We start from the raw sequence: 59,525 nt of genomic DNA, 5'->3' as shown, positions 1-59,525 counted from the left end.
TTTTTAATTATGTATTGTCTTATATGTTAAAAGTTTGTCTCCCCCTCCCCCTTGGGTTGTAAGCCGCCCTGAGTCCCCCCAGGGAAAAGGGCGGCATATAAATAAACTTCTACAATCTACAATCTACAATCATGTAGCACCTCAGGTACTGCTCTTCCATAGCATTCAGTCTCTCTGCCCCCCCCCCCCCCACATTAGTGCTTGGGTGAAAAGCTGAGCTAAGGCCCTGGGATGACTCAATGGACCTCTGGAACTCCCTCCAGAACTTAGCTGTGAACTAGACCCCTCTGTCTGAGATAATTCTTTGAGGTACTCCATGCAAGCAGTAGATGTGCTTCAGGAACAGTTTGGACAGCTTGTGAGCTGAGGTAGTCTGCTACAGGGTATGACGTGTGCCTGTTTGGAGAACAGGTCTATTACAGTCCAAATCACCATGTTTCCCCCACTTTTTGGCAACTCTACTATAAAGTCCATTGCAATCTCCTCCCATGGCCTCGTTGGCTCTGCTACTGGCTGCAGCAATGCGGGGAGTTTTCCTGGTCACCTCATCATTGTGGTGCAGATGGTGCAACTTTTCACATAACTGTCCACATCTTTCTTTATTTTGGGCCACCAGAACTACCTCTGGGCTAAGTGTAATCTCTTTAGGAATCAAAAGTGCCCTGCTGGTTTGGCATTGTGGCTCCTCTGGAGAATTAGATTGCGTAGGGATTCCAGGACCTAGAGTTGCATCCCCTTCCATGAGAAGTCATCTCTTTTAATCAGAATGTGTTGGCTGTTTTGGAATCAAGGGTCTGATAGCAGTTCAGTTTTGAGTCTCATGGTTAGGTCACCTTCTGGTTGGTTATGCCGGTCACAGTGTTGTCATTTGTACTGGGGTATGCAGGAGAGGGCGTCAGCTAGAAAGTTCCTCTGCCCTGAGATGTGTTTTAGTACAAAGTCAAAGCAGCTGAAATATTGAGCCCATCAGACTTGTTTGGGTGATAGTTTCTGTGGGGTCCTAAGAGCCTCCAGATTCTTATGGTCAGTCCAGACTTTGAATGGTTTCTGGTCCCCTTCCAACAGGTGTCTCCAGGTTGGCAGTGCCCATCTCACCACGAAAGCCTCCTTTTGCCATGCAGCCCATCATCTGTCTGTGAGCTTGTGGGAAGTTTAGGCTCAGGCCTGTAGGTTTCCTTGGTTGTTTCTTTGGAGTAGCACCGCTCCCACTGCCATGTCACTGGCATCTGCTTGAGTCATGAAGGGGTGTTTGGGGTCAGGATGCTTCAGCACTGATTCCTTTGCAAACATTTCTTTTAGTGTCTTGAATGCCTTTTGGCAGCTTAAGTCCCACTGTAGAGGTTGTCCCAGTGAGGTTTTGTTCCTGAGCTCCCTGTCTTCAGGAGGTCCATCAGGGGTTTGGCAATCTTCACAAAGGAGGGGATGAATTTCCTATAGAAGTTCGCAAACCCTAGGAAGCTTTGTAGCTATCTGCGGGTGCGAGGGGATTGCCAGCTTAGGACAACTTGAACTTTGGCTGGTCCATCTCTATTTCCTCATTTGACACTCGGTAGCCTAGGTAGTCTAGTTGCTCATGGTGGAATTCACATTTTGATAGCTTGATGTACAGGTTGGCTGCCAGAAGTTTTTCTAATACTTGGTGGACCAGGAGTATGTGCTCGTTCATGGTCTCAAGGTAGATGAGGATGTCATCCAGGTAGACAAGGACCCCCTTGTAGAGGTGCTCATTCAACACCTCGTTTTTTTAACTGCATGAACATTGCTGGGCTCCCTGTAGTGCAAAAGGCATCACTTTGAATTTGAAGCTCCCTAGGGGGAAGTTGAATGCTGTTTTCCACTCATCTACTTTCCTAATCCATATTCGGTAGTATGCCTCTCTGAGGTCTAATTTGGTGAAGACTTTTCCCTTGGCCAAGTGAGATAGCATATCTTTCATGAGAGGGAGGGAGTATAGGTTGTGTACGGACACACCATATATCCGTAGAAAGTCCACACACAGTTCTGTCTTTTTTTTTTCTTTGAAGAGGACTGGCACTGCAACCTGTGGCTTGGCTGGCTCGATGAACCCTTGTGCTAGGATTTTGCTTATGTATTTGCTCATTTCTTGCATTTCCAAGGGTGTCATGCATACAGCTTGGGTTTGAGTAGTTTTGTTCCGGGGATGACAATCTGCCCCACAAGGGGGGGGCAGAATGTTGCATTCTGTATTCAGTAACGTCCTGATGTTCCCCTGGGATCTGTTTGGTCTCTGGGGTTTCATCGGATGTGGCTTCCTGATGTTCTGGTGTGCTCTTTTGGGGGTTCCCTGCTTGGGTGGTATTTCTGCTTGCTGGTGGAAAAGGGGTTGGGGCCCCTTTTCTATCCTAAGCCTGCAGATACCTCCTTGCCACCAGATGGTTGGTCCCCACTTGTCTAACCAGGAGAGTCCCAGTATGACTGCACCTGTCATTTTGGGGGCTATTATGAATTGAATTACTTCCCAGTGATCCACTAGTTCTAGTCTCACTGGTTCAGTCAGGTGGGTGGCATAGGCTTCCCCCATTAGGGACCCATAGACCTGTTCAAACCAGATTGGAGGGGCCAGTGTTTTTGCTTTGCTCCCCAATTTCAGGACTGTGGTCAGGTTGATCAAGCATCACTACTTGCTTTCGGCTGCCATTGAAATGGGGAGGGGATGGCATGGTATTTGGGTGGGGAAGCTTTCAGTACAGGAGTGATTGTAAAAAGGGAGTTTGTTCACACTCTCTACTGCGCATGCTGCAGATGGTGGATTTGCTGCCAAGGCCAACTGTCCGGCACACCAACCCGATGATTCTTTTTGAAGTTGAAATCCACATGACACCTGAGGGGTTTGCGGATTGGACTATAGGATGGGGCTACAAGGGAGACGGGGTTGGGTCACATATTGATATCTATGATTACACATGCTTTTGCCTCAGATCTTGCTTTGCTTAGCTGCTATCTACTCATAACCAGTAAATGTACTCTTAATTCTCCAAAATGGAGTTGAGCAGTTTCTTTCTTGGTTACTGAGGGAGGCTGTCTTGACAATTAGGGCTTGAAAATCCCCCTCGCTTCCTGTCTTTGGGACTGTGAGGCGTATTGGAAAAAGGAAAGGACGAATTGGTTCTCTCACCATTGGGTCATTTTTGCCCTTGTCACTGTCGTAGGATTCTGGTGACTGGTCATTATTGCCTTGTGTTTTCCCCACCTTCATCTATTTGGGGAGGGACCTCTACAGCCTGGAAAGCCTTCCAGGATGCATGGGTAGCCCATTTGTGACTGTGTTCCCGTCGTGCCCTGGGTAGTAGCTCTGGCCACAGCATCAGGTTTGGGGTGAGCACACGGATGCCATATCTCCTTGGCCCATCTCCTTGCATCTGTAGCATTTTAGTGGACTTCGAGGGAGGGCTGGTCTCAGGGCCCACTATGGTGCTATGATTCTCCATTGGCTGTGTGGTTTCCAGTTAGGTTGACCTCTCTCTTTTGTGTCTGGTTGCTTTCTTATGTGGTTGGCATGCAGCCCGTTGTCAATTTTTATTGCTAATCAGAACTACTCATAGAGTCAGTTTGGAATGTCGCGGTAGGCATTTACTTGGGCAATCTGCTGGTCCAGACTTGTTCTGAAAAAATACACTAACAGATGCTCTGGTAAAGGGGATAGCCTTTCAATGACTCTCCTAAATTCGTGGATGTGCTCTTTGATGGGGTGGCCCCTTTTCTTTAGGTCACTGAGCTCATCTTCCGCATACAGACCCTTCTCTACCTCCTCAAATCTGACTTCTAGCAGTCATAGGAAGTAATCTATGCCTTGCCGTTGTGAGGGGGTTCTCCTCTTGTGGAGGGCTGCTAGCCATTCCCTTGCTTCTCCCTCTAGTCCTTCTGTGATAGTATTCACTATGGTTTTGGGGGATGAGTAGAGGTGTCCATAGCATTCCAGTTGGGCCTCAGCTGAGTCAAGGAATAGGGCTAACTGGTCTGAGTTCCCATCAAACTTTCCTCTGAATTGGGGCGGTTCAATCAGCAGTGCCCTTCCCTCCTCCTGTTGGCCTCTGTATGCTTGCATTTGATATGTCTGAGATACTCCTCAGTTCTAATTCAGAGGGAGGGTGGAGATTGTCTGCTCTGGGCAGCCTGCCTGCTATGTGGGAGAGGCACTGGCTTCATCTTCCTTCTAATGGGTGAGAAGTGGGGCTGTGTTCCCATGTGCTTCTCATCATCTCAAGAGGATCGACTGCTCTTCCCCTCTATTTTGGCATGCATAATGGCCTTTCTTCATGGAGGGTGATCTTGTCAAATTCCTCTCTCTGTTGCGCTATGGAACTTCCCAGGGGCTCCATTTGAGGCTTTGGGGGCCTGGCTTTAGCTATTTTTAGGGGTTGATTACTTATCTCCTCTTGCTTCGCTCATCTCAGCTTTGATGCCTAATAGATGCTCTCCAGCTCTGTTCGGATAGCTGGCCTTTTGCCATGGTCTTCTGAGTTTGACACCGCCGATATTTAAAAGTGAAAGATGACTGTCTATAAAGTACCCTAATGATGCCTGCTTCATAATAAGTGACCTAATATTGTAATACAAAAAGCAGTGATTCATTAACAGCTTCATTAAGCATTCTTCATTACGTATTTCTTATTCGCAGCGATCTTTTTTCCTTTTTTTATTTGCTTTTGCCCATGTTTCTGTCCTCCCTTCAACCTGTCATAAATCATAGCTTCATTCATTTCAACCCAGCTACTGTAATCTAAGATCCGGCTCTGCCACTGCTCTGCATGAAATGTCAACACAGAGAGTTGGCAACTGTGAAATGTTTCCTACATTTGTTATTTTTATAGCAAAAAAGTCCTCTTTGGTTGGTGGTCTGTAATAAATGCCTTTAACAATGTCATTTTTAAAAATATTGATCCATAAGGAATTTAGGAGGTTTCCATTCTTAATTTTGTGCATTTCTGTAGAGATATAGAGATCTTTTATATACAATGCAACTCCACCTCTTCATTTGTTAGGTTGTTTCTTTTGAAAAGTTTCTATCATTCCATCAGTACATTCCAGACATTAGCTTCATCCCACCAAATTTCACTAATGACAGTTGTATGATATCTGCCTTTATGTACTAGTATTTCAATTTCCCCCATTTTGTTCCCTAAACTTTAGCATTAGTATATAGAGATTTGAGTTCTTAATGGCTCATGGGTGTGTTTATTTTATCTCCTAATTTGCAACTTTTTTCCATCATTCTTCCATTTTTCTTTCCATCATTGGGTGATTTGTTATGTTGGGGTTTATGTTTCAAATTAAATTCCAAAGATCCTGCAGATTATCCTAAAAATCCTAAATGTTGTTTACCCTACCCATTCATTTTTAGTTTAAAGCCCTCATGATAAATTGAGTCAATTATATTCCAAAACATTCTTCCCAGTTTTTGTGAGGTGCATCCCATCCCCTACCAAAATTCTGACATGGAAGTAATGCATACCATGGTCTAGGAATCCAAAGTTCTCTTGCTGGCATTAACCCCTGAACCAGTTATTAATTTCCAAAGACCTTAGTTCTCGTATTGGAAGTTGACCTATCATTGTAAGTATAGGTGAAAACACCACTTGGGCTCCTAACACCTTAACTATTTTGCCTAACTATTCATAAACTCTTTGTATTGTTTTAAAGTTCATTTTTGTGTTGTTCGTTCATATGTGAAGAATGAGAAAGGAGTAATAATCTGTGGGTTTGATTATTTTCAGCTACATCTTTGATTTTTGCTCCAGGAAGGCAACATACTGAATATATTTCATACAAATGGGATAATTTACAGAATGTATTCAAAATCCAGGAGCCACCATTTCTGAGGAAATAAAATTTTGGAAAAATTGTGGCAGCTTCTGTCAGTTTGCAGTACAACTACCTTACCTTTTGATGTATGAAGGACAAGCTGTGCAATATTTTTCTTGAAATATACTGAATGTGTATGAGAGAGGAAGAAAGTTCTTACATCACTTAGAAGTGTAATCTCTTTTTATTGTCTTCCCATTATGATTGCAATGTCTCCAAAATATGGCCAGGAACAGCTCTCACTCAGCAAAATATTCACTATTCAAGATAATGAACAGAAAATGAGCCGACAAGCTTTTCTTGGGGATCACTTACAGTATGTCACAAAACATCAAAATTATGCTGCATGTCACTATCCTTTCATTATTTTTAAAAAATCAAAAATCTAATTTTCTAATTACATTTGCTGCATGAATTCTTCTGATTATTAAGTAACAGTAATTACTCCAGAACAGCAAAATAAATGATAGAAGAAGTTAATAACATATCATCCTTAATTTAAAAGTAAAACATTATAAAATTGGGACAGTCTAGACTTTCACAAATCTGATAAAGTCAGATTAACTGCTCATGAGTTTTTAATTATTCAGCCTACAAATTAGTCATTTCCCTCCCATTATAATAATAAAGACACTTGGGCAACGTATTTTATTTTATTTTTAAATCCATCCTGCTCCCCACAGATTATTTACAATATACTATTAACTGAGACTGTTATTTAAAAAAAATCCTTGGAGAAATGGCAAGAAAAAATAGAGAAAATCTTATGAAGCTACAGTATAGTATAAAATTTTACTGATTTTGGAAGGAAAACAAGAACAAAGTAAAGCAATCTACATGAATAAACAAGAATTGAGATGGTGAGTCATTTATCTATATTTATTTCAAATTATAAATTATTTGTTCCTTTCTTCATTTAAATATTCATATGCCTTCCCTTTTCTTTGCAATTAAAATTCCCAGAAATGAAGGTTATAGTTGGCTGCCTAAATCATTCTTCAGTAACTTTTGTTTAAGTGGAGAGATGAAAATAAACAACACCAGAACTTAAAACATTGTAAATTATTCAAATAGAGCAAACAATAACTTTTCCCAGTTCTCCTCTCCACTTCCACCCTCAGTTATTGCACAGATATTCTTCAATTATTCAGATTAATTATTCAGTTGGCTGACTAGGAAGGATTACCGTGGTCTCATGTAATTTAATTTCAATTTTCCTTTAATCTATTGAAATATAACCTCATTTTCACTTTATATATAAGCTTAAAAACTAGGGCTCTGTCAGTATTTAAAATTGACTCTTTAAAACATTTTCATTCACTTGGTAAACAAGCTGACCATATATTTTAATTCAAATTATGTTGCCAAATAGAAAGGAGGTTCTGATTTTAAGCCATTTTTTTTCAATCTGCATATTATTTAGATCTAGGTTTAAATGAGAAGTTAATTCAAAGGATTGACAGGTATAATGAATGTCATAATTCAAATCCCACAGTTCATTTAGGGCCATTCATGTATATTAAAAATACATAAATGATAGCTTAAAAACAATGTAACAAAAATTATTTCCATCTACAGGTACCAAAATAATTAATATGGTTAATCCCAACCATAGTAAGTTATTTTTAAACAATCAATAGAAGAGTTCAGTGCATTTTACAATTTTGAATTTACAAAACTCAAACATAGAATCCCACAGCTATTCCTGTAAAATCTCAATTCCTTTTCTATCATATATAATGACAAATAGTTATAGTATATACTACTGCCTGAACTATGTTCAAGAGGAAGAAAGTGTTTAAAAAAAGAGGGGCAACCTCAATTATTGTTATATTGACATGTTTGAATATACATGCATTCAATTCCAACTTCCCAGGAGCTTTTATTTGACTTGATGAAAGCAATATTTTTTTGCTTTGGCTTTCAGTTCCAATGAAGTTAATGTTGGAAAATTGTTTTAATTAAATAAATAATTTCAAATATCTCTGAGTAATCCTGAATTTTAAGGAAACAGATTTTCACAACACTCAGAATATTTCAATAATTTTAGTTTTAATATGATGTTCATTAAAATCTGATCCATCTTTTTGCAACTTACTCTGAACTATACTGAATAGGAAGTATTTTAACAATTCTTTTTCTTTTCTAGAGTGTTTTATTTAAGAATGGATAATGATACTTCTGAGTTTCTTCTCTGGGAATTCTCAAAGATTTGGGAGCTACAGATTATGCATGTTACTTTGTTACTGATACTCTATTTAATGACAGTATCATGGAATCTTCTCATCATCTCAGCTGTTGTTTGTGATCACCATCTTCATACCCCCATGTATTTCTTCCTGATGAATTTAGCCATGCAAGACATTGGTTCTGTTTCAGCCATTATCCCCAAAACTCTCTTTAATTTTCTTACAAATATAAGAACTATTTCTCACTCTGGGTGTGTTGCCCAAGTCATGTTTTTGTTGTTTTTCCTAAGCTGTGATATTTCCCTCCTTACTGTCATGGCCTATGATCGATATGTTGCCATTTGTAATCCTTTACATTATGAAATGATGGTGAACAGGAAAGCCTGCAGCAAGATGATTGCTGGTGTATGGACTGCCAGCCTTATCAATGCTTCATTGCAAACTCTTTTCACTTTTATGACTCCTTTCTGCTCTAATAATATAAACCAGTTCTTCTGTGAAGTCCCATATTTACTTAAGATTGCCTGTTCTGATTTATATGTATTTGAAACGGGATTTCAAATATTTACTGCTATATTATCAACCGGTTGTTTTGCCTTTGTTATTGTTACTTATGTGCATGTCTTCTCTGCTGTTCTGAGAATTCCTTCTGTTCAAGGAAGGAAAAAGGCCTCTCAACTTGCTTACCACATCTGGTTGTTTTCTTCTTATTTTTGTTTACTTCTTGCCTTGCTTACCTCAAACCTACAGCTGACAATGAATCACATCCAAGCTTCATAATAACAATAATGTATTCCATTATTCCAGCTATGTTGAATCCAATAATCTACAGCATGAGAAACAAAGACATCAAAGTTGCTATTTTAAGACTTTCTGGTCAGAAATTATTGTTTTTTTAATGAGAATGGGCTGTGAATAATCTTATTTTCAAATAAGGAAAAGTAAGAGATGAAACAAGATACAAATAATAATTATTTTCCCAACAATTTTCTACTTTCCAAAAAATTATATAAAGTCCAATTTTTTTTAATTCATTTATGAGATTTGATTTATCTCTGTTAAGATTGAGATGGTTATGGTGCACTGAGTTACCTCTGACTCTTGATGACCATAATGCTGTTCATTAGTAATGAGAATCTGGAAATATCTTACAACAAAAAAATATCAAATATTAGTATTTGAATTAAGTATTAGCAAAATGGAAGAATGGCATTTTAATTTATAGAAACAACAAATATGATTATGATAAGGGTAAAGAGATTATGCAGACACTTCTATTAACTAATATTCAACTAATATTGTGATATGTTTTTCAATTAATGTAGAGAATTGTGTCCCAGTGGCACAAAAATTAAACAGCAGTATTTCAGGAAAAATCTGACCATAGTCAAGAGTTCATTCTTAATGGGGGTCTAGGTTCACTCAGCCTTCCATTCTTCAAAGGTCATTAAAATGAGGACCCATATAGTTGAGGACAATATGCAAATAATGTTTATAATGTAAACCACCCAGAAAGTGCTGTAAAGCACTATGGGGAGAAATATAAGTCAAAAGCTATTGGCATTACTTCATGAATGTAGTGTCAAGTATCCTTTCCCTACAATTGTAATGTATGTAACAGCAATATAAGTAAGTATGATCTCAGGATTGATTCAAATATTACAAACTTACAAAAGAATTATAAATAAAAATATAAAGTTTGGAGAAATAGTATTTAACAAGTTCATTACCCTTTTCTTCTAAATTTCAATATAATATCAATGATTTATTCCATATCCCTTTAGTAAAACATAACAAAAAGATCAATTTGGTTAAGGAAACATACTCCTTTCTTCCTTCCTTTTTTCTATTCACTCTTATCATCTCTCTCTTTATTCAATTTTTTTGAAAAAATTGACAGATAGATCCATATACAAAACAAATGTATATACAAAACAGCAATGTATATACAGTCAACCAATTAATTACTTATTTAGATATAATACCCAGACAAACAATAACATAAAAATAAATAAGAAAGATGCAAAACTCCCTCCAGCAATTAACTTACCACATTCATGTAGATCGCCTAGATGTATCACATACTCATTTAGTAGTATAACAAAGCACACTTTTCCCATTTTTAAAACTATTATGAAATCTATATAAAACAGAAATATGTTCTATCAACATTCTTAATTAATAAAGTCTTCTTTCGAATTAATAGTTTACACATTTTTGTGGAATATATATTGAAGGAAACTATATTGGAAGCAAAGGAGAGTGGCTCTAAAATTGTGAGGAGATTTTTCAATCACCTGCACTATGCTAGCCTGAAAGTTGAAAATGCACATGATCTACAACTTCTAATAATAAAAGAAAGAAAATTATAATGATTAAGTATAAAGAATAACAAACCAATGGCAACATGAAGAACAACCAATTTTCAAGTTAACATTGAAAATATTGAAGTGTAAATAGTTGATCCAAAAAGGCAGACAGGGAGACAGGAGCTGACGTCGCAGTAGTACGACGTTCAATCTTGGAGCTCCAAGATCGCAGTTGATTTTTTTTGCCACTGGACTGTCCTTTTGGACATAAACCATCCCAAAGAGATGGTGAGAGGGAAGAGTATTGAGTTGTTGATCTCAGGGACATCACAAGTCCCTGATTTATCCAAGAGAATCTTTTGACAAAAGTGCAGCCAAAAGCTGCTGAAGTTGGGACAACTCCACAATGGGAGGAAAGCGGAAAGAGAAAGTATGTCCATCTGGTGAGGAAATTTTATTGTTATAAAAGAAACTCCCCCCCCAATCAAAGCTAAATTAAACTTGCAAAGAAAAGAACATAAGTGGCAAAAATAAGCTATATTGGACAGCATGTTTTCCTACTTTTAAAAGTGAAAGTATTGGTTTTTCTTCTTCTATTTCTTTTTTTTTAACCTATGGATTAAATCTTTTTCTTTATGTTTATAATATTGGTTTGGATGGTTTTTTTCCTCTTTATTTTGCTCCATTTAAGAATTTTGTTTCTTTTAAGCCTGGAATATAAAGAAGATATAAAAGGAATATAAAGAGGGTAGTAACATCAGATGGAAAAGAAGTTACACTGCCACTTGGAGGTTGGAGATTGAATCCTGGAAATATTGCTTTCTCTTTTTTCTATTTGATCATTTTGTCTTTGCACTTCAAAGGCTTAAGCTTGTTTACAGAAGAGATAAGGAGAAGAGTATGGGCTGTTTATACAGGTGCTCTTTGGATGCTTCTTTGGTAGCTGGAGAGAAGTGAAAACAAAACCTTGTTTTGAAACTAAAGTGGCAGTGTTTACTAGTTGGAAGAATGGCACAACACCAAAAAGAAAGCATTACAACAGATTATGTTTGAAATTCAAAAATTATTAGAAACAACAGAGAGAATTGAGAAGAGATTGGAAAATATAGATTGTAATGCAGTAAAATTCGATGGAAAAATTGAAGATATCCAGCAAATGGAAAAAGTGGAGGTTAGAGTCCTAAAAACCCAAGGGAAAAATGAACAAAGAGGCAAGTTAATTGTGGATACCGACAGTGAACTGAGTGTGATTGGAGATGGAAAGAGGGCAACATGGAAACGGAAGATTGATGGAAAGGATCTCTACCCCAAATTTCAAAGTATAGAAGAAGAAAAAAGAGAAGAATTGATGGATTTAAGGAGAGAAACTTTGACAAAAGCACTATTAATAACAAAAGATAAGCTGATTAAAGAAGCTGATGGAGAGTGTGAGATTTTACAAGATATGTAAAAAGCAATAAGTTGTGAAGAGAAGTTCACACAAATATGATTAAGGAAATAACCAGAAAATTAATTCCACAAGTGGCAAGACATAAGACTGCACTATTACTGGAAAGACACAGTTTGAGATATGAAAACTATCATATCTCAACATATCTCTAACATCAACTAAGAAGATGGATATTGTTAAATAAATGATTGATAATGATAATTATGTAATATTTGTATTGACATGAAAAAAGGGAAATTGGATATAAATTGTAAACAGTGATTAAGAAAGGAGGTCTAGAAACTTTGTTATTAAATATAATTATGTTTTATTCAGAAAGTGTTATAAAGATGTAATGTGCTGGATGATATTGAAAATAGATAACGGAATGCCATCATGTGGTTTTGCTTTAAATTTTGGAATATTTTATATAAAGGGACGTAAAAACAATTATAATCATATGAAGATTGCGGTATGATGATAGTAATATATATAAATATATTTGATTTAAAATATATAACTTGATATGAATTGTAGGTGATGACTGTGGAAGGGATGCATGAAAGCTCTTGTAACCAATCCTCCCTCTCTCTCTCTCTCTCTCTCTCTCTCTCTCTCTCTCTCTCTCTCTCTCTCTCTCACACACACACACACACACACACACACACATCTCTCTCTCTCTCTCTATCTATCTATCTATCTATCTATCATCTCTCTCTCTCTCTCTCTCTCTCTCTCTCTCTCTCTGTCTGTCTATGTCTATGTCTATGTCTATGTCTATGTCTATGTCTATGTCTATCTATCTCTATCTCTATCTCTATCTCTATCTCTATCTCTATCTATCTCTATCTCTATCTATCTATCTATCTATCTATCTATCTATCTATCTATCTATCTATCTATCTATATCTGTAGGCAGACAGATCGTCTTTGAATTGTGATCACAGTTGAGCCCAAAATTTCCATTGCTAAGCAAGGCAGTTGTTAAGTGAGTTTTGCTTCATTTTACAACCTTTTTGCCACAGTTGTTTAGTGAATCACTGCAATCGTTATGTGACTCATGCACCCATTAAGCAAATGTAGCTTTCCTCATTGAGTTTATATGTAGAAGCCAGCTGGGAAGGTTACAAATGGTGATCCTATGACTCTAGGTCAGTGCAACAGTGATAAATATATGCCATCATAAGTCACTTTTCAATGCTATTGCAATTTTTAGAGAACTGGTAAATAAATAGTTGTAAGGATTACCTGTACAGGAACCAGTAATCAAGAAATATACTGTGACTTAAGGTTTGAAAGGTTTGAAAAAGATATATGGATACTGTGATAAATCTATCTCTGCAAAAATCAGAAATGTATAAACAGTAGCATTCCTTAGTGATCTTCATATAACAAACTTGGATTTGAGAGAAACAGGATAGATATATTGACATTTTTTTTTTCATTTTAGTGTTGGAAAATAATTTTAAAAATACCATGGATAGCTAAAAAGCAAATAAATGAACCATTAAAACAAATCAATTAAGAGTTCTCAGATGATGTACAAGTGGCAGTTCAGATTCTTATATTTTGAGTACATTACGCAAAGTCAAAATGTTTTAAAGAAGTATATAAGACTGAAAAAATTAGAAGGAAAAAGAATAAGAGAATGATGACCAAGAGATGAATGGACTCAATTGCAGTTGAGATATGAACAACCATGTTGGGAAAACTTATTTTGCAAGGGGGAAAAATGCTGTCACTTTAAATCAGAACTGAGCATGCCTGGCTGTGGAATTCTGGGAGTTGAAGTCCACAAGTCTAAAAAGTGCCTCACCAGCCATAAAGCTGACCGCACATCACTGTAATTGAGAAATGTAAATTGTGTTATTCTAAACATTGTAGGATCAAGATTTAGTATAATGTTCAGTGAATGTTAATCAGTTACTTTTTAAAATACTTCAAAGGATTTGTATTAAATTTCCCTTGCTTTTTTAAGGTTGTCATAATTAAGAATGGATAATGACATTTCTGTATTTCTTCTTTTGGATTTCTCAAAACTTTGGGAGGTACAATTTATTTACTTATCTTTATTCCTGATACTTTATTTAACGACAGTAACTGGGAATTTTCTCATTATTATTGCTGTTGTCTATGACCACAATCTTCATATTCCCATGTATTTCTTCATGATGAATTTAGATATACAAGATATTGCTTCAGTTTCAGTCATTATTCTTAAAACTGTTTTTAATTTTCTTATGAATATAAGATACATTTCTTATTCAGGACGTGTTTGTTAGGTTCTCTTGTTTTTCTTTTTCTTAGCCTGTGATGTTTCCCCCCTTACTATTATGGCATATGATCGGTATATTGCCATTTGTAATCCTTTACAATATGAAATGATAATGAACAGGAAATAGTGCACCAAAATGGTTGGCAATGCATGGATTACCTGCTTTCTCAATGCCATATTACACATCTGCAACATTCACTATTCCTTTCTGTTCTAACATCATCAATCAGTTCTATTGTGAAATCCCATATGTTAGATCAGGTAATGGAAAGGCACACACGGGCTAACGGTAACAACAGCTCTTTATTAACTCAGGAGCAACTATGTACAATCCAGCGAAGGTTGAGTCTGACAGCAGTCATTTTATAGGGAGCTGTCAGACTCTTTGACCAATGAGATTAAACCTCTGTTCCCACCGGAACAGAGGACCTTGGTGGAAACCATTATAGCTGAAACTAGTATCTTAACACCATATTTACTTAAGATTGCACGCCCTGGTTTATATTTAACTGAAATTGGAATTACAATGTTCAGTTCTACATTAGGATTTGGTTGCTTTGTCTTTGTCATTTTTATTTACAGTATGTGCACATCTCTGCTGTGCTGAAAATTCCTTCTACACAAGGAAGGAAAAAGTCATTTTCTACTTGTTTATCATACCTTACAGTCTTCTCCCTATTTTTGTTTACTGCTTGCTTTGCTTACCTAAGAGACTTAACTGACAGTCCATCTCACCTTGACTTCATAATTACAATTATGTATTCCATTATTCCATCTACATTGAATCCAATAATCTACAGCATGAGAAACAAGAAGATCAAAGCTGCTGTTTCAAGGCTTTTTGATCTGAAGTTTATTTCTTTTTAAAGCAGCATCTATTGTTCATCAAGTGAAAAAGAGAAAAAATAATTTTCACTTATGTTATCTTATAATAGAAAATATTTTTTTTTCATTTCTATAATTGAACATCTCTATTTAACATATCCAGGCATATCTCTTATTGCTGTCACCATGATTTCTGGTGACTACATGAACAGATCTGCACAATTTTCTAGGCAATTATTTCTTGGCTAACTTACAATATGCATCATATAATCAACATACAAATGAAGAGAATGTTTACAGTGTATATATTGAGAAAAAAGGATTAAATGGCAAGACATAAGACAACTGTATTTCAAGTTTAATGCCATATTTTTATTTTTCCTTCAAATTAATAAAACTCTAGATGTTTAGTGTTATTTTCAAGCTAACCTGCTTGCTTTCCACTCTTGTTTGTTGAATAAATGATGAGCAGGGGAGATCTTCGTATAGCTGCAAACCTGTGAATTTGTCAGAATTTTGGGTCAGATCAGGTCTTGCAGTCTCATGACCATAGCAGGACCATGAAGCATGATGCCAAGTTTTGAGTTGTTCTTTATTGAGAGTTTCTGCACAGAACCTGGCATTGGGTACTGTGGAAATTGGCCAGTAAGGAGCTTGGTGAGTAAGGTGCTCCTGAGAACTTGTAAGTGATTGGGTATTATTTTGCTTGCTATATATGCTTTGCACATTGTGTTTGATTGAACTGACAATAAAGTATATTATCCATTATTTGCTGATTTGATATCGTTTCTTGGTTAAAAAGAACCAATTGCCCATGTACTTGATTGCTGCCATATAGCCTCATTTTCACTTTATATATAACCTTAAAAACTAGGATTGATGAAATGAATTTGACAGTAATTTAATTTAGTTTTTTGTTTTCTTTTGTGTACTATTGTAATAATGACCCGTATGAGAAATACTTACAAAATTATAACTAATTTTACTGATTTCCTAATACACAAAAATAAGGGGAGAAGATTGAGCTATAAGAAAGTGATTAACCCAAACTGGTTTTCATGTTTGAAACAAAAATTAAACTCATGTGCTCCTAGTTTCTAGCATAGCACCTTAACCACCTCACCAAACTAGTTATCTGACATTCCTCTTGATTTCATAGCTACAAATCTGTATTCCATTATTATTACATTCATTTTAAATTCATTAAACTTTACTATGGGAAACAAGGACATGAATGTTGTTCTTTTCAGTGTTCTTGAGGTTTGAAATGAAATAATTTGTTTTTATTTTAACAGAAAAAAGAAAAGTAGCAATAAAATTTTGATAAACATCCCATACATTCTTACATATTACAGTAGGTTACATTGACAACTCATATGTCAGCTGGTTTATTTTATTTTAATTTATTCTATTATGAAATTGAGTAATCTCTTCCAGTTGTACCTTAACTAGAAATTATGTCTTTTGTATACTACTTTAATTCTCAAGATAGAAACTCTGAACTAAGATCTAACTGAACATATGAAATTAGAATTAAGAAAATTATATTAAATAATTGAGTGGAATGTTATGCATTTCAGATTAAGCTTTTAGATAAAGGTGTGTGCCTGTTTCTCTTTTTATATCTCTGTGTTTATATATACATCCCCCCAAACCCATTAGAAGGAAGCATTAATGAAATATATTTAAAAATAATCTAATGTTCTGTTGCCTTATGGAAAATTGCTTGTAAATTGTACATAATAAGAAAATCCAATGAGAAATATATTAAAGTATCTTTGTATATGTATTTTGATTTTGCAATATCTCTACCTTATGACTGAACAAATGAGAAATCCATTAAAAATTAAATGTTCAACAATTATTTGACTTGTTTGGTAAAATAATGTTTTATTATGTTTGGTTGTTTGCTTCTTTATATTTAATTGTATACTAGACAACCTGTGTCCTATTGGTGATCATATCAGATATATTTCTTTACCTAAACAGAATGACTACAATGAGCACAGAGTTGAGAATGGCATATTGGGCTGTAGAAGATGTACTGCACAGATCAGAAAGAGCCTACTGGTGCAATATAGAATAATTATATGGAGGAATTTAAGCAATTATTGAGATATGATGATCCATTCACTTTTTAAAAAAATATTGGAAAAGACAACTCTATTGATAGACTTCAACCCTCTTATCATCAGAAAATAATAGGCCAAGTGAGAATCAATGGAAGCATATCTGTATAGTCTGTAATAGAATGTAAGCAGTCTATTAGCTGAAATAAGCCTAATTACAAAGAAAATAAATAGCTGCTAGAATGTAGCAAAAGAGCAAACATAATAGCTGTTGCTTGTTAAAGCAATTACCAGAACAAATAGACACAGGAACTAGCCAGATTCCTCAACGCAGTTTCTTTTCAGGAACAGTGATTAGTTTTTTCCCCTTCCAAACAAAGCTGAATAGGAAAAATTATCCCATCAATAAACACAGGTTTAAACATCACCAAAATCCAATTTTAGACCAAAACTGAGAAAAGGTATATAAACTCATGTTTGAATGTCAATTTTTCTAGCTAGCCAAGAAGCCTTGCTGAATTTTACTCATTTTGGTTCCTTGTCATTAAAAACTTCTTTCCGGCAGCTCTCTTTCATTGTTCAATTATTTCTTCAAAATGCTGATTGTTGTATCCCATCTGGAAGAACTCCAACAGGGGAGTAAAAAACAGTGTAAAAAGCTTAAAACAACCCTCCCCCTTTAAGAAAGTCAAGCTCCAGCAAAGTGCCAGCAAAGAAAAAAAAACTCTGGAGAAACTCCAGAGGTGACAGTAAGTCCAGGCCACTGGTGGGTTTCAATTTTTTTAGAACCTATTCTGTAGGTGTGGACTGTTTTGTGGGAGTGGCTTGGCAGTCATGTGACCAGGTGGAAGTGTCTTGGCAGTCATGTGTCTGGGTGGGCATGGCCAACTTGTAAAATGTGGTGAAACTCACTTAACAATGCTCTTGCTTCACAACCAAAATGTTAGGCTCAATTGTGCTCATAAGTCTTTGTTTCTTTCTTTTTTGAATCCCAAAATAAGTGCTTGGCCTTATTGTCAAAGAGGTCTTACTATTTTGGGGTACAACTTGGGTGTGTCAGGTGGGAAAAGAGAGAAGTGAGACACAGGTTTTATCTGACTCCCAGTTCTGTCAATGGCAAGAAACCCAACGGAACTGGAAGTCAGGCAAGATGCTCATATTGTTTCTTCCACACCACACCCTGCCCCATCTCCCAAGTTGCATCCATAAAGAGGACAAGGGGAAGGAAGCCCTGCTGTGCTCAGCAAGGTAGGTAGAATAGGTGGCAAGAATCATGGCTTCTTTTGCAGCCAACTGAGGCTGCAAAAGCAGCAGGAGGCCCCATGTGCCTCATGCCCCCTTCAGGAACAGTCTTACCTCAATCAGTTGCCAAGAGGTTGGCCCCAATTGAGGCTTCCTGGGATGGAGCTTGCAGCCCAGTTCTTGAGAAAGTCATGGGGAAGCCCCTTTATGCAACCCAGCCTTTCTTTCAAATGGACAGGAAGCTCCCGCCTACCATGCAGCAACTGGTTGAGAAGCAGGCAGGCACGGGGATTGCCTGCAATTCTTGTTACTGTGAGAGGCTGCATGTTGCAAAGAATGGATCAAGGTGCTGGGGTGTGGGGGTGGAGGATGAAGAAAGGCAGGGGCTGCAGAGCTGCCCCAAGGCTCCACACCAGCTTACCTGAAGGCCCTTCAGCCAGGACACCCATGCTAAACCCTCCCCCCTCTCCAGGGGAGCCACATCCCTTCACCAACCTGCTTTTCAGCTCCATTCTCCATTCAAGACAAGAAAATTAATCTGTGCAACCATGATGAAAAACATACCAGAAATTCAGACCTTCCAACTTTTCACAAAAAAAGTCTCACAAAGTTGGAAGTAGTCCCACAGACTACTTTTCTTACCCTGCACATGGCAGTTGAGAATGGAGCAGGTAAGCAGGTGTGAAGTTTCCAAGAGATGACCTGATTAATTTACTAGCCTTGATACAAAGTTCAAACCAAAAACATTCATTTATTAGAATCAACAACTTGGCTTGATCTTCTGTGGAGCCTAAACTGGCTTTCACTTAATTTCATTTGAACTTTACTCCTCTATCTCCTCCCTTCTGTCATGCATCATACCTCATATTCACAAACTAGGTTGTAGAAATATGAGACCCAACTCTGGCTGAAGGTATGCATGGAATCCTCCTCAAATGCCAAGCTGATAATAGTCATGGCAACACTTTAGAAGTTGACAGCAGGTTAGTAAAGGGGTGTGGCTGCCTCGGGAATGGTGGGAGGGTGAGGAACCTGTGTCTTTTTGTGTGTGTGAGAGAGAGAGGAAAAGAGATGGAGAGAACATGGCTGCCAGCCCTGGATAACTCTCCGAGGTTGGACTGGATTGGCTCTCTCTCTCTGGTTTAGTGGTTTAGTGATTTATTCGACTTGTATGCCGCCCTATTCCTAGAGGGACTCAGGGCGGCTGACAAACCAGAAGGGAAGGGACACAATACAAAAAAGTAAAAAGACAAAAAAAAAAAACAATACAACACAATTTTAAAAGTCGCAACATGCACAACAATTCGAGTAGGGGTGGAACTCAGGATCCCCAGGCCTGCTGGAACAGCCAGGTCTTAACGGCTTTTCGGAAAGCCTGAAGGGTGGTGACGGTCCAAATCTACACAGGGAGATCATTCCAGATGGCCGGAGCATTCACAGAGAAGGCCCTCCTCCGGATGGTCGACAACTGGCATTGGCCTGCAGATGGAATTCAGAGGAGGCCTAATCTGTGGGATCTAATGGGTCTATGGAGGTAATTGGCAGAAGGCGGTCTCTCAAGTACCCAGGTCCAATACCATGTAGGGCTTTATAAGTGACGACTAGCATCTTGAAGCGTATCCGGAGACCAATAGGCAGCCAGTGCAGCTCGCGGAGGATATGTGTAACGTGGGTGTACCGAGGTGCACCCACAATCACTCACGCGGCTGCATTCTGAACAAGCTGAAGTCTCCAAATGCTCTTCAAGGGCTTCCCGATGTAGAGCACATTGCAGTAGTCCAGTCTTGAGGTCACAAGGGCATGAGTGACTGTTTTAAGAGCCTCCCGGTTCAGGTAGGGACGCAATTGGTGCACCAGGCATACCTGGGCAAATGCCCCCCTGGTCACAGCCGACAAATGGTGATCTAAAGTCAGCTGTGGATCCAGGAGGACTCCCAAATTGTGAACCCTGTCTGAGGGGCATATAATTTCACCCCCCAGCCTGAAAGTTGGAATACATAGCCAATTTTTGAGAGGGAAAAACACCAGCCACTCGGTCTTGTCAGGATTGAGAGCCAGTTTGTTCACCCCCATCCAGACCCTAACATCCTCCAGGCACTGACATATTATGTCAACTGCTTCACTGAGCTGGCACAGGGCGGACAGATACAGTTGAGTATCATCCGCATACTGGTGGTATTTTATCCCGTGCCATCGAATGATCTCACCCAGCAGCTTCATGTAGATGTTAAGGAGGGGGGACAGGACCGAACCCTGCAGCACCCTATAGTTAAGGAGCCTAGGGGTCGACCTCTGCCCTCCAACCAACACCGACTGCGACCTGTCCAAGAGGTAGGAGGAGAACCACCAAAGAATGGTGCCTCCCACCCCCACTTCTCGCAACCGTCACAAAAGGATACCATGGTCGATGGTATTGAAGGCCGCTGAGAGGTCAAGGAGCACTAGGACGGAGGGTGACCTCCATCCCTGCTCTCCAGAGATCATTGGTCATTGCAACCAAAGCAGTTTCCGTGATGTAGCCAGGCCTGAATCCGGATTGAAAGGAGTCTAGATAATTGGTTTCCTCCAAGGACCGCTGGAGCTGAGAGGCCACCACTTTCTCAACAACCTTCCCAACAAAGGGGAGGTTGGAGACTGGATGGTAGTTATTTAAAATGGCTGGATCCAAGGATGGCCTCTTCAGTAGGGGTCTCACCACTGCCGCCTTTAGAGGGGGCAAAGGACCTCTCCCGGAGAGAGGCGGTCACTATCGCCTGGATCCAGCCCCGTGTCACCGCCCTGCTGTTCGTTACCAGCCAGGAGGGACACGGGTCCAGTACACATGTGGAGGCACTCACTGCTCCGATGGCCTTGTCCACTTCCTCAGGAGTAACAGACTGAAAATCAATCCAAGAATGCCGTTTAAGACCCACCCCCGGTACCTCGGCTGGCTCTGCACAATTGGAGTCCAGGTTTGCCCGAAGCTGAGGAACTTTATCCGTGAGAAATTGGACAAACTCCTCAGCCTTACCTTGTAAAGGATTGCCCACATCCCTCCCCTTAAGGGGAGGTTCTCTCTAGTTCTCTCTTTCCCTTCCCCCCTCTCTTTCACTCTCACACTCTCTTTCACTCTCACTCTCTCTCACACACACCATTCTTTCTTTGAGATCACAGCACAGACACCCCTCCCAGGATTGCAAGGCTGAAGGCTTTGAACTGAGCCTTTTAAGGATGTGCTTCTGGTGCTGCAATCCCAATAAAGAATGATAAGCAGGGAAAGGGGGGGGTTCCCTGCAACCTGTCCTTTCTTTGGGATTGCAGCACAGACACACCTCCCAGAATTGCAAGGCTGAAGGCTTTGGATTGAGCCCTTTGTGGGTGTGATTCTGGTGCTACAATCCAAGTACAGAATGTTTGGCAGGAAAAGGGAGGGATTTTCCTGCAGCCTATCCTTTCTCCCTTCTCTTTCACAGCTACTAGTTTCCAATTTTGGGGGGATCCATGCATTTTCCTCCCTCTCTAATGCATGGATTCCTTCCCCCATATTGGAAACCAGGTGGCTGTCAAAGAGAAGGGAGCATGTGCAACATGGGCTTTTCCAACAGCTGAAGAAGGAACAGGATGTGAGGATTCAAATGTTGGAAAAGCCCATATGGTGTGCACTCCCTTCTGTTTGACAGCCGCCTCATTTCCAATGTGGGAGAATCCATGCAGAAGGAGGAAAAACATGGATTTTTTCCTCATCCCCATTGGAAATGAGGCAGATATCAAAGAGAAGGGAGCATGCATCACATCGGCTTCTACCAATCCTCTGCTCCGGCAAAGGAAGTGAGTGGGCAGGGCAAACCTGATGCAGATAGGTAGGGCAAGGGAGTGAGTGAGCGGCCCTGGGTGGATGGGTTGGGGGAGCGAGGGAGAGGCAACTGGGTGGGTGGGGGGAGTGAGAGGGGCAGGCCAGTGGAGGGAGTGTTCCAGTATGGGGCATCCGGAAGAATGGTTATGGGAAAGCACACTAAATTTCAAGAAGAGGTATGTGTGTACCGGTGCCTACTTACTGAAACCAACCCCTGGTCCAGATGTACTGCCAAGAATGTAATAAGAGTTAATGGAGAGGCAGTTTATTTAGGATTAGCCTTGTAAAGTGGAAAAAACAAAAGGAAATTTCTTCCAACAACCAGTTCTCCGAACTGCTTAAAAAGTTAACAAGATGTTTTAGTGAATAGGTGCAGACCAGTAGAATCCCACCTCTTCTTGTATCTTCAAAAATTTTACTTAGATATATTTCCAGTAAAATAAACCTAGAATGTTACAGGAAATTGATATTTAATTACCAAGACAGATCACATCAAGAATCTCTTTTTTTTCCACCCAGCCTTTAGGTAGAAGTCTGGAAAAATAAACAATTATATAGTCAGCTCAACACATGAAATCTGAAATATTTCTTTTGCATTTTCCTTAAAGAAATTTGAATCTCTCTGTTCCGTAAGCTATAAATTATGGGATTCATTAGTGGAGGTAAAATTGTATACAAAACAGCTGAAAGTAAGTCCAGAGATGGTGAGAACAAAGCTTTTGGTCTCATGTATGAAAACATGACAGTAAAAACAAATAAACAAAACACAGTTAAATGAGGAACACAAGTAGAGAAAACTTTATACTGTCCCTGAGTAGACTGAATCTTGAAAACTGCTGAGAAGATATACCCATAAGAAATAGAAACAAAAATGAAGCAAAATGAACCTATACTTAGTACTAAGCCAAATGTAATTTTCTCATTGATCTCTGTATTGATGCAAGATATTTTTAACAGCTGAGGGATATCACAAAAATATTGCTTGATAATGTGGGATGAGCAAAAATCTAAACGGAAGGTGTTTGCAGCATGACATGCTCCATTGATTACACCAAACACCAAAAGAATTAATATAAGATGGAGACAAACATTCTGATTCATGATTAGTTTGTATTTCAAAGGATGACATATTGCAACATATCGATCATATGCCATGAGAGTGAGCAAGAAGATCTCTGAAGTAGCACAGGAGACAACAAGGAAAACCTGAGTGACGCATCCAGTAAATGAGATGGCATTGCTGTTTACCAAGGAATTGCCCATAGATTTGGGAACAGTGGTTGAAATGAAGCAGAAATCAATGGAGGAGAGAATAGCCAGAAAAAAATACATGGGGTTGTGAAGATTATTACTCTGGGCTACAGTTATGATAATGAGGATGTTGCCCACCACAGTTACTAAATAAAGGAAGAAAAACATCACAAAGTGTAAAATCTGCAACTCTCGAGCTGTAGAAAATCCTTGGAGGATGAATTCAGTCACAAATGTTTGGTTTAACATTTGCTTTCAACAACAACAACTGCAACAAACACTGTAGAAACAATGAATCAGTATTTCCAGCATCAGTGCTCCAGAGATGTCTGGTCCATCTTTGTTTCAGCACTACATAGACAGAGAGTAAAATATTTAGACACTAATCTTAAAGGTCCTCCATCCATCAGCATTAAGGTGCTGTTCTCCACTGTGAAAGCTGGCAAACCACTAGTCCTAAAAATATGCTGTTTACTTCTTAAATCACCATTCAACAGTATAAATCCAGTTTGCTGTAATAGCTCAAACCAGGAATGTTGAATTCTTGATCCTTTTAAGATAGGTAACTTTATAAATTTGATAAACCAAAAAGAAACCACTTCTAAAAATGTGATCAGTCTATGTTTGCCAATGAGTTTCATATCCATAATGCTTCAGTTTGGGGAGTTGTCAAAATACAAGATAGTGCATTTTTGGTTATTCTACAAATTTATTTTATCGTGCCATCCAAAAGTATTAAGTAACATATATTAAATGTATATCGATCCAAATAGATTTATCAATCAATTTTTAATTTCTCTCTCATTCCATTGTGTCTACATTATTGTTCATATCTGTCAACATATCAGTATCAGTATAAATGATTCATAGGATATATTACACAGTTTTTATTTTATCCTTTATTTTATTCTATTTTCCTTTTTTTTCATACACCAAAACATAGACTATCCTTCCTAAAGAAATATTGTAGATTGAACAGAACAAAGAATTTAACACTTTAGAAAAAATACATTTGGCATTTAGAAGCATCCTCTTCTAAACTTTGCCAAAAAAAAAACCCGCTTATAAAAATAAGTTAGAACTAAGTGGGACAGAAAGCAATACTTTTGTTTATCATTCCAAAGAATTTTGGTTTATGGATTAGTTCACAGATTGCAGCTCATTGCAGAGGTACATGGAGGAGATGACAAAGGATTAAGTATTTCATCAGTTTGGAGTAATGCCCAAAAGAGACCTAAATGCAGTCCTCCTTGAATTCCATTGACTCTTATTTACCACCAATTTCCCTTGACTGTCAGTAGTTCAGATTCCTGTTTAGAAGCAGCATGAATTAAACTTGCATTCATTTTGAATCTAGCTCTTGTTCCCAATTTCTTGCACTTGACAGTATTTTGTGTATATGCTGATTTCAAGTACATTCTCTAACAAAGACATCTATTCTGTGAAATCTAAATATGCTCAAAACTTACCATTTCATGCATGTCCAAAAATATTCAATTTTTCGTTCCAGACTATGGTAATCCAGCAAGATCTAGTTTCTTTATCAGTTAAAAGGCAGCAAATGTTTTTATGAGAAGAAAGGTTTAAGAAAACTTAAAAGGGGCACGTTGAGAAGCAAATCAGCTGTTCCACTCAAATTTAATGACTTCTACAGGTACAACAGTGCATTTTCAATATTTCTTTATCAGAATATTAACTGTGATTATTATTAACTACTGTGCATTTATGTTTTCCTCATTAAATATTTGTTCGTGCTGTAATTCCCAGAGACGTTTGATGAGTGACAACCAACCAACCACCAACCAACCACCAACCAACCAACCAACCAACCAACCAACCAACCAACCAACCAACCAACCAACCAACCAAATAAATAAACAAATAAATAAATAAATAAATTTTAATTTCTAAAGGTTGTAAATTATATTAGAATATTATTTCAATATTTATTTATTATTAGCCTATGCCTTTCATGCTTTCAATATCTGTCTGGTTAACTGCAGACTTATTTAGAACAGGAGTGCTAGTGAAACCTTGAGAATCTTCAAAATTCATAATATTAGGAAGCATTGTGACAGAGAACTCAACATATACAAAACCTCACAGTAATGAGAAATTGTACCCCCAGACTGTGTTCCAGCATGCTTTTCTTCCTGGTGCTGAAAAATCCTGTCAAAATAATTATTCACCCTTTAAAAAATAGTTACTATCACACACCTCTTTACTTTGCAGAGCAGACAGTTAATGGAACTGTAAGTTGGTAGAACATACTGATTTGTATTTGTAAATTGACAAGTTTAGAGTTTAAACAACTATTCGCAAGAGATCTATATGTGTTCAACAGAATCCCAGAGCAAGGTATTAAACAAATGTTGAAAAAATAGAAACTGAAAAAAAAAAAAACCCAACTAATTTATTTGCTTTATTCCTCTTGAGATACATTATGCTACTTCTACTTTTCATTAGGAAAATTGAACTGTTTCACTTTTGGGCTGAAAATGTGCCTATTACTTCCATAGCATTAATATGCTTCTTCTTTTGCTGATCATTGACTAAATAAATAAATTCTGCCTCAAATGACTATCAAACCAGGGATCTACAGATTTAGTGGAAACCTCTCTCTTCAAAAATAAATACCTGGGAAAAATTGTGCACCTGAAGGTAGATGTGCACTGAAATTAAGATATTTCAGCCAAATACATTACAATTTACCACAGTTAATTTATCTAGCTGAATCAGCATATACTTTCTTAATTTAGTGAGTTAATTAGATTAACTCACTAAATCAAATCAACTAATAAATTATGCAAAAGCAAATCAATTTCTAAGGTGGAATGGACATGTTGTATTTCTTATCCTTTCAATTATAGATAATATTTACCTTATGGTGGTTTTAGTTCCTAATTTTATTTATTTATTTATTTTCCAACTGCTTTTCAAGCAAACATATGGAGAGCAAAATTATACAAGTATATTCAGGAATACTGGAAGAAAATTGGTTTACCTGTTGCAAATATACAAAGATTTAAAATAAAGATATTATTTATTTAATTTTATTGCACTTTTATTATTTTTATAAATAACTCAAGGCACCAAACATTTCTAACATTCCTTTCTCTTCCTATTTTCCCCACAACAACAACACTGTGAGGTGGGTTGGGCTAAGAGCAAGTGATTGACACAAAGCCAGTTTTCATACCTAAGGTGGGACTAGAATTCACGGTTGCCTGGTTTCCAGCTTGGTGCTCTAATAACTACATTAAACTGATTCTCTAAAATACTTAGTATACCTGAAATTTTCCTCTCATTTAAGTCCTTCTACCCAGAAGCCTTTAGAATGAGGGACCAAGATAGCTCTTTTCTATCTATAGTAGGTTAGAAAGTAGGTAAATTGAGAAGTACTATGGGGTCTTATCCTGAGTCTTTATCCTATTGACTTCATGGTGCTATATAATGGTAGATAAAATGATAATTCATTACTAAGGAGACAAAATATATCTCAAATGCCAATAAAACAGAGAAAGCATTTTTATGTGTTATGACTCAGGGTTGGCTTGCAAGCAACACATGTTAAGTGGAAGCTTGACAATTTTTATTCAACCACCATCTCCCCAATCCAGTAATTCCCAGTCTGTTCTCCAAGATCTCTGCCCCCAGGTTACCCTTACAATCCAAAAGCAAGACTCAAACACATGTTCCTGCACAGGCTTCATGAAACTTTCTGGGAATGAAGGTTCACAGGACCAGCACCACACCAGGGGCAAGAAAAGCTCTCAAATTTGGCAAAGTTCATGATGAATGTCACAGGAAAGGATCAAACCTCAGTTCACACCAGCAAGGATTCTGGAGTAAAGTTCTTAGAGCTGTGGAATATGTTGCCACGAAATACAACATTTGTTCCTGACAGTAATTCCTCCCCATGGCATTTCCTTCAATGCTACTCTCCAGGAGAAAGGATGGAGTGCCCTCCTCCTGAATAGTCGGTCGCCCTGTGCTTACACTGCCTCCTCTCCATTCTATGCACTCAGGGATCAGTTGTAGGAAGCATTTGCTCATCTCTGGAATTGTGCTTTCCTCTGCTGCCTGCTGTTTCTATCTCCTTCCTCAGTCAGCCTACATCCTCTCTTCCTCCCTGCCTACTCTTCTGAAGCCTGAGGCACTCAGGACTGCCTCGTCCTCATTCCAAGGTCATTCATCATAGGCCATAGAGACTGTGCCCTCCCTCTCCATCAACCCCGGCTCCATCTTTTCCTCCTCATCACACCTGGCTTCCAACAGGGCATGACAGATTCCTCTATGTAAATATAGAAAACATATAAATAGAGTTATTTAACTTCCACAGATTAAGGGTTTGTTTCATCATTGTTATAAGAATTGATCTCCAAAATATTTCAATATGGAGGATAATTTCAAAATATCTTTATTTCTCAACATATTAATGATAGGATTCAAACACAGTAAAGAACTACAGAAAAAAAATCCATGCTATATTTAAGCAGGTTTTTAAATTTTTGTTTTGTTTTGTCTTAGTTATGAAAAGAATAGAATGGTGTGGAGTGGATTGTGGTGTGGTGTGGTAGTAGTATATGTTACATATCGTTTTTTAACGGTATAAGCCCCGCCCCCTTGTTATTGTTTATGTTTTTAGCCACGCCCCTTTGTGTGACGTATTTTGTTATGATTCCACCCCTTTTGTGACGTGTTTTTGTTTACAGTGTAACCCCTCCCCATTTATGACATCAATACCTAACCCTAACCCTAACCCTAACCCTAACCCCCAGCCCCAACCACCCCTCCCACCCCTACCCAAAATGCCGGAACTCCTTTTTAAATGAAGTACTTTAAGGTCATGGTGAGGCAAACCCCAGTGAACCCGAAAGCCTCATCCCCGGTAGCACGGTTTCAAAAGACGCACCCGCCGGTTGTGACACCCGTGGCCTTTCACACGGGGACGTAGTAACGACAAACACAACAGACCCACAATCCCTTTCGGTATGAATAATTATGACGTCATAATTACTTGTCAGAGGAACTTCACATTGGTGCGTTTTACACAGCCGGTTTAAAAGCAGTATACAAGCAAAGAGAGCCCCCGACATGAGGGATTTTTTTACAGAGATGTTAAAATAAAATAAAAACTATATTTGCGAAGAAAATTAACTTTCTTGTACATGAGTTAGCTATCTTACAAAGACAGAAGCTAAAGGAATGAGGAAGCAACTTCTGTGGTTCGTACACGCTTGCTTTCACAAGATTAGAAGTAAAAATAATTAACAGGAATGGGAGTCTGTCAACATAACAATAGTGGATTCCAAATAATGACATTTCTTTACACACAGCAGGGGTTGTATAAACAATATAGAGACATGGCCGGGCACATCATGGTTGGGAGATATGTCCAGACATATTCTGGATATTGGTACACATGCGCACAGAGACAGCCAAATCACGTGCCGGGGCCTTGACTAAGGAATTTTGAGGTTTTTCTAGTCACTTAAGGCTTAGGCTTCTGAGACCCCAACATGCAAGCTGACAATGGAAATAATAAAAGTGTTCATAATGAAGAACCAATTGATGATTTATTCGATGTGAAAATGACACCAGAGCCAGCAAAGAGACCCCGGCGAATTAGGAAACTTTGTAAAAAAATTTACATTGAGAGTATACATGACTTACCGGTTAAGATATGTTATTGTCGATTCTGTCAGCCACCAAACAATGAAGGTATGCATTATATGGTATGCATTATATGTAAACAAAAAACAAAAAAAGTTTCACGATTTGAAAAAAAAAAAAATAGAATATATATTGTAAGATATGTCTTTTTTTCAGAACTGGCACCACAACTGAATACAGGGTTGTTGCAAATTGTCAAGAACTGTATTATCAAAATTCTCCAGCATTGTTTAATGGGATGCCTGCAAAATGAAGACCAAACGGATGGAACCGATGAAGCAAGCCTTATTAAAAGCATGTGTCTTCAAATATCTAGACCTCAAATTGTATGGCTAATTATTAATATTTCAGACAAAATGAGTAAATTATATTTCACAAGAGACACCTTAAATGAAGTCAAGGCATTTATAGAAAGCATTGAAAAATCAAAGGAACCACTCTTATTAATGAAAAAGATATGCGATGAGACACCTATATCTTTAAAAAGACTGATATGTCAAACTGTTACAAAACTTGATTATAAGTGCATGTTAATGTAAAATTTTGTGTTTCTAATAAAAGCTACACACTAAAGAATTTTTGAAGTCTGTTGTTATTTCCTATTGGCAAAAAGGACATTTAGAATTCTCAGGAGGGGTTGGGGATTTTGGTTATACAGAAAGCAAATTTTAGGGGCATGGTTTCAGGAACACCAATAGGTTTGTAGGAATACGTTCTACGTCAACACCATTGGAAAGGTGTGATATAGCTGTTTAAAAGCTGATAAGACGTTGGTGGTCAATTAACCTCAGACACTGTGCACGGCTGACCATAGAAGAAGACTGCTTCAGAATGGCAGAAGCTAATGTGAGTACTTCTATAACTATTTAAAATATAGATGTTCAATATATATATATATATATATATATATATATATATATATATATATATATATATATATATATGTAAGTAATATCAACCATTATGTGTTTATTAGGAGGAGGTGACAGATTCGCAATGTGTGAAAGCATGTGAAGGTATTATTTTTTCTTTTCTGGGTAAATCTATAGATTGGGGAGTGGTGGTGGTGGGGGCAGGGTGGTCGTTTTGTCTATCTGCAGAGCCTCTATTACAATATAGAGACATGGCCGGGCACATCATGGTTGGGAGATATGTCCAGACATATTCTGGATATTGGTACACATGCGCACAGAGACAGCCAAATCACGTGTCAGGGCCTTGACTAAGGAATTTTGAGGCTTTTCTAAACACTTAAGGCGTAGGTTTCTGAGACCCCAACATGCAGGCTGACAATGGAAATAATAAGAGGTTTGCAGATCCTTCTACACCGTGGGGCGGGGGAAGGCCTGTTCTGAAAGATTGCCATAAAATATGTTGCACTAAGTTCGGTGGTGAACGAGAGTTCTTCAGACCTATTTTGTATGGATGCCGGCTGTCCTGCTGTAACGTGAAAGACTATGAAGATGGCGGAGGCTGTGATGTATGTTGTCGCCAGGACCTGGTAACGGCCAAGAGAAGCGGCTTATCACAAGACATTGCTGCTGCAAGTTGTAAGTAAAGATATTTTATATATTCGAAGGGAGGTTTGGAGATAATCCAGCTATCGCTGTGATAAGTAATGAATTAATATATTTTTCCAGGTGTTATTCCAGGGTGTGACTATAACAAGAAGGACTCCTTAACACCAAACTTACCAACCGGTGAAGAAACTGCAGAGGGGAGCATAGGTAAATGAAACTAAATAGACTTTTTACTAAGTGTATTGATGATAATTGTATATGATAAATGGAGGGGATGTGGGGGAATGCGGTTAGTTTTAGTAATGGGGTATTTTTTAGAATTTTTTTAGAATTTTATTAGAATTTGTAGGCCGCCCTTTTCCCTGAGGGGACTCAGGGCGGCTCACACAAAAACTGGGAAGGGGGGGAATACAGACAGTAGGACAACATGTAATAAAATAGCAAACAACATACATTCATCATTCGGGAGGGGCAACTATCCTATCCCCAGGCCTGACGGGCGAGCCAGTTCTTCAAGGCTATGCGGAAGGCCTGGACGGTGGAGAGGGTGCGAATCTCCACGGGGAGCTCGTTCCAAAGGGTCGGGGCTACTGCTGAGAAGGCCCTCCTCCTTGTAGTTGCCAGCCGACACTGGCTGGCCGATGGAATGCGGAGGAGGCCTAATCTATGGGATCTTATCGGTCGCAGGGATGTAATTGGCAGAAGGCGGTCTCTCAAGTATCCAGATCCACTGCCATGTAGGGCTTTATGGGTGATTAATAGCACCTTGAAGCGCATCCGGAGATCAACAGGTAGCCAGCGCAGCTCGCGGAGGATAGGTGTAATGCGGGTGAATCGGGGTGCACCCGCAATCACTCGCGCGGCTGCATTCTGCACTAGCTGAAGTCGCCGGATGCTCTTCAAGGGCAGCCCCATGTAGAGCACATTGCAGTATTCCAGCCTAGAGGTCACAAGGGCCCGAGTGACTGTTGTGAGAGCCTCCCGATTCAGGTAGGGTCGCAACTGGCGCACCAGGCGAACCTGGGCGAACGCCCCCCTGGTCACAGCCGTTAAGTGGTGGTCAAATGACAGCTGTGGATCCAGGAGGACTCCCAAGTTGCGAACCCTCTCTGAGGGGTATAAAATTTGACCCCCCAGCCTGAGTGGTGGAACAGTAGCCAAATCTTTGGGAGGGAAACACAACAGCCACTCGGTCTTTTCTGGGTTGAGCACAAGCTTGTTAACCCTCATCCAGTCCATGACGGCCTCAAGGCCCCGGCACATCACGTCCACCGCTTCATTGAGTTGGCACGGGGCGGACAGATACAATTGAGTATCGTCCGCATATTGATGGTATCTAATCCCGTGCCTGCGGATGATCTCTCCCAGCGGTTTCATGTAGATGTTGAATAGTAGGGGGGATAAGACCGAGCCCTGAGGCATCCCATAATTTAGGGGCCTAGGGGACGATCTCTGCCCCCCCACTAACACCGACTGCGACCTGTCCGAGAGGTAGGAGGAGAACCACCGTAGCACGGTGCCTCCCACTCCCACCTCCCGCAGTCGTCGCAGAAGGATACCATGGTCGATGGTATCGAAAGCCGCTGAGAGGTCAAGGAGGACCAGGATGGAGGAACGTCCTTCATCTCTGGCTCTCCAGAGATCATCCATCAATGCGACCAAAGCGGTTTCTGTGCTGTAACCGGGCCTGAAGCCTGACTGGAAGGGGTCTAGGTAGTTTGCTTCCTCCAAGGACCGTTGGAGCTGGAAGGCCACCACCTTCTCAACAACCTTCCCCAGAAATGGAAGGTTGGAGACTGGACGATAGCTATTAAGAACAGCTGGATCCAAGGATGGTTTCTTCAGGAGGGGTCTCACCACCGCCGCTTTCAGTGTGGCGGGGAAGTTCCCCTCCCGAAGGGAGGCGGTTACAACCGCCTGGATCCAGCCTCGTGTCACCTCACTGCAGTTAGTAACCAGCCATGAGGGACACGGATCCAGGACGCAGGTGGAGGTACTTACAGCTCTCATGGCCTTGTCCACATCCCCGGGGGTAACGTCCTGAAACTCAACCCAGAGCTGTTCTACTTGGTCCCCTTGCGCCTCGGCTGGAACTGCAGGGGTGGAGTCCAAGTCCGACCGAAACCGAGCAATTTTGTCCGCTAAGAATTGGGCATATTCTTCAGCTCTGCCCTGCAAGGGTTCCCCCGCCTCCCTTTTGTTCAGTAGGGAGCGGGTTATCCTAAACAGGGCGGCTGGACGGGACTCAGCGGATGCTACCAGGGTGGCTATATGCGATCTTTTTGCTGCCCTAAGTGCCCTGGTGTATTCCCTGGTGCAGGCGGTTACCATTGCCCGGTTCGGTTCGGACTTATCGGACCTCCAACGGTGCTCTAGGCATTCTTTATATTTTTATATTCTTTATATTTAAACAGAAGCGGTTCCTGGATATAACTATGACATGATTTTTAGAAGCACCTCCAGTGAGGAAGACGCTACAGACAACTTCCCGTATTATCGAAGACCTACGAAGTATATCACTAGAAACATCTCCAGTGAGGAAGAAGCCACAGATGACTTCCCGTATTATCGAAACCCTACGAAGTATACCACCAGTACGTTTACTGAGGATATTAATGATGATGTTAAACCCGTGATTCTGAAGAGTCGTGATTACCCCATTTGGCTACCAAGGGTTGGTAAAAGGGACTTTTCAAACGATGACAACGAAGCTGTAGGATGTGCATGTGGGGGTGTTGATTGCATCTGTACGGCAACTACAGAGGTTGATGAGGACGATGATGACGTGGTTGTCTATTATGCTAGCTCTGATGACGGATATTATTCTGCTAACCAAGTTCGTGAGAGCATGTTGTAAATTACAAATAAAAGGTTTATGCTAAAGAGCGAAGTGTGTTTTATTGTACGGGTTAACGGTGCAGGATGAAGTATAAAAAGGTACTGAAGGAATTGTATTATAGACCAGAAAGTACGGGCAGCTATGGGGGTGCAACATCACTATTTAACGCGGGGCGGAAGAGCATTAAAAACTTAACGCTGAAACAGGTCAAAGCATGGCTGTCTGGGCAAGATGCCTACGTCCTTCATAAACCCACAAGAATTAATTTTCCTAGGAATGCAACAATAGTATCTTGCATAGACTGCCAGTGGCAAGCAGACCTTGTGGATTTAACAGGATTTGCCTTTGAAAACAATGGCATGAAATTTATCTTAACAGTGATCGATGTGCTATCCAAATATGCCTGGGCTGTCTGTTTATTTGATAAGACTGGACGGGGGGGTTGCCGAGGCGTTTCAGAGCATCTTCCAAACAGGAAGGGCTCCTAGAAAGTTACAGACAGATGCTGGAAAAGAATTCTTAAACAGGCCTCTGAAGATGCTTTTGGAACGTTATGGCATACATCACTTTGTGACACATAGTGAAACTAAAGCAGCAGTTATAGAGAGATTTAATCGCACTCTGAAAAATAAAATATGGAGGTATTTTACAGCTAAAAATACTCACAGGTATGTGGATGTGTTACCAGCTCTCATGCAGGGCTACAATAGCTCTTACCATCGTAGTATCCAGACGGCCCCCAAGACGGTAAGCTGCTCTAATGAAAAAGACATTTGGCTACGTCTATATGGAAAAAGGTTAAAAGCAGTCAGAAAGTTTAAAGACTTTAAGGTGGGGGATCATGTTAGGATATCCAGACTAAAGGACAAGTTTGAAAAGGGTTATCACCAAACCTTTACAGATGAAATATTTATTATCAAGGAAAAGCTACCAAGAGGGGAAAGAACTGTATATAAATTAATGGATTATGCAGAGGATGTCGTCCAGGGAACCTTTTACCCAGAAGAGATGCAAAAGATACCTAATGACCAAGAGCGTGTCTATAGAATTGAAAAAATAGTCCGAAAAAGAGGGAAGGGTAAACAAAGAGAATTTCTAGTTAAATGGAATGGTTGGCCAGAGAAGTTCAACAGTTGGGTTAAGGCTACTGAAGTACAACATCTTTGACATGTCGGGTTTCTATATAACACTACCCAGCAATGCATCAGCGGCTGCGTTTCCCAACAACAAAAATTCTAATTTTACTATTCAATTAGCGAGATCGTTGGATCTTTCAGGGCCGTGGGAAGTAGGTCTAGCAGAGATACAATATCCGCATAGCTGGCATACATTAACATCTCCTGGATATTTTGAAATTGCTAATGAGAGAAAGAAATGGCATTTTTCTTTGAGAAGCGGGTACTATAACAGCATCCGACAACTGTTAGAAAATATGAATAAACTTATATCAAATGCCAAGGATGGACCTAAGACAACCCTATATTATGATTCAGTGGGTCAGAAAATTAATCTTAAAGGAGATGAACCTCATACCATTCTGGTTAGCGGTGAACTTGGACAGCTGTTAGGTATGTTCCCTGGATTCAACACCTTATATGTTTACACAGACATTGTAGAGCTCCAGATAGTAGGTGACTTCTATGTGCCGTTACTACGCTGTGTACCTGTGCAGGGGCAAGACAATGATTTCATAACTGTGACCTATGACCGTCCACATTATGTGCCAGTCAGCAAACATCACATCGATACCGTTACTATAGAAATCAAAACCGACCAGGACAAAAACGTGCATTTTTATCACGGTAAGGTGATTGTCAAGCTTCATTTCAGGCCTCAGAAAAGTGAAGGATGGTCGTGATAAAGAAGTGCGGGAGCCCTCAAGCCTATGTAGACTACTACCGGGCACAGGCGGGAAATGGCCTACCGGGTTTTCGAGGAGCCCCTGTTATGTATGGTACCGGTATAGGGGGCCTGTTCCGGGGACTTTTTCGAAAAGCGATGCCTTTACTGAGGAGAGGCCTAGAAATCATTAAACCTCACATGAAAGCGGCTGCTAATAACATTGTCAGAGATATGTCAGGACGGCTTGTATCACGTGTTGTAGGGGCGGGGCAGGAGGGGTCTGGTATGGCTGTAATCAGGAAGAAACGTTCTGTTGGACCACCTATGCCTCCTCCTAAAAAGAGGAAGGTTGCGAAAAAGCCACGCCATACAAAGAGGAAACGTTCACAAGGAAGGAAGCGCAGTGACAAACAGAACATCTTCTAATATAAAATGGCGTTTATCCACGAGGCTTCAGAGGAATGCGTCAAATCAGAGCTAGATCTTTTTCAACTGGCACCTACGCAAACAAGCATTGAAAACTGCACGTATATCGAGATCCCCCCTTTATCAGCGCTGACACCGAATGCACCCTTGGAATTTTTTATAACCGGACACGGCGAGCATTACACGGATTTAAACAATACTCTGCTGTATGTGAGCTGCAAAATTGTAAAGGCTGATGGCACGGATATCGACGATGGTGCAAGAGTCAGCCTTGTCAATTACCCCATAGCATCATTGTTCAATCAGGTGGATGTCACATTAGGGGATCGCGTGATTACACAGAGTCACCATTGCTACGCCTACAGAGCAATTATTGAACTTATTCTGAACTATGGTGGAGATGCCCTGAGCACCCAATTTTCAGCGGGTGGTTTTTACAAGGATGATGCAACACTCATGGAGAACACACTGTTGACCGCTGCTGGTAACTCCGGTTTCAGAGCGAGAGCTAGACATACAGCCGGAAGTCGTAAATGGGATCTGCTAGGACCATTGCATAGTGATCTATTTTTTCAAGACAGGCTATTGATTAACGGTGTGGATGTGAGCATTAAACTCTCAAGAAGTAAAAACGAGTTCTGCCTGATGAGAGATGGTAATGAAAATTACAAAGTACAGATCCTGGGCGCCTCTCTCTTTGTAAAACGTGTAAAAGTATCCCCTGGTGTACGGTTGGGCCATGCGGAGGCGCTGCTTACCTCTAACGCCAAATACCCTATTGATCGTGTAGGCATGAAGGTTTACAGCATTCCTGCAGGCAGTCTTGTGTGTAATCAGGAAAACCTATTTCTAGGACAGTTACCTAAACAGTTAGTGATCGGCTTCGTGGACAACGCTGCATTTAGTGGTAATTATGAAAGAAACCCTTTCAATTTTCAGCACTATAATGTCAACTTTTGCACCCTGTATTGTGACGGTGAACAAATTCCTGCAAAACCCCTTCAACCCGATTATGAACATAACCTTTTTGTGAGAGAATATATGCAATTGTTACAGACTTCCGGTAAATCCATGAAAGACCGTTCTGTGCTGATTAACCGTGAGGAGTTTAACAATGGTTATACATTATATTGTTTTGATTTGAACCCTGATCAAGGTTGCTCAGAGCACTATTCCCTGATCAAGAATGGCAACCTGAGGGCGGAAATTAGATTTGCTGTGCCCCTCCCCAATACCGTCAACATGATACTCTATGCAATCTTTGAAAATCTTATTGAAATAAGCCACACACGAAACGTCCTATATGATTACATGTAAGAAATGGACACTATACAGATACTACGGGTGTTGTCTGGAAATGCTCTCTTTCTAGGCGTATACCCCAGCGATTTGTTACCCAAGAGAAAAATCTCAAAGAGGCCTTTCGGGCTAATTGTGAACATGCATCCAAGAACTTTACCGGGGCAGCACTGGCTCGCATTCTACTTTCCGACTCACAGTTATGGCGAATTTTTTGACTCCTACGGAAGATCACCAGACAGCTCTGACTTCCCCGTTGACATCGTGAGGTTTTTAGAACTGCAAGCTAAGACATACACATACCATACTCTTCAACTGCAGAACCCCCTGGCAATAACCTATGGACAGCATTGTTTGTTTTATCTAATTAAGCGCATGAGAGGATTACCTTATGAAGATATTTTGAAGCTATACTCTGAAAAAGATGACAAAAACGATCAAATGGTGAAGCAGTTTGTAGTAAATATGAAGACTGGAAGAACCAGCACGTGTAACCAATACCGTTGTCTGCAGACATGTATGGCACATTATAAAATAAACACAAAACATTAAACGTATTGCATGTTTTACAGTGTTTTATTTATTCACAAATGGAGCCAGTCACCAAAATTTAGAACATTTTTAGGAGCTGACACAGAGCCTACAGTAGGATCAGCCATAGCAGAGGGTGATTTTGTAGAACTTACAAGCTTAATGGGCCCTGTCTCTTTCAGCTTTTCAAGCTGCTCTTTAACAACATTAGAACCTAGCAAGCCCGTTGGAACATTCATCTCTGCCATAGCCGACAGAAACTCGTTCCAGCCCTTAGGGTAATATTTTGCAGTACGCGAGCGTTGTTGAGAAACCCCTTTGACCAGGTCTGCTATGTTAGTGCCAGGAACCTTAGTACCCCTATATAAAATGGTTCCATAATCATCCCATCCCAAAATGTCTTGATGCTGTTTCATTTTGTTCAACAAAAGAGAGGCATTTTTCTTGTAACGCGTGCTCACTCCCTCTAATATCTCCTGCGTTGTTGGATCCGTGGTGGAGAGTGGTGGTGCAGGGGCCGGCACAGCAGTGTCTTGTTTAAATGTTTCTGGAGCTTGAATAAATTTCAGAATGTCTTTCTCAGAGTCATTTTGTCTGGTCAGCCTTAGAAATCTCTGCAACACGTTGTTGTACAGTTTTATCTTGTCGTCTTCACTTATATCTGTTTTCTGAAGAATGGTCCTCATATCATCATCCAATCGGCTAACGGTAGTAGTGCCTATTGTAGGTGCCCGTCCATGTAACTGCTCCATCTGATGCTTTGGCACCAAATACATTTTTTCTGCATATTCCATGTTTACTGGCCTAATAGATTAGTCAGCAATGGTATAGCAGCACCCAATAACGGAGCTATAAAACCACCTGACTGAAGAATAACCTGTTTCTTCTTTTTCAGCGAGATCTTTTTATCACTCAGCTTTTTAATACAGTCTTTCTTTCTCTTTAAATTTTGATATTGTGAAGGCTTCAGAGGCAGGTTACCTTTTAAAGTGTTCAGAGCTATTTCAGCAATGGCCCCCACCAGGTCATTATTAGCATTGCATAAGATGGCCTTTCTCTGCTTTGGGCCTGCCTTTACTAAGATTTTTAGAACCCCCCAATTTCTGCGCACCCTCTCAGACATCCTGGATGAATTGGGGGCTCTCCAATTACAGCAGTTACTTTTTACCCTTCTTTTTGATAGTATAAACTACCGGCCAATCAGGCGGGTAGATCCCAGTTCTCAGCCTAAAGTTTTCTGGAGTGGTGGCAGATAGATCAACTAAAAGATACCCATGGGGTTTGCTAGTTGCATCTTGGAACACTTCTAAAAAGAACCTCGTGCTGGAGGGATACATTTGACGTGCCAATGTGACCACTTGCATCTGGTCACGGGGGCATCGGAATAGCACCAAATATTTTGCATTTAGAGTTATTGTTCTCATTTTCTTACCCTGAAAAAACAGGTTTTGAAGTATGAGAATAATGCTAAGATTTTTGTGATGAACGTACTGTGTGAAGGCCTTCTCTATTTGCTCACTTTCACCAGCAGAAGCCATGAGATCATCTACCACTGCTAAATTGGTTTGATTTGGTGGAAACAACTCAGCATCTTCAAAAGAGTCAGGAAGCCCCTCCACAAATTTAATATTGGGAAATTTATTAAGCAATTCTTTGTACAGAGGTTGCCAACAGTTATAAAACCATATAATATTTTGAGGCATTTCAGATAATACATGTTCTAACATTTGTTTTATAAAATACGATTTTCCAGAATTGGAAGGTCCACTTATAATACATGAGAAAGGATGTACAAATTGTGCACTGTTTTTCATCATACTTAATAACCGTAAGGCAGCGTACAATAATCCTCTCTATTGAGCACCCTTTTATTATAGTTAACTTTTAGAGTTTTCCTGAGCACCCATGTTTCCAATGCCCACTGTTTCTTAATCCTAACAATTCCAGGCTGCTGTACCCAAATCTCTTTCTTTTCCTCACCCCCTGTTAGGCAATAATCATCAATCAGCTCTTTCAGAGTTTCAAAATTAATTTTTACACAGTTGGCACTATTTAATGTCAACCCCTTCACCTTTAACACAGTTGCACCGTTTGACAAAGCATACCCGTAGGTCTTTGGCCCAACTGCTGCAAACTCCGTGATTGAAGTGTTTGGGGGAATCTCACTTGTCAACTGTCCTAAATAATCCCCTAGCGAAGGTGACCACGCCCCCTCTCTGCTAATAAAAATGACAGAATCGGTGTCGTGATAGAGACATCTGTCCCCCAAGCGATCCAATAACGTGTATAATTCTAGCCATGCATAAGCAGTTGTAAAACTGGCAATGAACACATTTGTACACGTTGACTTAGTAGGTTGGTTTTTGGCGGTTTTCCACGTTACAACGGCTGCTTCATCATCCAAAAATTCGCAGGAGGACACTTCGTAATAGGGAACAAAAAGATATTGAAATAATTCTTCAGGTTCTGTCACCACAGATGTTGTCATATGATTGGTACTCTGGCCAAATTTACCCCACAATGAGTTTAAAAACAGTTTAGCAATCTGTCTTTTAGCAGGATTGACTTCAATATGTTCCCTGCGTAAAAGGACACCTTCCTTCTTTTCATAATCCCGAACATACCGCTCTTTATCTTCCTCTGTTCTGCACCAATCGGGATACCCGCTAGCCTCCTGTTTTTGACGGAGATGCATGTTAATATAACCTGAAAACAAGTTTTTTGACTTCCTTTCAAAATGCCAAACTTCGTAGATCTCTGCAATTCTGTAGCCTTTCTCTAGAGCCACATTCAATTCTACAGTACACCATGTGCCGGTTAGGGCTCTTTCCTCATCATTATGGAGGCATTCTGTGACTTGTTGATTTTCCGTACAAGTTGCACACAGACTAAACATTAATTTTCCGCCTGCCTTATGCGGCAGTACAGGAAAGTATAGGCCTCTCGGAGTGTACACTTTAACTTTTGCAAGTCCAAAATACTGTTTTATATCCCCAAAGTTTTGGTAGATTATTTCTGGGTGACCTATCGGATACATCTTGTTCTTGTTCACAAAGGGGTACAAGCTTGTAAAATCATAATACAAGATTTGTTCTCCCTGTTTTGGTTTATAGTACAGGCATGTGGCGTTTGTTCTACCCCCAAAAAAGGCATCTCTGGGATTCAAGGGTGTTGGGAGTTTACTATCTGTTAGAAATCGTTTCAATCCCGCATCTCTCTTCATCAGGCCGTTCCATTCATGTTCCCAGATGTTTCGTACTACAAAACCTAAACTATGTAGGTAATCTTCTTTAGCCATAGTGCGAGCATGCAACATGCCACAGGTTGAATCAAGCAGACTATTGAAGTCCTGGGGCTTGTAGCATATAGGGCATCCATGAAAAAAACAACCATAAAATTCAAACGCTGTGGGTATCCCGTTTATGACGGCAAAACCATCCAAAAAATAGATACCTACTTGCTTTTCACCACCTTGCAGTGCATGTTGGATGTTGATCCCTTCTGTATGCTCTATATACATCAAACACTGTATAGAGCAAGCAGAAAAGCTTTTCTTGCTTTTCTGGTAATTGTCCAAAGGCGCCAGTGCGATGGTGTTCTTCTTTAAAAACATGAATCGATACTGTGCCATACAAATTGAAGCTAATGTCACATACTGGAAAGGATCAATGCAGCGAATCTCTCTCTCTTCAAGAATATCTCCCCCCTCCCTGTGAAACATTCTCTACTTGTCATTTCCATAACTTGTTCTCTAAACTTATTGCATGCCCTCCGTAATATTTTTACATCCTCTTTGCAATAGTATGCAAGCTCTTTTTTGAGGTTAAATGCTGTATCTTTATTAGCCGCATACCATTTCTCAAAGTCCTCTCTCTCACCAGGCATCATGGTATCAGGACTATAATACCTGGCTTCTGGCAAAGTTCCAACATACTCTTGATTCTCTGTAGTGTTGAACAAATGAGGGAAATAACCCTTGGAGCCTTGAAAACCCATAGCTTTTGGCATTTTACTAAGCTTCATTGGTAAAAAAGAAAGGCTGTCAATAAAACGTATGTGAAACATAGGTAGGGTTATGCATAACAGTTTGCCTCCTTGAGTTAAGAGTTTTACCTTCACCTTTTCACGAATCAACTGCCTGAGGATTAGGTAACCATCATAACTCTTGGAGTTGTGGGCTATGAATGTGGAACCCTTAAACTTAGGCTGCACAAACGTTTTCACAAATTCCTCCAGACATTTAACTCCGGACCATTCCCACTTTCTAACCTCTTGACCATCCAGCATGTCCATAGCATACACATAATTTGGTATGTGTGTTCCTGTTTCTTGACAACATTCAAAATCATACACAATGTAACTGGCACCGATATTTGGTTTGTAAAGCCTTTTCAGAAAACATAAGTGACCTACCAAGTTATCTACTACAGCATCACACTGCCCGCACGTTACCTTCTTACATTCGGTGTGTGGGACCGGCACATAGATACCACACCTAGAACAAAACACATTAGCTTCACAACTAATTTTTCCTTCCGAAGCCAGCCTTTCATGCATTTCAAGACATGACTTAGATCTGCAAAGCGTTTTGCACGTTTGGCACTTCACACTCCTTCCTGGCAATTTGCGGCATTCTGAGCCTGTGCAGGCTCGACAAAAATATTGACAATCATGCTTAAATTTATGGTGATATGCTGTGTGGCACATCTTGCAGAAGTAACGAGCACCCATGAAGCCTTTTATGTTTTTTACACCATAGTAATGACTGTCGTGTAACAGCATAAACTCTACTCTTACTTCCAGGGACCCTCCTGTTACAAAAAATCTCCAACCCCCTTCATGGTAAAACACGATCTTTATAGTTATACCGAAGTAGTCCTCAAATAAGTGTATCTGTGAAAAGTCAATTCTGTGATCTGTAGGAATACCCAGGGTTTTATGTAGGGCCACAGCTCTGGTAATAATTTCTTGTTTAGTAGACGTCCCGTTATCTAACAATGTCAGCAGGCTGCCTGCAAAACACAGAAACATCCCCTCCACATTGAAATCAATCAGGTGCTGTTTTTTCTTCTCCAATACCTTACTGAATAGAACTGTTCCTAATTTCCTAAGACCTCCACCCTCCCGGTTCTTCACAATAGTGACTGTGAATTCCAAAGAATTCCTCCACAAGAGTTCAACGTTGCTCTGTAATAAATTCTCTACATAACTAAGGAACTGATCAGCATTTAAATCCTCCAGATGCCTCCTAACACTAAATAAGGGCCTCCCTAATTCCTCAGCATCCATCCGCAATTGTATAAAATCATTGGGCCTTATCTCCCTGGAAATACGGTTCAAAAGGCCCTGTATCTCATTATGAATAATATCTATAGCTTGCGTGAATGATTGAACATATTCCATATTTACAAATCTATAACGCTCATAGTATTCTGTCGCCGTGAAATTCTCAAAGTTTCTATGCCATGCTTGCATTCTTTCGAGGAACACCTCTGGGACTTCTGTTGCACTTAGCGTGGCTGAATCTTCCAAGGCCTCCCCCTCATCTGCTGATTGGGTTCCTGACATAACATCCTCTTCACTGGTATTGTCACTGTCTGTTACCGTCCTCTGAGGGATGTCAGCCCACATTCTTGACTTTTTACAAACAGGCTCTACATAAATAAATAAAAAAAAGACATTTTGAGAATCTTTTACTGTTTAATAACTTCAAATATCCCTATTTACTAATACTTTTTACATTTAAATTAACCTTGTATTCCACGAGATGTTGATGGTTGGGGTTCATTTTCCATCCCTTGTAAATCCTGTGCAGGGCTTGACGGGTGCTGCTGTGGTGCAATACTCTGTCGATCGCTTTGTGGCCTTGGAAAATCAGCAGAGAACTGTTCGCTGTCACTATCTGTAGATTCGTAATTAGCAGTTAGGTTAGGTTTCTTACTTATTATAGTGCAAAGAATATATTAAAACAGCCTGGAAATATATATAAGTACTGCTTTTTCTAAGGCATGTATCTACATAACAGATCCTACCTTGCATATCCATTTCTTGTGAGCCTTGTGTTGTGTCCTGCCCCTGTGTTGTTCTTGCTTGTGGACCACCTCCCGATTGTACAGGGGTGGCACTGATGTTTGGAAACCATGTCTGCAACTGTCTATTCCACCATTCTAAAAAATGAACGTAGAACCGTGAGTGTGCCTCTTTTTCACATATTTATTACAATAAATACTACTAAATACAGCATTACACATAACCACACCACCCATATTGCTGTTAGGTTTATCTCTTTATTACACTCTATAACAACATACATCTTTTTAAAGCAATACTTATCTTGTAAAATAAATAACAAACCTTCTAATTCGCTTTCTTGTGACCCTTGTAATGTAGCATCTCCATGGGCTCCACTATAGGAAAACTCTTGAGAGTCCTCAGGTAGAGTTAACAAGGCAAACAATTCATCATTAATGTCACTCCAATCTAAAAGAAAAATCAATTCATATAATTGTACTTCTTGCTACAGAAAACTATAACCTTAATATATTAAATGTCTAGTTTGAAACTTGCCCCTCCAGCACCACCCCCTTACACACTCATTTTTTGATAACCTTTCATCATAAGTCCTGACAAACTTTACCATTTAAACAGTAGTTATGTCTGTATATTAATTAACATACCTTCTATTTCCCCTTGTAACTGATTTGCATTCATGTATAAATTATATTGTGAATCTGTAGGCATGGTGAGATTTGCGTATAACTCATCTTCCTCACACTCTGAAACAATAGTTGAAATGTAATAGAGGCTCTGCAGATAGACAAAACGACCACCCTGCCCCCACCACCACCACTCCCCAATCTATAGATTTACCCAGAAAAGAAAAAATAATACCTTCACATGCTTTCACACATTGCGAATCTGTCACCTCCTCCTAATAAACACATAATGGTTGATATTACTTACATATATATATATATATATATATATATATATATATATATATATATATATATATATATATATATATATATATATATTGAACATCTATATTTTAAATAGTTATAGAAGTACTCACATTAGCTTCTGCCATTCTGAAGCAGTCTTCTTCTATGGTCAGCCGTGCACAGTGTCTGAGGTTAATTGACCACCAACGTCTTATCAGCTTTTAAACAGCTATATCACACCTTTCCAATGGTGTTGACGTAGAACGTATTCCTACAAACCTATTGGTGTTCCTGAAACCATGCCCCTAAAATTTGCTTTCTGTATAACCAAAATCCCCAACCCCTCCTGAGAATTCTAAATGTCCTTTTTGCCAATAGGAAATAACAACAGACTTCAAAAATTCTTTAGTGTGTAGCTTTTATTAGAAACACAAAATTTTACATTAACATGCACTTATAATCAAGTTTTGTAACAGTTTGACATATCAGTCTTTTTAAAGATATAGGTGTCTCATCGCATATCTTTTTCATTAATAAGAGTGGTTCCTTTGATTTTTCAATGCTTTCTATAAATGCCTTGACTTCATTTAAGGTGTCTCTTGTGAAATATAATTTACTCATTTTGTCTGAAATATTAATAATTAGCCATACAATTTGAGGTCTAGATATTTGAAGACACATGCTTTTAATAAGGCTTGCTTCATCGGTTCCATCCGTTTGGTCTTCATTTTGCAGGCATCCCATTAAACAATGCTGGAGAATTTTGATAATACAGTTCTTGACAATTTGCAACAACCCTGTATTCAGTTGTGGTGCCAGTTCTGAAAAAAAGACATATCTTACAATATATATTCTATTTTTTTTTTTTTCAAATCGTGAAACTTTTTTTGTTTTTTGTTTACATATAATGCATACCATATAATGCATACCTTCATTGTTTGGTGGCTGACAGAATCGACAATAACATATCTTAACCGGTAAGTCATGTATACTCTCAATGTAAATTTTTTTACAAAGTTTCCTAATTCGCCGGGGTCTCTTTGCTGGCTCTGGTGTCATTTTCACATCGAATAAATCATCAATTGGTTCTTCATTATGAACACTTTTATTATTTCCATTGTCAGCTTGCATGTTGGGGTCTCAGAAGCCTAAGCCTTAAGTGACTAGAAAAACCTCAAAATTCCTTAGTCAAGGCCCCGGCACGTGATTTGGCTGTCTCTGTGCGCATGTGTACCAATATCCAGAATATGTCTGGACATATCTCCCAACCATGATGTGCCCGGCCATGTCTCTATATTGTTTATACAACCCCTGCTGTGTGTAAAGAAATGTCATTATTTGGAATCCACTATTGTTATGTTGACAGACTCCCATTCCTGTTAATTATTTTTACTTCTAATCTTGTGAAAGCAAGCGTGTACGAACCACAGAAGTTGCTTCCTCATTCCTTTAGCTTCTGTCTTTGTAAGATAGCTAACTCATGTACAAGAAAGTTAATTTTCTTCGCAAATATAGTTTTTATTTTATTTTAACATCTCTGTAAAAAAATCCCTCATGTCGGGGGCTCTCTTTGCTTGTATACTGCTTTTAAACCGGCTGTGTAAAACGCACCAATGTGAAGTTCCTCTGACAAGTAATTATGACGTCATAATTATTCATACCGAAAGGGATTGTGGGTCTGTTGTGTTTGTCGTTACTACGTCCCCGTGTGAAAGGCCACGGGTGTCACAACCGGCGGGTGCGTCTTTTGAAACCGTGCTACCGGGGATGAGGCTTTCGGGTTCACTGGGGTTTGCCTCACCATGACCTTAAAGTACTTCATTTAAAAAGGAGTTCCGGCATTTTGGGTAGGGGTGGGAGGGGTGGTTGGGGCTGGGGGTTAGGGTTAGGGTTAGGGTTAGGGTTAGGTATTGATGTCATAAATGGGGAGGGGTTACACTGTAAACAAAAACACGTCACAAAAGGGGTGGAATCATAACAAAATACGTCACACAAAGGGGCGTGGCTAAAAACATAAACAATAACAAGGGGGCGGGGCTTATACCGTTAAAAAACGATATGTAACATATACTACTACCACACCACACCACAATCCACTCCACACCATTCTATTCTTTTCATAACTAAGACAAAACAAAACAAAAATTTAAAAACCTGCTTAAATATAGCATGGATTTTTTTTCTGTAGTTCTTTACTGTGTTTGAATCCTATCATTAATATGTTGAGAAATAAAGATATTTTGAAATTATCCTCCATATTGAAATATTTTGGAGATCAATTCTTATAACAATGATGAAACAAACCCTTAATCTGTGGAAGTTAAATAACTCTATTTATATGTTTTCTATATTTACATAGAGGAATCTGTCATGCCCTGTTGGAAGCCAGGTGTGATGAGGAGGAAAAGATGGAGCCGGGGTTGATGGAGAGGGAGGGCACAGTCTCTATGGCCTATGATGAATGACCTTGGAATGAGGACGAGGCAGTCCTGAGTGCCTCAGGCTTCAGAAGAGTAGGCAGGGAGGAAGAGAGGATGTAGGCTGACTGAGGAAGGAGATAGAAACAGCAGGCAGCAGAGGAAAGCACAATTCCAGAGATGAGCAAATGCTTCCTACAACTGATCCCTGAGTGCATAGAATGGAGAGGAGGCAGTGTAAGCACAGGGCGACCGACTATTCAGGAGGAGGGCACTCCATCCTTTCTCCTGGAGAGTAGCATTGAAGGAAATGCCATGGGGAGGAATTACTGTCAGGAACAAATGTTGTATTTCGTGGCAACATATTCCACAGCTCTAAGAACTTTACTCCAGAATCCTTGCTGGTGTGAACTGAGGTTTGATCCTTTCCTGTGACATTCATCATGAACTTTGCCAAATTTGAGAGCTTTTCTTGCCCCTGGTGTGGTGCTGGTCCTGTGAACCTTCATTCCCAGAAAGTTTCATGAAGCCTGTGCAGGAACATGTGTTTGAGTCTTGCTTTTGGATTGTAAGGGTAACCTGGGGGCAGAGATCTTGGAGAACAGACTGGGAATTACTGGATTGGGGAGATGGTGGTTGAATAAAAATTGTCAAGCTTCCACTTAACATGTGTTGCTTGCAAGCCAACCCTGAGTCATAACACATAAAAATGCTTTCTCTGTTTTATTGGCATTTGAGATATATTTTGTCTCCTTAGTAATGAATTATCATTTTATCTACCATTATATAGCACCATGAAGTCAATAGGATAAAGACTCAGGATAAGACCCCATAGTACTTCTCAATTTACCTACTTTCTAACCTACTATAGATAGAAAAGAGCTATCTTGGTCCCTCATTCTAAAGGCTTCTGGGTAGAAGGACTTAAATGAGAGGAAAATTTCAGGTATACTAAGTATTTTAGAGAATCAGTTTAATGTAGTTATTAGAGCACCAAGCTGGAAACCAGGCAACCGTGAATTCTAGTCCCACCTTAGGTATGAAAACTGGCTTTGTGTCAATCACTTGCTCTTAGCCCAACCCACCTCACAGTGTTGTTGTTGTGGGGAAAATAGGAAGAGAAAGGAATGTTAGAAATGTTTGGTGCCTTGAGTTATTTATAAAAATAATAAAAGTGCAATAAAATTAAATAAATAATATCTTTATTTTAAATCTTTGTATATTTGCAACAGGTAAACCAATTTTCTTCCAGTATTCCTGAATATACTTGTATAATTTTGCTCTCCATATGTTTGCTTGAAAAGCAGTTGGAAAATAAATAAATAAATAAAATTAGGAACTAAAACCACCATAAGGTAAATATTATCTATAATTGAAAGGATAAGAAATACAACATGTCCATTCCACCTTAGAAATTGATTTGCTTTTGCATAATTTATTAGTTGATTTGATTTAGTGAGTTAATCTAATTAACTCACTAAATTAAGAAAGTATATGCTGATTCAGCTAGATAAATTAACTGTGGTAAATTGTAATGTATTTGGCTGAAATATCTTAATTTCAGTGCACATCTACCTTCAGGTGCACAATTTTTCCCAGGTATTTATTTTTGAAGAGAGAGGTTTCCACTAAATCTGTAGATCCCTGGTTTGATAGTCATTTGAGGCAGAATTTATTTATTTAGTCAATGATCAGCAAAAGAAGAAGCATATTAATGCTATGGAAGTAATAGGCACATTTTCAGCCCAAAAGTGAAACAGTTCAATTTTCCTAATGAAAAGTAGAAGTAGCATAATGTATCTCAAGAGGAATAAAGCAAATAAATTAGTTGGGTTTTTTTTTTTTTTCAGTTTCTATTTTTTCAACATTTGTTTAATACCTTGCTCTGGGATTCTGTTGAACACATATAGATCTCTTGCGAATAGTTGTTTAAACTCTAAACTTGTCAATTTACAAATACAAATCAGTATGTTCTACCAACTTACAGTTCCATTAACTGTCTGCTCTGCAAAGTAAAGAGGTGTGTGATAGTAACTATTTTTTAAAGGGTGAATAATTATTTTGACAGGATTTTTCAGCACCAGGAAGAAAAGCATGCTGGAACACAGTCTGGGGGTACAATTTCTCATTACTGTGAGGTTTTGTATATGTTGAGTTCTCTGTCACAATGCTTCCTAATATTATGAATTTTGAAGATTCTCAAGGTTTCACTAGCACTCCTGTTCTAAATAAGTCTGCAGTTAACCAGACAGATATTGAAAGCATGAAAGGCATAGGCTAATAATAAATAAATATTGAAATAATATTCTAATATAATTTACAACCTTTAGAAATTAAAATTTATTTATTTATTTATTTGTTTATTTATTTGGTTGGTTGGTTGGTTGGTTGGTTGGTTGGTTGGTTGGTTGGTTGGTTGGTTGGTTGGTTGGTTGGTGGTTGGTTGGTGGTTGGTTGGTTGTCACTCATCAAACGTCTCTGGGAATTACAGCACGAACAAATATTTAATGAGGAAAACATAAATGCACAGTAGTTAATAATAATCACAGTTAATATTCTGATAAAGAAATATTGAAAATGCACTGTTGTACCTGTAGAAGTCATTAAATTTGAGTGGAACAGCTGATTTGCTTCTCAACGTGCCCCTTTTAAGTTTTCTTAAACCTTTCTTCTCATAAAAACATTTGCTGCCTTTTAACTGATAAAGAAACTAGATCTTGCTGGATTACCATAGTCTGGAACGAAAAATTGAATATTTTTGGACATGCATGAAATGGTAAGTTTTGAGCATATTTAGATTTCACAGAATAGATGTCTTTGTTAGAGAATGTACTTGAAATCAGCATATACACAAAATACTGTCAAGTGCAAGAAATTGGGAACAAGAGCTAGATTCAAAATGAATGCAAGTTTAATTCATGCTGCTTCTAAACAGGAATCTGAACTACTGACAGTCAAGGGAAATTGGTGGTAAATAAGAGTCAATGGAATTCTCTTTGCTTGTATACTGCTTTTAAACCGGCTGTGTAAAACGCACCAATGTGAAGTTCCTCTGACAAGTAATTATGACGTCATAATTATTCATACCGAAAGGGATTGTGGGTCTGTTGTGTTTGTCGTTACTACGTCCCCGTGTGAAAGGCCACGGGTGTCACAACCGGCGGGTGCGTCTTTTGAAACCGTGCTACCGGGGATGAGGCTTTCGGGTTCACTGGGGTTTGCCTCACCATGACCTTAAAGTACTTCATTTAAAAAGGAGTTCCGGCATTTTAGGTAGGGGTGGGAGGGGTGGTTGGGGCTGGGGGTTAGGGTTAGGGTTAGGGTTAGGGTTAGGGTTAGGTATTGATGTCATAAATGGGGAGGGGTTACACTGTAAACAAAAACACGTCACAAAAGGGGTGGAATCATAACAAAATACGTCACACAAAGGGGCGTGGCTAAAAACATAAACAATAACAAGGGGGCGGGGCTTATACCGTTAAAAAACGATATGTAACATATACTACTTGTGGTGGTGTGTAGTATGGTATGGTGTAGTGTGGTGTGGTGTGATGTAGTGAAGTGGAGTGGCATAGAATAGAATGGAATGGAATGATTAAATGATTACTGTAAGATTATTTGCAATTTTTCAAGAAGTTGCTTTAGTGTGGAAACTATTTTCCAAGCACTTTTTGTTTGTAAATATTGTTTCCCTAAAAATATGACCTATGCCCCCAAAACAAGCCTGAGCCTGATTTTCATGCCTGTGCCTAAAATAAGCTCTACCCCCAAAACAAATCCTAACTAAGTACCTTCAACCATCTGGTTGTACAAGATGGAGGTGAGGCACAGGCATAAAAATCAAGCTAAGATGTGGAGGAGGGGGTGGAGCTACCCTATGTGCCCAGCACCTGCTTACTTTAGGACTGCTGCAACCATGCTTCCATGCCCTGACATGGACTTCTGACTTTTTCTGCAGCTTCTTGCAGCCATTTGCAGCCAGATGCCACATGGCGTATTGAGCTGGTGCCGCCACTCAGAGCAGAATGCTGCAAAGCCCACATCTTCTTGTTGCTTGCTGATGCAATGGAGCAGGAGGCTGGGTGATGCACAAGCCACATGGGGCCCTGGATGGGGCTTCTGGAGCCACTGCAATATGAAGCAGTTGTCAGGATGTTGATGCCTGGCTGCAGGTTACTCAGGTAAGCCGGTGTGAGTTGTTGGGGAAGCTCCACATCCCTGCCTTGTTTCATCCTCCATCCTCCACCACCTCGATTTATGGCATCTGCACTAGTGCATCGCTTAGTCTCCTACAGTGGTGAGCAATGAGAAGAAGTAGGCCAGTAACCATGAGAGGCCAGCAGCTGAAAAGCAAGTCAGTGGGGAGTGGGGTGGAGGATGAATTAAGGTGAGGGGTGCAAAGCAGATGGTCAATCCCCATTCATAGCATGGTCGCAAACCACAGTGGTGGGAAAGGCAAAATTCAATCCCAGCCACCAGACCAGCCTGGGAAACCAAGCAGTGCGGAAAGCAGCTGAAAGTGTGGCATTGAACTTTCCACTGCTGGGCAGGACCTCTCAAAAGAAACTTCTTCCCTGCTTCCCTTCCAGAGCAAATTGCCTTTGTGTAATCAAGCCCTGGAATATTGTGGAAATTGTGTGCTTAGAAGCAATGCATAGTGATGAGAATTGCAGGCAATGCTGTTCCTTTCAAACAATCTTCCAGGACTTGAACACCACACTTTCAGCTACTTTCAGTGCCATTCAGTTTCCCACTCCAGCCCCTGGTCTGGTGGGTGGGATTGCCTTCCTCTTTCACCGCTGTTGTAGTCTGCAGTTATGCCACAAATTGGGATTGACCATCCCTCAAGCCCCAATGGACAGACAAAAAGCAGAGCAAGGGAAGGAGGAGGAGAAGCAAGGAGAAGAAAGAGGGAAAGTGGGGCCAGCCTGGCTGGACAGGCACTAAAGCATTGCCACTGCCTCTGGAGTGGGGGGGGGAGAGATCCGATCCAACCTCACAGATTTATACCAGGACTGGCAGCAATGTGCTCCCTCCCTCCCTCTCTCTTTTCACAGACACACACACATTTGATCAGATTTTTCTCTTGCTCTGTCACCTCATGGCAGATTAATAAAAATTTTTTGCTGGCATCCCTGTTTTGGACCTCTTACAAATTGTTTGTAATTTGGCAAGAATAGGATTTAATCATAATAGTTATCATATCTCATCATATACATATCATATTTTTGGTTTTAAAGAACAGTTAGGTATTGTATCTTTCCCTCCACTCAGCTTCAAAACATTTGGAGAACTTTAGAATTATACCGAACCTGTCTTTTGCAAGCGAAGAATATCAGACAAAAACTGTTTAAAATTAATGGACCAGCCAAGCTGAACTTCAACTTTGAATTGCTTTAAGGTTCAATTTCCTATTCTAAAAGGATATAGAGAAAGTGGATTGTGAATTGTGGGGGGGGGATTAGAAGGTAGGCAGAGTAATTTTACATCTTGGGCTCTGGAAAAATGATCTATAAACAATTACAACCATTTCAAATCTCTAATCTCCACACAGAATCCAATTGGCCATGATATTCTTATTCAATTATAAGTTACTTGCACAACTCTTGTAAGAATGTTATCAATCACTATAGGAGATGTTTTAATCTTGTGGATATTTTCCACAAAGATTTTTGTATATCCTTATTCCTTAAACTGTAAATGATGGGATTTAGAACTGGTGGCAAAAGTGTATACAGGCACGCAGCAACCACATCCATAATTGGAGTAGAAAGGTTTTTTGGTATCATATATGAAAATACAGCAGTGATAACAAATAAGGAAAACACAGTCATATGAGGAGTGCAGGTTGAGAAAGTTTTGATTCTTGCATGAACTGATGTTATTCTCAGCACTGTGGAAAAGATATATCCATAAGAAGCAAACAGGACTCCAATGCAAAATGTGACTATAAAGAGCCCAAGAATGAAAACGAAAAATGTGTGAACATTTGAATCAGCGCAAGATATTTTTTGTAACAGAGGCATATCACAGAAAAATTGTCTAATTTTATTGGATCCACAAAAGTTCACTCTGAAAGTTAGACTGGTTTCTACTACTGCATGAATCAAGCTACTTATCCAGGCAGCAGATGCCATTTGAATGCAAGCATTCCAGTTCATGATCATACTGTATTGCAGAGGGTGGCAGATGGCTACATAACGGTCATAGGCCATGGCAGTGAGCAAAAAAAGTTCACCACTAGTATAAGTAACAATTAAAAATAGCTGTGCAGCACATCCAGTAAACGTTACTGCTCTATTTTGTGTAATTGAAATGGCTATGGATTTAGGAACTGTAGTAGAAATAAAGCAGAGATCTAAAAATGACAGATGAACCAAAAAGAAATACATGGGATTGTGAAGATAATGGTCTAGGGTGACAGCCATGATGATCAGAAGATTTCCCACTACAGCTGTTAAATAAACAAACAGAAATATAACTAAATGCAAAATCTGTGTTTCATGGTCATCTGCAAATCCCATTAAAAGGAATTCTGTCACAATGGATTGGTTGCCCATTTCATTTATTCCAAATATTCTGCAAAAAATAGATTACAAAATGGTCAATGATTTCTTACAGGAAAGGGTATACATTTAGAGAAAAATACCTTTTTCCAGAATTAACAATATCATCATCTGAGAAGCTTGTTGGAGTATTCTCTGAAATTAATAAATGATAAATTATTTTACAATCAACTCTCCTGAACTAAATTGTAATCCCATCATATTTGCTTCAACTCTTTCAGAAACAGTGAGTGAAAAATAGTCACTTAATGCAAGATACACATCTGGGCTAATAATATTATTATATAGATTTATTTTAACACTTGGGAGCCTTTGAAAATCAGTAAATATTGGTCTATGTTAACTCTTAGTTCTCTTTCCCATTCCAGATGTTCCACTATTAAATGGTGAATTTACTTTCAGAATCAATATTCTTTTTTTTGTTTGTTTTCAATATTGTCCTCAATATTCTGTTGAGGATGATATTTACCTGCATTCTTCAAACTGGAATGCATACAGATACTCCTAGGATTACAGTAATATAAACATAAGTGTCAATGTATAATCATAGAGAACACAATTTATTTTATTGCATCCAATATTGAGAAATGGATAAATAGGCATAAATTCAATTGTAATTGCATTCAGTTTTGGTTGCCATGAAGTAGAAAAGATGTGTAGACTCTAGAAAGAGTGCAGAGAAGAGCAACAAAGATGATTAGGGGACTGGAGACTAAAAAAATATGAAGAACAGTGTCAGGAACTGGGTATGTCTAGTTTAATGAAAAGAAGGACTAGGGGAGACATGATAGCAGTCCAATATGTCAGGGGTTGCCACAAAGAATAAGGAGTTAAACTATTCTCCAAGGCATCTGAGTGTAGAACAAGAAGCAATGGGTGGAAACTAATCAAGGAGAGGAGCAACTTAGAACTGGGGAGAAATTTCCTGACAGTTAGAACAATTAAACAGTGGAACAGCTTACCTCCAGAAGTTGTGAATGCCCCAACACTGGAAGTCTTTAAGAAGATGTTGGATAGCCATTTGCCTGAAATGATATAGGGTTTCCTGCATAGGCAGGGGGTTGGACTAGAAGAACTCCAAGGTCCCTTCCAACTCTGCTATTGTATTGCAATATATAATCACATGTAACTCCAATTTCCTATATGTAGACTAATAATAGATTAAAAGACCATGTTCTAAACTGTTTGAAGCAAATAGAAAGTTTTCCTGTTGAAAGGAATTATATGATTAAATATTGGCAAAGTGTATTGAAGATTTCATAATGAAAAATATCAAAGTTCTATGCTTGTGATGACAAAAAAAAATCCTAGCTAAAATGGGAAAAAGTAATGTTAGCAGATTTTCTGCTAATCTTTTCCATACACACCTCCTTTTACAAACTATATCCTAAGTAATCTGTCAACAAAATTCTCAGATGTAAAAGCTAGTAAGTTTTTCCACACTACATGAGAATACATCCCATTGAACATAGTGCAAATCAACTATGAATGGAATTGTTTTGTAAATTAAAAGCACCATTCCTATCAAAATTTCATTAAAGCCTTGCATGAATCTCTTGCTTTACCTACAATATGAGACATAAATTTCAAAAGATGCAGCCATATACTTAACCATCTATACTTAATAAAATAGGCATGGTAAAGTATTTTTGTTTTACCAAAATCCATTGATCCTTGTCTTGCAAATTTCAGTCATCTACTATATACTTAATTAAGAGTTTCTGTGCAAATCTTTTTTATGAAAATAAATGAGAATTTTAAGCATAGCCATATATTATTTTAATTTTAAAAATGTGTAGCTGAATATTATTACTTGCTTACATAGTTACCATATTTAGAAATGAAATCCAGAATTTTAATTTTTGTACCCAATGTGATTTAGAAAATTGCTTACCTATAGTTGAAACCAGAGCTGGTAGGAAATGAAGGTGTTTGTATACTTGAGTCTTTTTTATTTGCCCAAACACACATAGGAAAGAATAGAATGAGTCACCTTTATTCCCTAGAGTATTTCATGAAGTTTCATGAGTTTCATTTTATTTAAGTTGAAGCAGCAAACAACCTGTTGGTGAGATGTGGGAAATACAGCTTCAATCCATTATTTAAATGCCATGTTTCCAAACATTTATTTTTATTAAAGTGTGCTTTGAAGAAGTAACAGTGCCAAAGAAAGAATTACCCATTCAGAGACACAAACTCTATCCATTTTTGTCCCATATCATGCCATAAGCAAGAGCCATTGTCTATGGCTCTTTCAAATTGCCAGTATTGGTTAAGCTCTTACCCTTTTGGAGTTTGATATTCATCTTTCCTAAAATGTTTATAATGCAAAGTTTTGGCATAGCAGGCCTGTATCTCATTTGCTTAAAAATAAATCAATCAAAAATTTCCATTTTCTTTCTACATTCACCTGTGGAACTAACAAATACTAGTATATTGATCTTCAATAAAGCTGGACAATCTACTATGCCCCCCTCACACACCAACACTATTCACTTACTATTACCAGCTAGGCATAATTATTCTTCAGTTCTTAGGTAGTTTCTTTCTTACTGATCTTTCTCCTACTCTGGATATAAGGGTGTGTGTTTATATGTGCAATTATCACAACTTTGTGATTTTTGAGGGTCTTTTCTACCAAGATTTTTCCCAAGAAGCTAGAGTCAGAAGTAGAGTAGTTTTTATTTTTATTATTATTTTGACTTTGTTTATTAAAACTTCTAAACTTCTAATGAGCTTGCAAAACAATAGAATAGGTAAGCAACCCAAGATAGTAAAATATCAATGGATGCATTCACAGATAACAGAGAAATTGATGGCAATAAAAATAATTATTATGCATCACAGACTTTCAGCCTTTGTTACATGCATTATTATATGTACATATTGGTTATATTTCATTTGGTTGTATGACTAAAAATGGATGATCATAAAGGATACATATCAAGCATTCTTAGGTTTTTTTCCCCCCATTTGTTCTCCTTACTAGCTGCTCCCTAATGTTCAGTTCAGGCTTCATTAAAATAATGTAACGTTTAGGGAAAAATATACATCCCAATAAGCCAGCACTTGAAGCTAAAATTGAGAAGATTTCCACAGCTACCTTTGGTGTTTAAATAAGTAGGAACAAATGAAACCCAGACACTGCAAAAGATGAGCATGCTAAAGGTAATAAACTTAGCTTCATTGAAACACACTGGTAATTTTCTGGCTATAAAAGCTACAGTAAAACTTATAATGGACAAGAAGCCCAAATAGCCGATGACAATGTAGAACATAGCAATGGATGCTTCCTTACATTTTAATATGATATTTTTGGCTAAAGATTGAGTATCAACATCTGCAAATGGAGGAGAGCTTGCAAGCCAAGCTACATAAATCACTCCTTGAATCAGAAGACAGCAAAGAATAATAAATGTGGCCAGCCTTTTCCCCACCCATTTCCTCATTCTTGATCCTGGCTTGGTAACCATGAATGCTAAAATTATAGTCACGGTTTTTGCCAGTACACAAGAAATGGCTACAGAGAAGATGATAACAAAAGTAGGTTGCTGGAAAAGGCAGGTCACCTTTCTGGGTTGTCCGATAAAAAATGAAGAACAGAGAAAACAAAACAGGAGAGAAATCAAAAGAATATAGCTGATGACCAGATTGTTGGCTTTGACAATGGGAGGGTCTTTTTCTTTAATAAAAATTCCTAACACAAAGACTGTGATCAAGGTAAAAAATCCTACAGCTGAAGTTAAACTTATTCCTAATGGATCATAGTAGGACAAAAAGGTTGTCATTTTGGGAATGCATTTATCTTGGTTCTTGCCAGGATATTGATCTTCTTGGCATCTGAAACATTTTTTGGCATCTGGGAGAACAGATTTGCAACAATTAATGTGAGAACAGGTGGCAATTTTTGTCAGCTTCAACAGTAAATTTTATTTAGTGTTGTAAGGAAAATACTCTAACAAATCACCAACCTATTTATATTGAGTGAAAAATAAAAGAGAATGATAACTAATTAAAGAAAACAATGCAGATAATGAAGTGTGGAGAATTTACAGGTATTTTATTCAAAAAACAGTTTCCAATTTGTAGTATCAGCACAAAGGAATGCTGTAAACAAACACTGTTATATTTGCCAATAACAGACCGAACGTAATGTTGGAGACCTGGATTTCTGTGCATGTGCGAGACTAAGATGGCTGCGAGGGTCCGTCCGCTCTGAATTATCCAATGAAAATGCAGAAAAAAACCGCGAGCAACAACTTTAAATTTAACATGAGAGGCCCGTCCGGGAAGCTTGAGACCCAGGGAGCCCGAAAAGATCAGCTAGCAGTAGGGGTTACCACTTTGGGGATAACCCCGGACCGCAAAGGCTCCAGCGCCTTCAGCGGCTTCCATGCTGGCTGGGCCGCTCGGCAGCGAGGAGAGGAATTTCAGCCTGGAAGCGGCAGCGGCGTTCTGCGGCGGCTTCGTCGCCTATCTTACCTCCCAGCTTTGCCTGCCCGCGACGGGAGCACCCTGCAACCATGGGACCACCCCCAGGACCGTTTCCAGGCCGTCTGGACGTTGCGACTGCGGATCGCGTGGATTCTGGCAGTTCCAGCGGCCTCCGTGTTGTTCCACCCGTATCAGCTGTTCGGCGGCAAGGAGAGGAGCCTCAGCTCGGTGGCAGCGGCGGCGTTCTTTGGCGGCCTCATCGTCTGCCCCACCTCCCTGCTCTGTCTGCCTGCAGTGGGGTCGAGGAACTGGGGAGACCACCCTTGGACTTTACAGATCTGGACAACCCCATTGGCTCTAGGGATTCCGGTGGTTCTCGTGCTGCCTCGGCCATTTAATACTGAGGAAGCAAGTTCGATCCTGAGAACAGCGACGGTGTCTCCTGGCAATTACAACGCCGGTTCCATCTTTTTACCCTATTTATTTTTAGTGGTGTGCCTTTGGGAACTCGTTGGAGTGGTTTTATCCCCGGAAAGAAAACTCTGGGCCTGGGCTGCTGGTGGACAGGTGATGGCAGCATTGTGTGTTCGCACTGAACCCCCGCAGGACCTTTTGACCAACAAATTTACAGAGAAGAGAGGGGTTATAAGACACTCCCCCATATATTCCACCTGAACTGTAATTGGCCCCCAGCCACTTTAACTTTGAACATTAAGAGCCAATTTTGCCATCTGAACTCGCACCTTAAATTTTAATCAACTGTGCAATTATTTTAGTTTCTTTCTTTTCTTTCATCTTTCTCTTCTTTCTTTGTATGGGATATGCATGGGATATGTATGAGATGAATGAATGTCCCACTTTTTATTATTATATTGTTGTAAATTTCTGTGTTTTAACTCTTACGTGGGGACTGTTTGGGGGAGTGCATGGGTATGTATGATTCGGAGGACCTGCCGGGAGATGCGGGGGCCATGGGGGTGGTTGAGGGGACCAGAGACACGGGAGAGGGTCGGGGTATTATGGTCGTAACAGGGAGGGGCAGATATGGCGGGGACTTTAGGGCAGGCCATTACCGGGGAAGGAGGGTTCGCTACATTACAGAGATCCCTCCTTCCGGCCCTATGAGTCCCACTCCGAGACCAGATGGCGCAAGTAGTCAGGACCCTGGACTCAGGCTGCTGTCGCTAAATGCCAGGTCTGTGGTACATAAAGCTCCTCTCGTCCGGGACTTAATTTTAGACGAGAGGGCAGACCTGGCATGTATTACTGAAACCTGGCTGGGCCCAGAGGGAGGAGTCCCCCTTGTAGAGCTGTGCCCAGAAGGATTTCAGGTGCTGCACCAGCCGAGAGCCCAGGGAAGGGGTGGGGGTGTGGCCATTGTTATCCAGGAGTCGTTAGTTCCTCGTAGGGTCCCTGCTCCGGAGCTTGTCGGGTATGAGTCTCTGCTGATAAAGTTGGACCTCAAGGGTCAAGTGCATCTGCTGTTAACGTACCTGCCTCCCAACAGCGTTGCAGCAGCCCTCCCCTCGCTCCTCGAGTCGGTAGCCGAGCTGGCAATTGAGTTCCCTAGGTTGATGGTCCTGGGGGACTTTAATTTGCCGTCGCTCGGTGAAAACTCTGATGGGGCGCAGGAGTTCATGGCTTCCATGACAGCCATGGGCTTGACCCAAGTAATCCGGGGCCCAACCCATTCAGCGGGTCACATGCTCGACCTCGTATTCCTCTCGGAGCAGTGGATTTGTGATCTTGGTCTGAGGGGTAACGACATCATACCCCTGTCGTGGTCA

General features: G+C 39.5%; 3 protein-coding genes, 1 long non-coding RNA gene and 2 pseudogenes across 4 annotated transcripts; 3 read left to right on the top strand and 3 right to left on the bottom strand.

The window, feature by feature from the left end:
- The first annotated feature begins 7,988 nt into the window (after nt 1-7,988).
- LOC116521449 lies at nt 7,989-8,911 on the top strand (annotated as a pseudogene).
- A 5,172-nt stretch (nt 8,912-14,083) lies between these two features.
- On the top strand, nt 14,084-14,892 carry LOC116521448 (annotated as a pseudogene).
- Nucleotides 14,893-22,551: 7,659 nt separating this feature from the next.
- Nucleotides 22,552-23,493, bottom strand: LOC116521447 (olfactory receptor 14A16-like). Its single transcript, XM_032236120.1, has one exon. The coding sequence runs from the start codon at nt 23,491-23,493 to the stop codon at nt 22,552-22,554; it is 942 nt and encodes a 313-aa protein (XP_032092011.1).
- Nucleotides 23,494-35,553: 12,060 nt separating this feature from the next.
- On the top strand, nt 35,554-36,864 carry LOC116521446 (uncharacterized protein F54H12.2-like). Its single transcript, XM_032236119.1, has one exon. The coding sequence runs from the start codon at nt 35,554-35,556 to the stop codon at nt 36,862-36,864; it is 1,311 nt and encodes a 436-aa protein (XP_032092010.1).
- A 6,915-nt stretch (nt 36,865-43,779) lies between these two features.
- LOC116523058 lies at nt 43,780-44,336 on the bottom strand. The gene is made up of 3 exons (XR_004257026.1): nt 44,269-44,336; nt 44,055-44,153; nt 43,780-43,857 (listed from the first exon to the last, which is right to left on the bottom strand). It is a non-coding gene; the product is annotated as an uncharacterized LOC116523058 (long non-coding RNA).
- An 8,029-nt stretch (nt 44,337-52,365) lies between these two features.
- Nucleotides 52,366-53,310, bottom strand: LOC116521444 (olfactory receptor 14A16-like). The gene has a single exon (XM_032236118.1). It carries the CDS (start codon nt 53,296-53,298, stop codon nt 52,366-52,368), a length of 933 nt encoding a protein of 310 aa, XP_032092009.1. The 5' UTR covers nt 53,299-53,310.
- Nucleotides 53,311-59,525: the final 6,215 nt, after the last annotated feature.

This window comes from Thamnophis elegans, chromosome Z (genome assembly GCF_009769535.1).
Source record: "Thamnophis elegans isolate rThaEle1 chromosome Z, rThaEle1.pri, whole genome shotgun sequence".
NCBI lineage: Eukaryota > Metazoa > Chordata > Lepidosauria > Squamata > Colubridae > Thamnophis > Thamnophis elegans.
This window is presented reverse-complemented; position numbering and strand designations above follow the sequence as displayed.

Excerpts from the sequence above, each read along its gene's own strand:
- LOC116521447 (XM_032236120.1), bottom strand. The coding sequence starts at position 23,493 with ATGTTAAACCAAACATTTGTGACTGAATTCATCCTCCAAGGATTTTCT.
- LOC116521446 (XM_032236119.1), top strand. The coding sequence starts at position 35,554 with ATGGCGTTTATCCACGAGGCTTCAGAGGAATGCGTCAAATCAGAGCTA.
- LOC116521444 (XM_032236118.1), bottom strand. The coding sequence starts at position 53,298 with ATGGGCAACCAATCCATTGTGACAGAATTCCTTTTAATGGGATTTGCA.